The sequence below is a fragment of the Lynx rufus genome, unplaced genomic scaffold, assembly GCF_022079265.1.
Source record: "Lynx rufus isolate CCGP_SWC_20201006 ecotype Redwood Valley unplaced genomic scaffold, mLynRuf1.p SCAF_1, whole genome shotgun sequence".
NCBI classification, from domain to species: Eukaryota; Metazoa; Chordata; class Mammalia; order Carnivora; family Felidae; genus Lynx; species Lynx rufus.
The window spans coordinates 69,291,389-69,363,477 of record NW_025814823.1 but is presented as its reverse complement, the minus strand read 5'-3'; positions in this window follow the sequence as shown (position 1 = coordinate 69,363,477).

The following is a 72,089-nucleotide window of genomic DNA, read 5'->3' as shown; positions in this document are numbered from 1 at the left end:
CACTCTCCTCAGACAATTTCAAAGGGCCTCTGTGTCTCACCAATGACACCTGCTTAATGTTTTCCTTCCCTTGTGCCCTGGCTCCCTGTGGTAATTCACCTTAGCGTGGACTCTCTTTATTTGGCCTGAACTATCAGAATGGGCTCTTAACCAAGAACTCTGCCCCAGGTGTCTCACCAAGCCAGCCAGGCTGCTGGATTCAGCTTTTAAAGATACTATCTGATCATTCTCTCTCTTGCTTAAAATCTTTCAAAACCTACCCATTTCCCACAAGATCGTATCCAGACCCTCTGGAATGGAACACTATGCTGTCTGTGACCTGGCCTCAGTGTCCCCGAACCCCATCTCCTGCAACTTGCTTCTGTGAACTTTATGCTTCCCATGCTGAATTGGGAACTTGCCCCAAGATACTGTACTACGTTACGACTAATTCAGAGCGTACTACTTGTCTTCCTGGAATGTCCTCCCCTTCCTCTTTCTGGCAAATTCCTTTTCATCTTCTGAGACCCAGTATGAGTTTCCACTTCTGTGAATTTCTCAGATTCAACCAAGCTGAGTCGATCACTCTTCTTTGGAGACCAGATGAATTTGGAACTTTCTTCTGGGGCTGCATTGATTGCATGGGATGGCAATGATTTGTTTGCATGTTTCTCTCATCAGCTAGGTTGAGAAATCCAGCTTTGTTAACTTTGGAAAATTGTTTCATATTGTGCCCAGGGCCTGTTGGTCTGGAATAAATGCTGAATGAATGCATATGAATCTACTAAATCATTAAAGAATAAGACCTTCAAACTTTGTGGTTTAGTTGCATTATAAACATCGAGGAGTTACGTATTGTGCATCTGTCTTCGCAGCAAACCCTAAGACCATTATTTCTCCTACTTCACAGATGAGCAAACTGAGGCATAGATGAGTTAAATCGCCAACTAATACATAATTAGTGCTTATCCTGTGGATGTTGAACTCAAATCTGTTCGACTCCAAGCCTGTGCTCTTAATCCCTCCCCTACATAATGCAGTATCTGAAGATAAAATGATATTGGGAGTAAAAGATATTTTAGGGATAAAAGCTATCCTAGAATAAGCCTTTATTTAATTAATTTATCCTTTAGGGCTTAATTGGTAACATTAACAACATTGATTCCTTTCAAAAAAAAGAAGTACTTGTCTAGAAAAGCCAACTGTTAACAAAATCAAATAGAGGGGGTGCCTAGGTGGCTCAACCAGTAAAGCGTCTGACTCTTGGTTTCAGCTCAGGTCATGATTTCAAGCCATGGGATCAAGCCCCACGTCATGCTCTGCGCTGACTTTGTGGAGCCTGCTTGGGATTCTCAATCTCTCTCTCTCTCTCTCTCTCTCTCTCTCTCCCTCCCTCCCTCCCTCCCTCTCTCTCTACCTTTCCTGTGTGTGTGTGCTCTCTCTCTCAAAATAAATAAATACACTTAAAAATAATAATTAAAAAAACAAATGAAAAGTAAACTTTCTTTGTAAGTTTTAATCAAACACTCAAATCCTTCTGGAAACTTGTGACTTCCCACCATCAGGGGAGTGTGAGGGCAGCCGGGAGGGCTGGGTTTGCCCTGCCTCAGCTGACCAGGGCATGAGGGGCTATTAAGGTTTTCTCTCCGGAAAGGAGTCAAAAAAGACTCTAAGGGTCATGACAAGCCCACTGTTACCGGTGTTCTCCATTGGTCTTCTTAGCAGCTCCAGACGGAGGAAGAGGCAGGGGTTTTATGCCCATGTTGCAGGCTAGAAAGTGAGGCTCACAAAAGTTCCATGAAGCTGTGCTCCTATCCTCCACTCTTCTGGCATCTGCTTTATTTCTTATCTGCATGCAAGCATTTTCTTTCAAGACGGATTCCCAGAATTTCAGCAAGAATTTGAGAGCCAAGTACAAGAGGAGCTGGCCCCTCTGCCTTAGAAAGGAAACATGCCCGATTTATTTTTGGTTTGACATTCTGTTGCTTGCTGTTTCCTCTCCGGGTGCCTTTGTTTGCAGGGGTGGGGGGGGCAGCTTTTAGCATGCTGGTCTATGCACGTGCCTTAAGGTTGACCCAGGGTAAGGACATTTCTGTGTTGACATTTCCTGTCTCAATTTCCTTCCCTGCTTCCTCATGATTAATGGTCAACCCTCCTCCCACCTGGGTTTCTGCCTTCTAGCAAGAGATGCACTATCCCACAGGAATTGTTTCCCTGCAGTTTTGTAACTAAAAATAACAATAATAAAAGTCTTCAATTAATCTCCCACCTCCCCCAACCTGCTTTGCAATGGCTCTCTGGGTTGTGCTCACATGTTAGGTGAGGCAACTGGCTGGCCAGTGGAAGAACCTTTTTAGACTGCCCAGGAAAGGTGAGGCTGGAGTCTCCTGAGTAGGAGACCATCTCCCTGGGTCAGAACAGGCCGCACACAGGAACTTAGGCTCTTTTTTTTTTTTTTTTTTTTTTGTTACTCTTTAAAAAACTTCTGTTTATTGAAGTATTATTGTGTGCCAAGCTCTGTGGTAAGTAAGTCATCTACATCATGGCACTGAATTATAGATCGACCCAGTGAGGGAAGTCGCATCATCTTCATTTTAAAGATTATAATTGAGGGGCGCCTGGGTGGCGCAGTCGGTTAGGTGTCCGACTTCAGCCAGGTCACGATCTCGCGGTCCGTGAGTTCGAGCCCCGCGTCGGGCTCTGGGCTGATGGCTCGGAGCCTGTTTCCAATTCTGTGTCTCCCTCTCTCTCTCTGCCCCTCCCCCGTTCATGCTCTGTCTCTCTCTGTCCCAAAAAATAAATAAATAAACGTTGAGAAAAAAAAAATTAAAAAAAAAAAGATTATAATTGAAACCCAGAGAGGTTAAGTAAACTGCCCAGAGTACACAGTTAAAGGCAGGATTTAAACCCAGGGTTATCTTGGTTCATTTTTGTGAGCCCCTGAGTTGGGTTTTAATTTTATTATTATTGTCACTGTTAGGATTGTAAACGCTCATTTAATAAACTGTTGTCAGCCTGTACTAAGTGCTCCGCGTGATGTCCAGCCCAGGAAAAAAAGAAACCTGAGTAAGATATAATTTCTGCCTTCAAGGAGTTTTCAGTCAAATGGTGCAAGCCTATTTATTGTCTCTCATTGCTAACACCAAGGAAGGGGGAGGGAGGAGCTGTTTAAAATGAAGTGACATTTGTCCTGCTCAATCTCAACATACCAAGCTTCCGCTTCCGGTTCTGACCCATCAGCAGATATTATGTATGTTTAGGCAAAGCGTTTTTTTCAATCACCTAAGAAAATATAATCCGTGTCTCACATCAGTGACTCCCTCCTTCCTATTGTGTTTTTTAAAAGTGGCAGGTGGGGTCCAGTGGACCATTGGTAATCAACAGCACCTTTATTATACCTAACAATAGAACAATGGCAGGCCACCCCCTCTGCGTGTCAGTAGGTGGCAGTCTGGCTTTGCACGCACCGCACCATGAGCCTGGGATCAAGTTGGATTGAGAAATCCACCTGCTGTGGAAATTCCCATCACCAGCCTTTTCAGATCATTCTGGACCTGAAAGCAATGCATTCTCCAAGCCTAAAAACAAAAATGTTGTGACAGAGCCATTTTGAGAAACTCCCCAGTTTGTCTTAAGTGAGCAGGGAAAGAATCTCACTGGGACTCTGGCCACTGGGCTATGCATTCAACACCACCTTGGCTGTAGATACTGTGCCTGCTGGAGATGCTTTCAGATCTACCCCACCTGGACCAGCTCCCTGAACTGGGACTCTAGTTCTTACATGAATGGCAGCCTTTTCTGATTTCTTGCTCACATCAGTGAGTCCAAATAGCTTTGTCGTCCTTCTCCAGTAATTCTCAGTCTCCCTAAGATATTATCAGTCGTGATCAAATAATCATAAGACTTTAATATAACCTCACCAGTTGAGACACAGATAACATGGTATCCGTGATAATGATGGCTGACAAGTTTACCTGTGAATTATCTATGAAAAATTTGTTTCCTAAGAAAACAATTCCTAACGATGAAATCTGGGCTTCCTGTTGGATTAAGGGAACAGGATATATGTGATATATATATCACAGACTGCACGACTTTTACCTTTGTATAGATCAAGTGGTATCGTGTGGAACATTACCTTTGTGGTATCAGGTTCTACAGCATCTCTTCGGAAATCCCAACTTAGTGGTAATTTCAAGTTGCTCTTTTTACTAGAAGAAGCTCTGCTAAAGAATGAAGTAGCCTTGCTTTTGACATTTATACCATATTATAGACTTTTAACTTGTGGTTTCCCAATTTCCTTAAATTAGTAGATTAACTAAATTAGTTTTACTTTATTAGGAGAGCGAACTAATTTGGTTGGTTTGACTGAATGAGTTTTACCCTCTTCTTGAGCTTCATACAGAAATAAGGAATTGACACAATTACCTGATGACTTTCCTCGTCACAAGGTGTTGGGTCAATTTCCTTCTTTTCCCTTTCAGGAAGCCACTAATTGGTGATTGCCAAATAAGACTCTTTAGGAAGCATCAGAAACCCTTTAAATAAACCACTGGAAGCCACTCTTCACTCCTTTGCTGTCAGAGATGAGTGCCTACATCCTGGAATTAAACTTGAACCGTAAGAAGTCTGTCCCATTGGCTGCTGTGACGGGAAGAGTTCCGGGGCAGCACCTGGCCTGAAATCCCTCCTCCATCCTGGTAGTCATCTGAAATTTGAGCTTTGGAGCTCAGTCTCTACAATTTCACTCTCACAATGCAAATATTTCTGCGGGTTATAAATTAAAGGCGTAGGGCAGTTACCACTCATTTCTCATCAAGAACGCCTCCATCTAAAATGTGCCCAGGTAGACACTTTCAGACAGGAGGACAGCTGGAAGGTACTGGGGATGAAGAAAAGGAGCAGAGAAAGGAGATAATGATAAACAAAGCCCGTCCTTGGTCTCCAAGGCTCCTTCCCTGCCCACATGTCCAACCTCATCCACCATTATTCTGCCCTTGGTGTTTGGCCTTTCATTTCTTGAATACATCGTCTACTATCCTGCCTTAGGGCACCCACTGCAGCTACTCCTGGAATACTCTTTCCCAAGACCTTCTCCTGGCTGGTTGACCTTGTCAACAATGTCTCAGCTCCAGCTTCACTGCCTCTGAAAGCTCTTCCTTGATCACCCAGCCTGAAGTCATCCCTCCCTTCACGTTTATCCCAACATTCTCTGTTGTATCACCCCAGAGTAGGATTATTTTCTTTCTGACATTTACATTCTCTGAAATGATCCTATTAGCCCATTTGGTTATTTGTTTATTTTGTCTTCTCTCACTAAACTTTGTTTTACTATGAGGCTTTTGGTTTTTATTATGAGGCTTGTTTTTGCCGAATGCTGGATTCCCATATCCTCAGCCTCTTGGAAACTTTCCAGCATTGATTAGGCATTCTGTGAATATGTAGTTATTGAATGACTAAATGAAAGAAGAAAAAAAAATATAAACTTAATTGCTTCAAGACATGGACTTGCCTGTTGGAACCAGTAATACGAGACTGCCCAGAACTGAGAAAAGTTAGAGATTTTCCCCTCCTGCCAACCCAACCCACCGTGGTAGCCTCTCACGTGTATGCTGGTGGAAGACAGACAAGATAAAGGACAGTTTATTATTCACAGTAATAGTGATAGAGTATCAGCATTTGCTGTAGTTCCCCACGCCTTAGTGTCCACAGGGGAACATAAAGAGGGCCAGGTAGCATTCGCACATGCAGGGGGTGCATTACAGGAGAGGAACTATGGGCCTTGGGATCCCAAATCTTATACAATGGGCTGTAAGCATGCCTGACCACAGACTGGAGGGAAGACATTTTCATCATACTGGACAGTAAACAAAACTGTCCTTTGCCCCAAGGGAGATACTCCTTCTATGTTCAAGCATGTTCTTTCATACAAACTTCTTTGGAAAGTTATTCGGTGAAGAAGGCAGTCGGTGCCTCCATTTGCAAGACAGACAGAAATGTGAAAGACCCAATGGGAATTGTCTATAACAAAGCTCATCTTCCTGGTCTGTCTTTCACTAATAATCCATTTATCCCATATTTCTGTCCCATCCTAAGGAAGACTAAAATAAAATTTGTTTAAAGGAAGACTTTATTCTATCTCATACACATTCCCTTCTTTAGGAAAATAGCCTACCAATAAGTAAACCCATTCTTTTTTTTTTTTTTTAAGTTTATTCTCAAGTTAGTTAACATACAGTGTAGCCTTGGCTTCAGGAGTAGAACCCAGTAATTCATCACTTACATATGACACCCAGTGCTCATCCCAACAAGTGCCCTCCTTAACGCCCATCACCCATTTACCCCACTCCCCCACTCCCACCAACCCTCAGTTTGTTCTCTGTATTTAAGAGAGTCTCTTATGGCTTGCCTCCCTCTCTGTTTTTATCTTATTTTTCCTTCCCTTCCCCTATGATCATTTGTGAAATTTCTCAAATTCCACGTGAGTGAAATCTTAAGGAAACCCATTCTTACTGAGGAACGGCGGTGTGGTTGGCCCTGCTTCTGGAGTAGTGGAGCTTTTCTCCTCAAACTGGGGTGCCCATCTGTCAGTGGGTTTCTGGTGGAGTGCCGAAGGGCAAACAAAGCCTGGCATAAAAATAGAACACTCTGTGCATTATAATTTTTACTAGAAAAAAATGGAGAAAGGCCTACTTACTTTCTACTAAAATAAACATGGCGGTATTATGCAGTGGAACACAATATTCTTACGGGTTTTAAAGATAAAGCAAAGATTTCTTTAGGCAGTGCTGCCAACGTCTCCTGCTCTCGAGCACAGCTTTTTTCTGTCACTTTAGTGGAAAAATTTTAAAAGCCCCTTTCTAGAACAGCAAATTGCAAATTATGGCACAGGTTCTGTTAATGGACCACGGAATCAATCATGTGGGTCTTGACTAACAATGATAATAATAATAATAATAATAATAATAATAATAATAAATGCAATAGAATGGACAGTATCAGAGGGCTTCATATATGTATAAGTACACATTAAAAAAATTTTTTAATGTGTATTTATTTTTGACAGAGAGAGACAGAGCATGAGTGGGGGAGGGGCAGAGAGAGAGACACACACACAGAATCCAAAGCAGGCTCCAGGCTCCAAGTTGTCAGCACAGAGCCCAACATGACGCTGTAACTCATGAACTGTGAGATCATAACCTGAGCCGAAGTTGGAAGCTTAACCGACCGAGCCACCCAGGCTCCCCTGTATAAGTATAATTTTATTAAACATTTATATCTGGTTGTGTGTGTGTGTGTGTGTGTGTGTGTGTGTGTGTGAATGGATTGGGTTGCAATGTTAAATGTATTTCTCACTATGGGCTTCTGTTACAAAGTTTTCAAAGCTACTACTTCAGAGGATATCCTAAAGCATAGAAAACGTTTTTTATCCATAAACATATTAAAATCCATCAAGAGATGAGACATGTGAACAAAATTAGCGCCAAATAGTGATGGAGGCTTAGGAAGCAGGCTCTCAAATTTGCAGATGACACAGCTAAAAAGAATAGCAAATGTGGCAGAGGATAGAATTAAAATTTCAAATAATCTTGAAGGATTAAATTAGAGAACGATGAAAGGAAATGTAAGTAATCTACGTGAAGGTCTGATTTTATATATGAAAAAAAGAATTGCATCAAATTAGGAGGACTGCCGTGTCTACGTGAAGGTAGGTCACAGGTCTTCTGTCTCACATCCTTCGTCACATCCACAGAACTCTCTTCAGTTCGCAGGGGCTTCGTTTGGAGAGAGCATTTCTACACGTGGTAGAGGGCACCTGGAAGATGTTCTGCAGTGCAGGACTTCTACTTGGACAAGAGAAACCGGGATTCAGGGAAACAACATTTATTGGTCACATATCCTGTTTCAGGCAGCTTACGCAACTGTTTTTATATATTTGGAAGGTTTCAGCTGAAAAAAGAGGAGTGGGGTCTGTGTGTGGCTTGAGCTGCTGCAGCCCATAAGAGCTGCGATTCACTGAGTGCCTACAGGGCACCAGACATTGTAATAGATGCTTTACAACATTTCTTTCAACAATTGTAACAACAACCACCGTTTATCAAGCCCTCACTATGTGTCAGACATAGTACAAAGTCTTTTACTTGGGCTATTTTATTTAATCCTCCCAACTATCTTTTGAGGAAGGTACTAATTTTATTCCCATTTGCAGAGGAGGGAAGTGGGTCCCAGAGAGGTACTCACTTGCCGGGCATCACACAGTTATTAAGTGATAGATTTGGGTTCAGTGTGAGAAGGTCTTTTTTTTTTAAGTTTATTTTATTTATTTTGAGAGAGAGAGAGAGAGAGAGAGAGAGAGAGAGAGAGAGAGCGCAAGCACAGGTGGGGGGAGGGGCAGAGAGAGAGAAAAGAGAGAATCCCAAGCAGTCTTTATGCTATCAGTGTAGAGCCCAACTCAGGGCTCAATCCGCAAACTGTGAGATCATGACCTGAGCCAAAATCAAGAGTTGGACACTCAACCGGTTGAGCCACCCAGGCACCCCAAGAAAGTCTTTAACTATTAAAAATACTTGAAATGGGGGTGGGTTCTTGAAGAAATGAGGTCATTACTCTTGGAACTTGGTAGGTCATTACTCTTGGTAGGAAATACCTTCTATTGGATCCGGGATCTTCCATTGGAAGTTGATGTTCAGGTATAGGAAGGTGACTCCTGGCCAGTGTGATAAGGGCAGACTTCCTGGAAGAGATGAGATTTATCCTGGTCCTAGGAGGTAGGGTGAGAAGGCGATAGAGGAGAGCAGGGATGGGTATTTAAAGGAGACTTCACAGTAGAAAAACCAGACCTGTACAATGTGCATTGTACTGTACCCAAGGGACAATTAAGGAGACCTATCTGGCTAGTTTGCTCCTCCACCAACCCATTTTTGTCTGTGCCCTTGACCCTAGTAGCCCACCTGAGCCCCCACTGTCTAACTGCGTGCCAGGCTGGAGTCCTGGGTGTGCTAATGCCAATTCCACGTCTTGTCTCTTGGGTGGTTTTCTTTTGCCGCCAACTAAATCCCACCCTAGGTGGGGTTACGTAAGGGAAATTTAGGCACCTGCTAAAAATTCTGTGACCTTTTCATCTCCTAGCTTTCAGTGCATCCCCCCACCCTCAGTTGCCCATCACTTCTTTCACTGAAGGATCTGTTCAGCTGCAGTGATTGCACTTCTGGTTTATCCCGGCCTTCCTGGTAGAAGAGTGTTGGGTAGGTCCCTCTGGGAATCACTGCTATGTTAGGATCCGAGATGAGCCTTGAAAGCTTTGTGGGGATTGTGAACCTTGACAGCTTTGTAGTGATCCTTTATCTTATCTTGAACTTGTATCTATGACTTGGTGTATGATTTCTATTTTGTGTAGCAAAAAACTGGTAACTTAGAGACTCAAAATACTACCCATTGATTAACTCATGGTTACATAGGTCAGAAGTCTGGGTGGGCTTAGCTAGCTTCTCTGCTTAGAGTCTCACAAGACCAAAATCAAGATATTGGCTGGGCTGAGTTCTCATATGGAGACTCTGGGGCGGGGGGAAGAGGGGAGGACTCCACTTTATGGCTCATTTGGGCTGATGGCAGAACACAGTTATTTAGCATAGTAGAATGGAGGTCCCTATTTCCTTGCTGGATGTCAGCTGGGGGTCACCTTTAGCTCTGAGAGGCCACCCACATTCCTTGCCATGTGATCCCCTCCATCTTCTAAGGGATTCCCTTATTCTCTGTGCTTGGAATCTTTCTGAATTCTACTAAAGGCCTGAGAAAATGCTCTGCCTTATCTATCTATCTATCTATCTATCTATCTATCTATCTATCTATCTTTTTTAATTTTATTTTTTTTTAATTTACATCCAAATTATCATATAGTGCAACAGTGATTTCAGGAGTAGATTCCTTAATGCCCCTTACCCTTTTAGCCCATCCCCCCTCCCACAGCCCCTCCAGTAACCCTCTGTTTGTTCTCCATATTTATGAGTCTCTTCTGTTTTGTCCCTCTCCCTGTTTTGATATTATTTTTGTTTCCCTTCCCTTATGTTCATCTGTTTTGTCTCTTAAAGTCCTCATATGAGTGAAGTCATATGATATTTGCCTTTCTCTGACTAATTTCACTTAACATAATACCCTCCAGTTCCATCCACATAGTTGCAAATGACAAGATTTCATTCTTTTTGATTGCTGAGCAATACTCCATTGTGTATATTTATTGTATATATATATATATATCACATCTTCTTTATTCATTCATCCCCCAATGGACATTTGGGCTCTTTCCATTTGGGCTATTATTGATAGTGTTGCTATAAACATGGGGGTGCATGTGTCCCTTCAAAACAGCACAATTGTATCCCTTGGATAAATACCTAGTAGTGCAATTCCTACGTCGTAGGGTAGTTCTATTTTTAATTTTTTGAGAAACCTCCATACTGTCTTCTAGAGTGGCTGCACCAGCTTGCATTCCCACCAACAATGCAAAAGAGATCCTCTTTCTCCACATCCTCGCCAACATCTGTTGTTGCCTGAGTTGTTAATGTCAGCCATTCTGAGAGGTGTAAGGTGGTTTCTCATGGTGGTTTTGATTTGTATTTCCCTGATGGTGAGTGATGTTGAGCATTTTTTCATGTGTCAGTTGGCCATCTGGATGTCTTCTTTGGAGAAGTGTCTATTCATGTCTTTTTCCCATTTCTTCACTGGATTATTTGTTTTTTGGGTGTTGAGTTTGATAAGTTCTTTATAGATTTTGGATACTAACCCTTTATCTGATATGTCATTTGCAAATATCTTCTCCCATTCTGTCAGTTGCCTTTTAGTTTTGCTGATTGTTTCCTTTGCTGTGAGAAGCTTTTTATTTTGATGAGGTCCCAGTAGTTCATTTTTGCTTTTGGTTCCCTTGCTTCCAGAGATGTGTTGAGTAAAAAGTTACTGCAGCCAAGGTCAAAGAGGTTTTTGCCTGCTTTCTCCTCAAGGATTTTGATGGCTTCCTGTCTTACATTTAGTCTTTCATCCATTTTGAGTTTATTTTTTTGTCTGGTGTAAGAAAGTGGTCCAGGTTCATTCTTCTGCATGTCGCTGTCCAGTTTTCCCAGGACCACTTGCTGAAGAGACTGTCTTTATTCTATTGGATATTCCTTCCTGCTTTGTCAAAGATTAGTTGCCCATACATTTGTGGGTCCATGTTTGGGTTCTCTATTCTGTTCCTTTGATCTGAGTGTCTGTTCTTGTGCCAGTACCATACTGTCTTGATGATTACAGCTTTGTAGTATAGCTTGAAGTCTGGGATTGTGATGCCTCCTGCTTTGGTTTTCTTTTTCAAAATTGCTTTGGCTATTCGGGGTATATTATGGTTCCATACAGATTTTAGGATTATTTGTTCTAGCTCTGTGAAGAATGCTGGTGTTATTTTGATAGGGATTGCATTGAATATGTAGATCGCTTTGGGTAGTATCAACATTTTAACAATATTTGTTCTTCCTATCCAGGAGCATGGAATCTTTTTTCATTTTTTTTTGTCTTCAATTTATTTCATAAGCTTTCTATAGTTTTCAGTGTTTAGATTTTTCACCTCTTTGGTTAGATTTATTCCTAGGTATTTTTGGTTTGGGGGGCAACTGTAAATGGGATCGATTCCTTGATTTCTCTTTCTGTTCCTTCATTGTTGGTGTATAGGAATGCAACTGATTTCTGTATGTTGATTTTATATCCTGCAACTTTGCTGAATTCATGATTCAGTTCTAGCAATTTTTTGGTAGAATCTTTTGGGTTTTCCATATAGAGTATCATGTCATCTGCGAAGAGTGAAAGTTTGACCTCCTCCTGGCCGATTTGGATGCCTTTTATTTCTTTGCGTTGTCTGATTTCAGAGGCTGAGACTTCCAATACTATGTTGAATAACAGTGGTGAGAGTGGACATCCCTGTGTTGTTCCTGACCTTAAGGGGAAAGCTCTCAGTTTTTCCCCATTGAGGATGATATTAGCATTGGCTCATTCATATATGGCTTTTATGATCTCGAGGTGTGCTCCTTCTATCCCTACTTTCTTGAGGGTTTTTATCAAGAAAGGATGCTGTATTTTGTCAAATGCTTTCTCTGCACCTATTGAGAGGATCATATGGTTCTTGTCCTTTCTTTTATTGATGTGATGAATCATGTTAATTGTTTTGCGGATATTGGGCCAGCCCTGCATCCCAAGTATAAATCCCACTTGGTTGTGGTGAATAATTTTTTTTAATGTATTGTTGGAGCTGGTTGGCTAATAGCTTGTTGAGGATTTTTGCATCCATGTTCATCAGGGAAATTGGTCTATAGTTCTCCTTTTTAGTGAGGTAGGTCTCTGTCTGGTTTTGGAATCAAGGTAATGCTGGCTTCATAGAATGAGTTTGGAAGTTTTCCTTGCATTTCTATTTTTTGGAACAGTTTCAAGAGAATAGGTGTTAACTCTTCCTTAAATGTTTGGTAGAATTCCCTTGAAAAGCCATCTGGCCCTGGACTCTAGTTTTTTGACAGAATTTTTATTACTGATTCGATTTCCTTACTGGTTATGGGTCTGTTCAAATTTTCTATTTCTTCCTGTTTCAGTTTTTTTTTTTTTTTTTTAATTTTTTTTTTCAACGTTTTTATTTTTGGGACAGAGAGAGACAGAGCATGAACGGGGGAGGGGCAGAGAGAGAGGGAGACACAGAATCGGAAACAGGCTCCAGGCTCCGAGCCGTCAGCCCAGAGCCTGACGTGGGGCTCGAACTCGCGGACCGCAAGATCGTGACCTGGCTGAAGTCGGACGCTTAACCGACTGCGCCACCCAGGCGCCCCCCTGTTTCAGTTTTGATAGTGTATATGTTTCTAGGAATTTGTCTATATCTTCCAGATTGCCCATCTTATTGGCATATAATTGCTCATAATAATCTCTTATTATTGTTTTTATTTCTGTTGTGTTGGTTGTGATCTCTCCTCTTTCATTCTTGATTTTATTTATTTGGGTCCTTTCCTTTTTCTTCTTGATCAAACTGGCTAGTGGTTTATCAATTTTGTTAATTCTTTCAAAGAACCAGCTTCTGGTTTCATTGATCTGTTCTACTGTTTTTTTGGTTTCGATAGCATTAATTTCTGCTCGAATCTTTATTATTTCCTGTCTTCTGCTGGTTTGGTATTTTATTTGCTGCTCTTTTTCCAGCTCCTTAAAGTGTAAGGTTAGGTTGTGTATCTGAGATCTTTGTTCCTTCTTTAGGAAGGCCTGGACTGCTATATACTTTCCTCTTATGACCGCCCTTGCTGCGTCCCAAAGGTTTTGGGCTGTGGTGTTATCATTTTCATTGGCTTCCATATACTTTTTAATTTCCTCTTTAACTGCTTGGTTAGCCCATTCATTCTGTAGTAGGATGTTCTTCAGTCTCCAAATATTTGTTCCCTTTCCAAATTTTTTCTTGTGGTTGATTTCAAGTTTCGTAGCGTTGTGGTCTGAAAATATGCATTGTATGATCTCGATCTTTTTGTACTTACTTAGGGCTGATTTGTGGCCCAGTATATGGTCTATTCTGGAGAACATTCCATGTGCACTGGAGAAGAATGTATATTCTGCTGCTTTAGGATGAAATGTTCTGAATATATCTGTTAAGTCCATCTGGTCCAGTGTGTCATTCAAAGCCATTGTTTCCTTGTTGATTTTTTGATTAGATGATCTGTCCATTGCTGTGAGTGGGGTGTTGAAGTCTCCTACTATTATGGTATTATTATCAATGTGTTTCTTTTTTTTATTTAAAAAATTTTTTTTTATTATTTTTTTTAACGTTTTTTTAAATTTATATTTTGAGACAGAGAGAGACAGAGCATGAACGGGGGAGGGTCACAGAGAGGGAGACACAGAATCTGAAACAGGCTTCAGGCTCTGAGCTGTCAGCACAGAGCCTGACATGGAGCTCGAATTCATGGACCTCGAAATCATGACCTGAGCCGAGGTCGGCCGCTCAACTGACTGAGCCACCCAGGCACCCCTCAATGCATTTCTTTATGTTTGTGATTAATTGATTTAAATATTTGGGTGCTTTCACATTTGGAGCATAATTGTTTACAATTGTTAGGTCTTCTTGGTGGATAGACCCCTTGATTATGATATAATGCTCCTCTTCATCTCTTGTTACAGTCTTTAAAGTCTAGATTGTTTGATATAAATAAGTATGGCTACTCTGGCTTTCCTTTGTGGACCATTAGCATGATAGATGGTTCTCCATCCCCTTACTTTCAATCTGAAGGTGTCTTTAGGTCTAAAGTGGGTGTCTTGTAAACAGTGTATAGATGGATCTTGTTTTCTTATCCATTTTGTTACCCTATGTCTTTTGATTGGAACATTGAGTCCATTGACATTTATAATGAGTACTGAAAGATATGACTTTACTGCCATTATGTTGCTTGTAGTTGGAGTTTCTGGTGGTGTTCTCTGGTCTTTTCTAATCTTTGTTGCTTTTGGTATTTATTTATTTATTTATTTATTTATGTATTTATTTATATTTTCATCTTTTCTCCCCTCAGAGAGTCCCACTTAGAATTTCTTGCAGAGCTGGTTTAATGGTCACAAATTCCTTTAATTTTTGTTTGTCTGGGAAACTTTTTGTCTCTCCTTCTATTTTGAATGACAGCCTTGCTGGATAAAGATTTCTTGGCTACATATTTTTCTGATTCAGCACATTGAATATATCCCGCCACTCCTTTCTGGCCTGCCAAGTTTCTTTTTTTTTTTTTTTTTTTTTAATTTTTTTTTTCAACGTTTATTTATTTTTGGGACAGAGAGAGACAGAGCATGAACAGGGGAGGGCAGAGAGAGAGGAAGACACAGAATCGGAAACAGGCTCCAGGCTCTGAGCCATCAGCCCAGAGCCTGATGCGGGGCTTGAACTCACGGACCGTGAGATCGTGACCTGGCTGAAGTCGGACGCTTAACCGACTGCGCCACCCAGGCGCCCCTGGCCTGCCAAGTTTCTATGGATAGGTCTGCTACAAACCTGATCTGTCTTTCCTTGTAGGTTAAGGACTTTTTTTTCCCTTGATGCTTTCATGATTCTCTCCTTGCCTGAGTATTTTGTGAATTTGACTGATATGCCTTGTTGATGTTTGGTTTTTGTTGAATCTAATGGGAGTTCTCTGTGCTTCCTGGATTTTGATGTCTGTGTCTTTCCCCAGGTTAGGAAAGTTTTCTGCTATGATTTGCTCATATAACCCTTCTACCCCTATTTTTCTCTCTTCCTCTTCTGGGACCCCTATGATTCTGATATTGTTCCTTTTTAATGAGTCACTGATTTCTCTAATTCTTAAATTGTGCTCTTTTGCCTTAATCTCCCTCTTTTTTTCTGCTTCATTATTCTCTATAAGTTTGTCCTCTATATTGCTGATTCTCTGCTCTGCCTCATCCATCCTTGCCGCTGCTGCATCCATCTATGATTGCAGCTCAGTTATAGCATTTTTATTTCATCCTGACTAGTTTTTACTTCTTTTATCTCCAGAAAGGGATTCTAATCTATTTTTGACTCCAGCTAGTATTCTTATTATCACAATTCTAAATTCTGGGTCAGACATCTTGCTTCTATCTCTGTTGGTTACATCCTGGCTGTCGTTTCTTCCTGCGCTTTCTTTTGGGGTAAATTCCTTTGTTTCATCATTTTGAAGGGAGAAAAGGAATTAATGAGGTAGAAAAAATTAAAATTAAAAAAATTAAAATTTCAAAATATTAAAATTAAAAAATTAAACACACACACACAAAAAAAATCAAATAAATGATGCTAGATCCTAGGTGTGTTTTGATCTGGGTGTTGAAAGAGGCTTGATAGATTAGAGAAAAAAAGGGAAAGAAGAAAAAAAGGAAATCGTTTGAAAATTTGAAAAAATGATTACACTGAAGTAGACTAAAATAAAATGATGGAAGTAAAATAGAATTTGAAAAATTTACAGAAAAGTTAAAAAATATAGTAAAAAATTAAAGAACAATTTTTCAATAAAAATTGAAAATAAAAATGAATTATTCTCTTTCTGTATTCAAGAAAAAGAAAAGAAATGGAAAAGAGGGAAAAAAAGAAAAAAAAGAAAGAAAATTGAATAGATGGACCTGCCAACAGACTGAAATTACTTCGTTTTCCCCTAGAAGTCAGACTATGAAGTGCTTTATAGTCCGTAAACTAAGCAGGTGGTGAGACTTTTGTTCTTGAAGAGCGAGGTTGGCCCAGTTGGGCGGAGCTTAGTGTAATGGCTCTGTTCTCCACTGGATGGCGCTGCTAGCCTACTAGGGTGGAGTGTTGTGGCGCTCGTAGGTGCGTATATGCATGCACGGGAGCAGTGAAAATGGCGTCACCCAGCTACCCAGTCTCTCGTATCGGAACTCTTCTCCCCGATCAGCAATTGTGCACCCGTCTTTTGTCTTCAGCTTTAGTTCACTGCCTGCCTTTTCACTGTCATGACCAAGCCCCAGGAATTACCTCTCTCCTGAGTTTTGTCTCAGATGCGGCTGTTTTCCCCGGCCCCTTACTTCTGAAGGACTGCGGTTTTGGCCCATTCCACCCCTCTGCGGGAAGGGTCTCAGTGAGCAATGGCTGAATGCCGGCCGCACCCAGGAATGCCTGGTGGACCCTGCTGCTGCCGGTTCCCCGAGGCTGCGGCCAGGTGCCAGCCCACCCCAGAAAAAGTTCGTGAGATAGCATAGCAGCAGCTTTTGGGGGATTATGGCAAATCACAACACACATCTGGCACCTGCCTTCACCCTGAGCAACCTTGTTCCAGCACCAGCGAATGTGGACGTTCTCTGGGGTCTGCTGGGCCCAGGTGGCCTCAATAGTCTCTACCAAATGTCCTTCCAGCAGTGGAACCTCCTCTCCCTGTGTGGCCTGAGAACCTCCTGGACCCCACTCTGCTCCTGGGGATTCGCCCTTCCCACCAGAGCACTATCAGGTATTGAGTTGTGGAGCTGCAGACTGCACTCCCCCTGTTTACAGTCTTAACAGAATTTAAACCCTCTCCTTTCTCCTTTCTCCCTTTTTTGTTCAGTCCCTGTGACTATTTCCACTTTTCTACTTTCTATCCAGCTGCTTTTGGGGGGGTGTTTCCCCATGTTCTCCGCCCCACCCCCATCCTCTCTCCGCATGCAAAAATAGCTCCCTGCCGGCTGCAGCTTCTCTCTCCCCAAGTTCACCTCTCTACACCGTGTACCTGCTGAATTCTGTGGTTCAGTTTGTGCAGATTGTTGTGTTAATCCTCAGATCACTTGTCTAGGTGTGCAGGATGGTTTAGTGTTGGTCTGGCTGTATTTCATGGATGCGAGACACACAAAAACTTCCATGCTGTTTCGCCATCTTGGTTCCATCGAAAATGCTCTGCCTTTAAAAGCTCCTATGATTACGTTAGGTCTACCTGAGTAATTTCTGTTTTCATTAGCTCAAAGTCAACTGAAAAATCCTTTATGTATCATCCTTAATCACATCATCATAGTGGAGGTACCTCATCCTATCAAAGGACCCACCCACATTCACAGGGGAAGGGATTATACAAAGGTGAAGTCATGCGGGGTTATCCTAGGATGCTACCTAGCACATTTAGCAAATACTTCACCTTGCTTTTTCTCACAGCCTGCATGTTACTGAGCATGGGAGGATAGTGCTTCCTAACCTACCTTCCCCTTCAGCGTTCTCTGTATTATTATCTTATTTTATTTTATGCCAGCAAATCTCCTACAGCTTGGATTGGGAAGAGCCTGGCTCACAGAAAATTCCTGACGGGATTTCATAAGCATTACTCTGTCATATGCTGGCTCCCCAAATATCAACAACATAGCCTGTTGATAAGACAAAGCTGTGTTCATTGCTCACTGCTGTTGGGGAGAACACCAGTGTACCAAAGAGCTTCAGCAGTCTATCAAAGGGGGAGGGCAAGGTCAGAATTTGTTGAAAATTGTGAAGTTGGTATAAGGTAGGTCTTGCCGTGTGTGTGTGTGTGTGTGTGTGTGTGTGTGTGTGTGAAGTGGTAGGGTGATTAAGGCTGGTTAAGGATCATGATATGATAGTCCTGGATTGTTGGAAACAGCGACGTGAAGACTTTTGATGCAAGGATTTAAATCAACTGAGGGTGCAGTTAATGCTTTATAATGGAAGAGTTGGTGGATCTTTAGGGAGATCCTTATAATAAATAATCAAGGCATTTGCCTGGGCAAGAGTGTTCTAGAATAACAGTATCATGTTAATATACTGTAAGTTGAGTGTGTATGAGGGTAGGTCGTTATAGTCTTCAGTCTCTAAGCTGTGTGTGGGAGTAGATGATTTTGGTTCTTTTTTGGAAATTTATATAGTTACATTTATTTGAAAATACTTTTTGTAGCTATAAAAATGTGTTTACAAACATAGAAATTTGTAAGAAATGAAAAAGAATAAAATCACTGAGAATTCTATCTCCCAGAGTTTATATTTTGTGTATCTTTGTCCACTTTTGTATTCTCCAACATTATAAGCATTTTCTGATGGCATTATGTGTCCCTTAAAAATAGTTTTAAGTGGTATGTAATATTCTATCTTCTAAATGTGACATAGCATTTTTATGCTGTTACCTATTATTTAATTTTGTTCATTTAAGCAGTTATTTTAAATTTTTTTTTTCAACGTTTATTTATTTTTGGGACAGAGAGAGACAGAGCATGAACGGGGGAGGGGCAGAGAGAGAGGGAGACACAGAATCGGAAACAGGCTCCAGGCTCTGAGCCATCAGCCCAGAGCCTGACGCGGGGCTCGAACTCACGGACCGCGAGATCGTGACCTGGCTGAAGTCGGACGCTTAACCGACTGCGCCACCCAGGCGCCCCTAAGCAGTTATTTTAAATTTATGTTAAATTTAAGCAATTATTTTAAATTATGTTGGAAAGTACATCTTTGTACTTTCTTTGGTACTTTGTACCATGATAGAGCCCAAGATGTTAGGGTTTTGTGTCAGAGAATATGAAAAAATTTAAAGTTTTTTAAATACATACTACCAACGTTTATTTCTAAGAACTTTATGCCCATTTATGTTACCTCCATAAGGATATGAGCAACCTTATCTCATTGCAATCTTCCCCACCACCAACTATTTAACATCTTTTGGTTAAGTTGATGGTCGGTTGAACCATGTGAATTTGTCTGTATCTGACTATTTTGTTCCCACACAGATGGCAATTTCATATAGTCAACATATGAACAATAAAGGGGTGCCTGCACCTGGGTGGCTCAGTCGGTGGAGTCTCTGGCTCTTGATTTTGGCTCAAGTCATGATCCCATAGTTGTGAGATCGGTTCTGAGTCAGGCTCTGTAGTAAGCGTGGAGCCTGTTTGGGATTCTCTCTCTCCCTCTCTTTCTTCACCTCCTTCCCTTCTCTCTCTCTCTCAAAAAAATAATAAAAATAAAATCTTTAAGATATTAACAATAAAGGTTAAGATACTAGCAAACATTTGCTGAGCCCTTATGGTCCTGCTGGGTGTGTGTGAGGGCCCTGCATACTCAGCAAGTGATGGAGAGAAGTTGCACTTCACTTTCTTGGCTTACTTCCCTAGGAGACGGCTTCAGTTCTAAGCTGCCTCCAGTTGTGGTTGATGCTTTTGCAAATCTGGCTATTAATTAGAGTTACACCTCCAAGGTAACATTTTTTTTCCAGAGGCTGGAAAGCAATTCATTTTAGAATTCTCTCCAGGTAAGAGAGGTGAACTCTTTGGTATTATTGTCCTTTTCTATGTAGGAAGTTCATACTGGAGTACCCTGGGGGATTCGCCATGATCAACCAGTAGGAGGATATCAGTTACAAAACTGTAGTTTGAAAATTTCTGGGTCATTTCTTTTTAAAAAATTTTTTTAATGTTTATTTATTTTTGAGAGAGAAACAGAGCATGAGTGGGGGAAGGGTAGAGAGAGAGAGGGAGACACAGAATCCAAAGCAGGCTCCAAGCTCTGAGTTGTCAGCACAGAGCCCAACGTGGGGCTGGAACTCATGACCCGTGAGATCATGACCTGAGCTGAAGTTGGATGCTTAACCAACTGAGCCACCCAGGCACCCCAAAGTTCATTTCTTAATTCATCAAGATTTGGTGACAGGCTACCTTTGAAGACCCAAGTGATATTTTTTCCCCCTGTGGAGCTTGAGGGTCTACTGGTGTCTGGGAATGTGTTTGGAAGGCATTGAGGACTGAGCAGTAGATGTTTCTGCCAGTCTGATTTGGTTTCACTCTGAGATGAATTTTTCTTGCTACAAAGTTCTCTTCCAGCTTTCATCAGCTCTCAGTGCCTTGAGCACTTTTGGCTTCTTACCGGTCTTCTACTTGAAACACAAAGCATAATTTTGCAATTTCATAATCATTTTCTGAAGCCAAGGTGGTGCCTCATAATGGCTTCTGTCTTAGTCCATTTGGGCAGATATCATGAAATATCATGGACTAGGTGGGTCATAAACAACAGAAGTTCCTCACAGTTCTGGAGGCTGGAGGTCCAGGATCAGGGGTGCCCACTTGGTCAGGTGAGAGTCCCCTTCCAAGTTACAGACTTCTTGCTGTGTCCTCACGTGGTAGAAGGGTCTAGGAACCTCTCTGGCATCTCTTCCTATAAGCTCTAATCCCATTGATGACCTATTAGCACCACCTTCATGACCTAGTCACCTCTTAAAGACCCCACTTTGCTATTCCATCACCTTTAGGGGTTAGGTTTCAACATATGAATGGGGGGACACAGCCACTCAGACCATGTCAGTTTCCAACAGTTAAAGATTTGATTCCATATCTGTGTAATGGCTTTTCCTCTGGCTACCATAAACTGATGGCTAGTCTTGACTTTTCTCTTTTAACTTGAGCACAGTTGAGGGCTTGCAGCTTAATGATGGCAGGTAAAAAGGACAATAGACATGCCGTCCCATGGGGGGGAGCAGATGGAGGAGGAAAACCTTGTGCCCTTCTCCAGAAAGCAGGGGCAGACCCAGGAGCCACCCCAGGGCATTGACTCACCATCCTGTGAGCCTGGGCTGCTGTGTCAGGGGCACGTGCTAAATCATGGTGCCTTCCCAGTCACCACAGGTTTTTGCTGACCCCATCTGCCTCAGACTATTTTAGGACTCTGTCCTTCTGTCAGGAACCTTCTGCTTAAACAAATGCTTTTCTCTTCCTTTTTTCCCTGTTGAAGTCAGCTGGTGCCATGCAGTGAGGCCCTGACCTGGCAAACTTGAGATAAGTTTCTTCATGCTTCTGTTATGAGATTTAGTAATAATCTCATATCTAGATCTTCGGGGCTTTTACTTCTTCCCTTTTCCGGCGAGAATGGGTTTGGCTGTGGTGGGGTGTGGGTAGGCAGTAATGTATACACGAGTGTGTCTCAAATTTTGATGGTGACAAACCACCTGGGGATTTTGTGAAAAGCGCAAATTCTGATCCACTGGGGCCTGGGTGAGGGTCCAAGATTTTCTATTTCTAAAAAGCTCCCAAGGGATGCCGATGCTGCTGGTCCATGGGCCACACTCGGTGGATTTTAACTTTGCCTCAACATTAGAATCATCTGGGGGGTTTTATTTTTTTTTAATTTTTTTTTAAATTTTTTTTTCAACGTTTATTTATTTTTGGGACATAGAGAGACAGAGCATGAATGGGCGAGGGGCAGAGAGAGAGGGAGACACAGAATCGGAAACAGGCTCCAGGCTCTGAGCCATCAGTCCAGAGCCCGACGCGGGGCTCGAACTCACGGACCGCGAGATCGTGACCTGGCTGAAGTCGGACGCTTAACCGACTGCGCCACCCAGGCGCCCCTGGGGGGGTTTAAAAAATAGCAATGTCCAGACTCCACCTCAGACCAGATAACTGAGAATTTATGGGAGTAGGGACCCAGACATAGTTTGTTTTTTCTTTTCTCTTTCTCTCCTTCCTTCTTTCTTTCTTTCTTTCTTTCTTTCTTTATTTCTTTCTTTCTTTCTTTCTTTCTTTTTCTTTCTTTTCATAATATTTTTCAGGTCCCCTTGTGTTGTACCCAGAGTTAACAGCCACTGGATTTGGATTAGTGGAAAAAAGTGTTAAATTTAGAGGCAGAAGCCAAAGTTTTATCCCATTGATACTACTTTCTTGGTAGTGATTATCCAGAAAGATGTACTTAACTCTTATTACAACATGTAATAATCATTATATTTGTCCCTACTCTCCTCAAGTTTTGTTCAAGCCGTTTTACAAAACCACATGTGATGACTCCCCCTCCTGTATAACATAGACCCTCAAGTGCATTAGAAACCCTCCAAAATTTGAGCATCCATGGCCACCTCCTGCTGCACATGAATTTTGGCCACATCTTGCCCCTGGACGCAGTATGGGCTTTATTTTTTTTTTAATGTTTATTTTTATTTTTCAGAGACAGCATGTAAATGGGGGAGGGGCAGAGGGAGAAGGGGACAGGGGATCTGAAGCAGGCTCTGTGCTAACAGCGGCATGCCTGATGTGGGGCTCGAACTCACCAATCACAAGATCATGATCAGAGCCAAAATCGGATGCTCAACTGACTGAGCCATCCAGGTGCCCCCACAGTGTGGGCTTTCTAACCCATCTGACTTTGCTTGAGCTATTACCTCTGCTTTGAAATTTTTTACACGACTCTTCTATCAGACTTCCCATATTGTTTGGGTACAGCCATAGCATCGTTCAAGGACTATTTCAAATTTCAGTTCTTCTAAGGCACTTCCCCTTCCCCCCTGCTCAGTCAATCTACATCCTTGCTCTATTGCACATTCATGTTCTCTTGTGTAATTTATTAGTCTACTTTGGGTCAGTTATTTTTATATGTATCCCTTTGCCTGCTAGAGAGCAAAGACCATGCCTTATTTATCTTTCTATCACTCCTGGCGCCAAGTATCATGTGTTTTCACCTAGGGAAAGTCAATATATGCTCAATGAAGATGTAGACTTGCCCTCTGAGGGCTGTGTTGGGAATAGTATCTGCAAGAGGTAGATTATGGTCAGTTCTTTGGACTCTGGGGGGTATTCAAAAATGACCACACATGGTGGGTCCAGTGCGGAGTAACTCTTTCAGGTGAAGTAACTTCAAACAATTCTAGACAACCCAAGTGAACTCTAGCTCAAAGGCAGGCTATGTCTGTCTGACACTGAGAACCTGAGGAGTTTGGGTTTGCCTTTACCATGGAAGGTTCAGTTGGCATCTCAGACTGGGAAGTCTTTAACTGGGAATGACTCAAGATGGGATGGTAGTTCTGGAGGATGCTTTGTGCTGGAGGGAGGGGAAAGGATCTAATATGTATTGATAATCAACTAGTCATTAGGCTGACTTGTATTTGGATGATCTCACTCACTTCTTGATGAGCTTGTGAGATGGATATTATTATTCCTGTTTTCAAGCTAAAGAAAGTGAAGTTCAGCTAGATTAGTTTACCTGCCCAAGGCCACACAGCTGATGCACCAAACCCTGACTCCAAAGCCAGTAGCATCTTTTTTTTTTTTTTGGAAGTAGAGAAATTATATCTGGTTGTCTTCTAATCTCTAGCTGACATTGTCTTTTCAAGAGGACAAAAGATGATCCAGACTTTTTATTCCCATGCCTTCTTATCCAACAGGACTGGGTTAAACTGCTTGGAAACCCTTTTCTTCCTCCTAGTCATTCTAGACTACAAGCTCAGTGAGGGCAGGGATGGAGTAGTTCGCCATTGTATTTTGCCCTCCAGTAGGAGTCAGAATGGAGGAAAGGTTAACAGTGTGAAGTTTGTTGTCTGGCAGTGGCTGGCTGGAGTTCTTGATCTGCCACACAATAAATTGACGATCTTGGCAAGTTACCTAAACTCCCCGAGCTTGGTTTCTTTATGTTATAGCTTATGGTGAAATTAAGGAGAAGAAGGTGCTTAGATTAGAAGCTGACACACAATAGACATTAGGTACATTTCAGATGGACCAAACTTTTTTCCATTAGCTGATAGCAAGTGTGATTCTGGACCTAAGTTCACTGACACATTTTGTATTTTTCTATAATTCAACTTACACTTACTGTAGGGCCTGTAGTGTAGGGCCTGCTCTTCTGGGACGATTGCAAATGCTCGATTTGAGTCTTTCATTCCCTTCCCAGGTGCGTAAATATGTGGGCTTAGGGAATGGCAAGGCCTGATGGGGATGGAGAACGTCTGGTCCTTGAGGACATATGTCCCAGGTGAAAACCATTACTCACCGGGTCCCTGGTTGTTGACCCATGTGCAGATACATTCCCTCTCAAGGTTCTTGCTTCCTTCTAGGTGCCTTATGTAGGCCAAGAGTGCAAGTTCCTTCTACCTTTGGGTCTCGCCAACCCTCTGACAGGTTCTGCTGCCTCTCTGGGACTCTAACCAGGAGAAAAGGCAGAAGACCCAACCTTTCCTTCCTCTTGTTGACTGAGTGACTCACTCAACGCAAAGATGCTGACACACGTGCTTGCCATCTTTCTCTCTCCTTTATCTTCCACAACTTTGGGGTAGCTTTCTAGCCTGAGAAGGAGAAAATGTCCTCTCTTACCCCCGACAGGCATTTTGTCCAAGCCTTTCTATTTCTCTAAGGGCACCTGCCTCTGGAACACAAAAGAAAAGGACTGTTTGTTATCCTCTCCTTTCTACAAAGTCACAACCTTCCTCTGAGGCAGTGAGTGCAGAATGACTTAATTGGGATGTGGGTGGAAGGGGTGGTAGACGCCACAGTGGGACTAGACGTGCAGGAGAGATGTGGGCTAGTAGGTAAGAAGCATCTCTTCACCACTCCACTTGGCTTTGACTCCCCAGTGGTTCAAGGAAGACCCTCACCTTGTACTACATCTTTCTTATGTTCTTAATCTTCCGCCTTTTTTCTTCCTCTGAGCATTCTGATTCTCTGTGTGATTCCCGCCTCGCACGTGCTTGTTCCTGTCAGGTTTTGATTAGATAGTAAACTCATTAGTAATTTCCTACAGAGCCTATCCATGATCTAAGGCAGTAAATATTGCACAAAATGTTTGCTAACTTAGTCACGGAGGTCCAGACATGTATACCCCTGTCTGTCTTCATTTTCTTTTTATTTGCTCTCATTAATAAAAAAGCCTCTTATAAATGTTCATGCTATCACACGAAGGCCTTGTTATAGGAAACTGTTTCTGTATAAATTATTATCTCAAATTATTCAAACAGCATCAGACAAAAATCTACAGAAGAAATTTCAGCCTATTAAAATATGAACTTTGAGGGGTGCCTGGGTGGCTCAGTCGGTTAAGAGTCCGACTTCAGCTCAGGTCATGATCTCATGGTTTGTGGGTTCAAGCCCCACGTTGGGCTCTGTGCTGACAGCTTAGAGGCTGGACCCTGTTTTGGATTCTCTGTCTCCCTCTCTCTCTGCCCTTGCCCTGCTTGCGCTCTCTCTCTCTCTCTCTCTCTCTCAAAAATAAATAAACATTAAAAAAATAAAAATAATAAAATATGAACTTTGGGTTATTGCACCTATATATAAATTGAATAGCCTGCAAGATCTTTTTTCCCGAGTTGTTTGGTATTCAACCTCCATGGAGTCCATGTGGGACTGCACGTGAAGGGCCTCAGGAAAGGTGCAGGAAGGGGAAGTCAGCCAGGACTGAGCAAAAAGCTATTTCCCCATGTTGGGCAAACCTGGACTTTTGGTGTCCAGTTCAGCATGAAAGGAATTTAGAACAAGAAAAACGCTGGACAAACTGAAAATCAATAACTCTTTCTACATCCATCAGAGAAGTGAGGTTACAGGGCAAACCTCTGTCCCCACAACTGAAGAGATAGAGGCAGATAGAATTATAACCTACCAGATCACAAGTCCAGAACAGAACATTCTACAGGAAATGGTCTAGGTAGGAAAACCTAAACTTTAGTAGATGAGTTTCTGAAGGCTCAGCATGGACAAGTCTGACAGTTAAAAACTCCAGGGGATCCGGTCTTGGGAGGGAGGGGGATCCCACACATTTATGAGCTTTATCTCCAGGAGCCCTACAAGATTCTCACTGTGAAGATAAGAGAGGAAACCCCCCCCCCGACATTGCTAGTGCTTCTTGCAGGGAGTGGGAAGCGGGGGGGTGGGGTGGGGAGTAGCCATTTTGAAATATACCCAGAAAGTTCTGTTCTTCAAGGCCTGCTCTCATGAGAAACTATTTGGCCAGAGCCTAACCTAATAAATTTTTTACAGAAGACTAAACAATAGGAGAAGGGGAATCCCAGCTCCTTCTCCCTCTAGCCTTCCTGTCTCACCTAAGGGGGTTGGAGGTTTCAGAGGGGCAAGACAAAGCTGAGAAACCCTTGTAAAGGTCGCAGTGCAGGAGTGCAGGCGCACTCAAAACACTGAGACCTCATCCCAGGACAACATAGAACACGTCCCTTCCCCCAACACTCCACCACCACCACATCAACAGGGCTCTTGTATAATAACGGGGATCACAGAGGACGAAACTGAGTCTCAGACCTTATTTAAGGAGAGTTGGGCAAAACCTATCCAGGAACAGAGGTTTGCACCTCTAGGCAGCCAGATGGTTGTAGCCTCAAAGATGGGGTGAATAAGAAGAGAAGTCCAACGTGGGCCTGGCAGTAATGTGCCAAGTTCAGGCCATGTATCAGCAAAAGCTGGTACAGTCTCTGCCATCACACAGGTATCATCAAATAATCACACGCATTCACGTAAAATTGTATCAATGACAAGGGATCTGAGGGAGAGTTATGTCGTGCCGTGAGAACCTATAATTGGGGGAGTGGGCCTATTCAGGGACAGAGACGAGGCTTTCCTCAGGAGGAGATGCCTGAGTAAGACCTAAAGGTTGAGTGAATCTTGATGTATGTGCGAAGACTTGTTAGATGGGAACGATGTGGTGAGCATGAGAAGCCAAGAGCCCAGCAGTCTTGGGTCTATGGGAGAGACTGTCAAGAGCCAGGATGGAGCTCGTTGGAAGGTTGGAAGGAACTGCCGGTTAATACTTACAAACTAGGCAGTGTGTGTGTGTGTGTGTGTGTGTGTGTGTGTGTGTGTGTGTATGTCTGTGATAAACGTTTTTTTAAACTTCTATACAGTTTTATAAAAATATAGATCTCACATACAAATGACATCCAATCTAAAGACAGTATGAGAAGAAAAGTCGGATGAGGGTGTCTATGTAGATGTGTGTTTCAGTTGCAGAAATCATTATGCAGTTTAGCAGGAAACAGAATCTTTGATGCAAAGATTAAAAAAAAAAAAAAAAGATAAGTTAAGCTAGGAGCTTGGCCTGGAATGGAATGAAAAGAGCCTGGCCTGGAAGTTGGCAGAACTTGGCCCAGGCCTGGCCTGTTATCCTGGGCTTCCCGAGCCCATTTGCCTGTCTACAGGTCAGTTTTCTTATCTCCAAATGAAAACAACATTTCTTGATCTTGCCAGCTCTGGGTGTGGTTAAAAAATACCAAGTTAACATGTGAGAAGATGGTATAATGGCGGCCAATGTGTTTCATTCATGGTACCCATTTCACTGGATGCATGTCTGCTGAATATGGCTAGGTGATGTCCCTGAACTTGGAGAGCTTGTCTGTCCCATCTGTTGAGGAGGAAGAATGGCTGTCCCCTCCTCAGTCCTTGTAGCTGGACTAAGAATCAAATTGACAGGAAACAGATGAACGGGAGAAAATAAAAGTTAATTTCACATGTACAGGGAATCCACACAGAGATGGAAACTCCAGTGACAGTCAGGAAAGATAAGGATGAAGGAGAAGGGGGGGGGGGTGGTCTGGGACTTCAAAGGGAAGAAATGCAATTCACAGGAAGTGAAAAAGACTAAATGTTTGGTAAACAAATGTTTGCTTGACCACTCAGAAACAATGGGACACAAAGGACTTTGATCAAATAAACCTTGCTAGTTTCCTCCCTAACCACCCTACATAGTTCATAGTATAATGTAGTCATCTGTAGTGACAGCTTTCTTCCTGGAGCAGGCCGTTTATTTAAATTCTTTTTAGGCACTTGTGGGGGAGGGAAGAACTTTTCCTGAATCTGCTGGGTTTTGATTTCTTTTTGACTTAAAACAATCTTCATGCCAAAGTGGCCCATCTTGGAGAAGCCTGCCCTTGGCCCCTACACTTCTGGCAATATCACTTAATGTGGCATCAGTAGCTTTGTGCAGTCAAATGTGGGGACTAATATACTAAAACCAAGTTTTCTTCTTTCCTGGATCACAGAGTTCAGTAAGGAAGACATTTAATAAACTGGGGGTGGGGGGTGTTGCATGAAATAGCAAAGGAGAGGGAAGAGGCATCAATTAAGCTAGTTGGGATACAGATGGGGGGGTGATTTGGAAGCTTTTTCAGAAGAGCTGAGTTTTGGAAGGAGGAGAGGAGGAATGATTATAAAATGATGTAATTAATAAGTTTCTTATTCATATAAAATGTTTTATGTACAGTCATTTTTTGCAATAACTCCATATATGTGTTCTCTAAAGTCCTGTCTTCTGCAAAATTGTAGGTTAAAAATTACAGGATTTATGGGGAATATGGGATCAGACAGGTCCTTCAAAATCAACAGCACTTTGTAACTAGAGACAGATAAAAGCAGTAATAATCCAATAATACACTGGCCTGGTAAAATCTGTGTGTGGGTCTGTGACCCAATATTGGTCTTTTGCAAGTTTAAAATCCTGGGGTTCATGCATGCCTCATTTCTAACAGTGACCAGTTTCATCAACATTAAACATATAATCCAGGTAAAGTTCTCTTCTTTGTTATTTTTCTTTCTTTCCCCCCCTTTTTTTCTTTGTCTTAGAGAAAGTGCATGAGTGGGGGCAAGGGGCGGAGGCCGGTGGGGGGGGGGCTTGGAGAGAGAGAGAGAGAGAGAGAGAGAATCTTTTTTTTAATGTTTATTTATTTTTGATAGAGAGCACAAGCACGAGTGGGGAAGGGGCAGAGAGAGAATCCCAGGCAGGCTCCACATTGTTAGCACAGAGACTGACTTGTGGCTCGAACCCATGAATCATGAGATCATGATCTGAGCTGAAATCAAGAGTCAGACCCTCAACCAACTGAGCCACTAGGCGCCCCTGTTTTTCTTACCAGGAGGAAATGTCTTTGTAGCTTCTTCATCTGTAATTGTAGCTTCCCCAAACAGGCTTAAAATAAACGTTGTGGTTTATGAAGTCACCAAACCAGCCACCGATTGTACTAAAGTCACTTCTATGGGATTTTAAGCTTTTGTCTTAAGATCTTCATATATTTCTAAGACGTTTTTCTCTTAATGCTGAGAAAAGTTGTCCTTGACTGGGTGAAAAAATGTACTCAGACAGAAGAAACAGTTCAACTTCTGGATTATCCAAACACTGTTCTCCTATTTCTCAATTAGATAGGAGCTAATGTGTGTTAAAGGAATAGGTGTTCTAACAGAATAGATTGTAAATCATTTTAGAAAACAAAGGCATTGGACAATTGTTCATCCAAGTAAGTGGTGTTGTATTCACAGTAGGAAACTGGGCAGACGATACGCTTTATGGCAAAGAATGTTCAAAACTATTGAAAATCTTCATTTGAAAGTGCTTTCAAAGCTTGCTATATGGGCTGACTTGTGTCCCCCTCCCCCGCCCCACATTTGTATGTTGAAGCCCGAACCCCTGATGTGACTGTATTTGGAGACAGGGCTTTTAGGAGGTAAATAAGGTTAGGTGAGGTCATAAGAGTGGGGTGGAGCCCTGGTCCAAAGGATTAGTGTCCTTATAAAAAGAGACACCAGAGTGCTTTCTCTGCTGTGTGAGGACACAGAGACGGTGGCCGGCCATCTGTAAGGCAGGAACCTCACCAGAAACTGACCCAGCTGTCACCCTGATCTCAAATTTCCAGCCTCCAGAACCTGTGAGAAAATAATTCTACTGTTTAAGCCACCAAGTCTATGATATTTTGTTATGGAAGCCTGAACTGACCAACACAGAGTACTTCATATAGCCTTTTCAATATCATCAGGATAGCAAGTCTGTCTGAAGAAGGCACATTTGACTTTTAGAATCTGCCAAATGTGGTTTGAAGCCAAGGCTCCTGAATAAAAATTGGTGAGCGAACAGAATAAGAACATTTTCCAAAATAAGACGGAGGAAAATGTAGTTGTGAGGTAAAAACATTACTTTTGACTTGTGGCCAGAGACTGGATTTGGGCGTAAGTACAGAAGTGAGCAAAGGCAACATCATCACTCAGTACTTGTGCAGGCTTCCAGAGAGTTGCTTTGAAGGACAATGTTTACAAAATTATTTCTTTCTCCTTTGTAAAAGAACGAAGACATATTAATACTTAGTATAGCAAATTCCCAAATTTTAGGAAATCATAAATAAATAGAAAAATAAAAATTTGCTGTCATACCATCCCCTAAAGATAACCACTGGGAAATATTTTTAGATTTCATTCCAGAACCTCCAGCCCCCAAATGTTGACACATGCACATAGGCAAGCCCATATATTTGGGGCTGCATGGAATATGATGCTATGTATCCTGTCTTGTTTCCGTTTAACATGATGTTATGAGCATTTCACAAGTAATTCAGTAGGCTCAAAAAACATAATTAGAAGTGTTTGTATAATATGAATATTATCTCTCATATGAATCTCATATGAATATCCCAATAATTTTTTAAAAACTATTGGAGGACATTAAAAACTTCTCCTTTTGTTTTGTAGTTAAATCTTACAAATATGAACTTGTCCAAATGGATTTGAAACTTGCATGAGGTCTTAAATTTCACTTCAGTTCTGGAAAGCTAAGTGGACCAGTTCCCTTCGGTGGCAAAATTTTTAAAGAAATGAGAATATAGTAGGGACAGGGTCAAGAGTTGGAAAGTAATCGCCAGATAGACCATATTTTACATCATCATGGCGGACCCTTAATCCGATAATTGGCCCAAGTATTCCCAATGTACCATAAATTTAATCAGAGTGGTCTAATGTCTCAGATCAATGTTTCCAACTTTTTGTAATAAACCACTTAATGTAAAATCTATAGCTCTATGAAACCTAATTATGAAGCTTTTTCCCCTTTATAATCACTTAATCATAAAGCTCTCCTATATTTACACTTCAGCAAAAGAAAGACAAATGATCCACACCCTCGCATTTTTTTCACACAGCTGAAGTTTTAGTTTTTATTGACGGAGCAACCACAGAATACAGGCCAGAGTTCACATGCAGCACCTATAACCAACTGAAGGAAAACAGACCAACCAGAATACTATTTTCTCATACATGTTATTGTTCTATTTTGATAAAACTCTTCACAAAAAAAAATTTTTTATGTGGTTTTTCCCATCATAAGCAATTTTTGCTTCAATCTTTTGGCAGATCTAGAAGGGAAGGATAGAAAAAATTGAGGAGGGTGTTTCCACAATCACATCCCACTCTTGGAGTGACTTCTTTGTTGTTGGGTTGAGTGACCATGGGCATGGGGATCCCAGGCCCAAGAGCTGGGTCTTCTGCCTGGTTTGTCTTCTAAAAATGGGACCTCCATCTTCAGCAGTGGAAAGCCCTTCTTGAAGGCCATGATAGTTTAGCAGATGCTCTGGTCAGGAAGTGGGGTTACCACAGGCCCCACACTTCCTTCCTCCCTATTTCCTTTCCCAGTTCTTTGGGAAGTAGGTCAGATGGGGATTTTATTGGCTGAGTATGGACCCTACTGAGGAACTGATACCACATACTCCGAAGAACAGGAACTAGAGACACAGGTCACTATTGTCCTGATGTTTCTTTCTCACCTGAGGCTCCAGGGCTCATCTGTTCTTCCCGGGACTATCTTAATAGTCTCCTAACTGGTTTCCTGACTCTGGCTTTTTTGTCCTTAGCGATCAGTTCTGTCTTTCCAAACTTTATATATTTAGTTCTTGATACCTGCAGGATTAAAATCCAATCTCTTAGCATGACATTTAAGGCCCTTTGAGATCTGGCTCCTCCTTGATCTCAGCCTCTCTGGCCCCACTGCTACCATGCGTCAGCAGTATTGAGACAATGGTAGTTACCTGAATGGGTCTAGTTGTTGAAGGTTCTACAAGTAAGGCTTTGGGCAAGTTACTTTCGCTTCTCTGTGTGTTGGCTCATTTCAACATGGGGACTAGGCTAGAGTCTGCCTTCCAGCATTGCTGTGAGGATTAAATGAGATAATACCCAACAGGCTTGGATTAGAGCCTGGCACGTGGCAAGATGCTCCGCATATTCTATTATTATTGCTGTTATTGTTGTTATTGTTGTGGTTATTCCCTCTTCCTGGACTCTAGCTCCTTCCTCGTTGATCTGATTCCTGCCCACCCTCAAAGATGGATCAAGTGTCTCTTCCTCTGTTTAGTGTTTCCTTGCTTCCGCTAAGTAGAGATCATTGCTTCTGTTGTCTTCTCCTACACTGAGAACCTACCCCTCACATCATCGTCAGGCCCTTTGCAGTTATTTGTTTACATATTCATCTCTGTCACGAGACTGTAAGCTCGTTGAGGACAAGGACCATGTCTCAGTCATCTCGGCAGTCTTCACTTAGCACAGACCTTGGCCCGCAGTGGTCAAAAGTACTTGACTTCTATGGAGTGAATTAGGATTAGTTCTCCATGGCTGCTTAGTCCCTTCCCAGGCTGGCACTTGTGTGTGAGGGTGGGTGCTGAGGTCAGCTGGATTTCAGGCACAGCCGTGTGAGGTGGTCTCTGCGCGTCTGGCCACAGAAAGAAATCGCGTATGCACGCAGCTGACTTCCCCATCCCCAGCAAGCACCTCTCAGCGAATTTCTATATGCTGCATTCAGCATAAGAGCCACACCACAGCATGCAAGGGGAACAGAGTCTGAGCCTATACCTTCCACCTGCCTGATTTACTGTCTCCAACGCACGCGAGTTGGTCCTGCGCCAGTGGGAATATTTTCACGGAACTTTGAAATGAAGCTATAAGACAGACCTGGATGTAGAGGTGGGAAGGAACATTTGTTTTGTTTTCAAATATTGCACTTTCTTCATCTTATTGCCAACCAAAGTTGTCCATGCAGCAGTACCGGCCCTCCATAAATCTCCTAAATAGCTCTTATTTAAAATATGATATAATTCCAAACTGTCCATAAAGATGATTAGAATATAGCACGGGAATACCTTGCCACAGAGAAATCTATTTAAAATCAGTTCAAACTGATTTTGAAAAATTGCAAGAAGGGGAAATATGCAAAGTAGGGAAAATGTGCTATAAGGAAAAAAAAATGTGTGAGAGACTATCACTCTGTGAGAGAGCTGTAATCAGATTCCTCGGCTCTGTTGAAAGGACGATATTGGCACTTCAAAGTTTTTAAAAACGCTATTGAATTCTGAGGCTTACAGACAAGGTGCCAAGTCGATGATAAAGATTATTTGAGGGTCAAAAAATGGAAATATTTGATAGGAGGACCCTCGAAGAAGTACCTCCACTATACTATAAAGTTTTTAAAATGGTATTAATACACATTTTTTTAACAACATGGAATATACTAAAATAATAGTGATCCAAAAATAAAGGCAATTACAAATTGTGTATACAGAATGATGTCAAGTATGGAAAATGCACAGTAAGAAATAGAGAATTGGTCATCCCATCCTTACATCCCATGCTTCTTACTAGGTTGTGGAATAATAATGCCCTTGTCCTCCTTCTGGGTTTTATCAACTTATAAAATTAAATGAAAACATTTATTATTAATTTTGGCAAAATCATCTTCGACTCACATTTAGAACTGAAGACTTGCCAGGAGCTATGTGCTCTTCTGGAATATTCCTTTGAGGGGCAGCAGAGATCCCAGGGGGAGTATGGACTCAGAAATGAGTGTCAGGTAGTCCAACCCTGTGGGAGGCATGTATTTGCAGCATTTCAGATAAATGGTTGTTGGGTCTTGGGACCAGAGCTGGGAAAACTTGAGTTTCCTGTTTCATGTGGGCATCTACTTCACCTCTATCCCAACATCCCACACCTGTTATGAGAGCCTTAAGGTTTGGGTCAGCTAGCGAAAACACGGAGGAGAAAGTGGGCAAGTGTCAGTGAACAGGAAGAAGTTCAGGAGGGGCAGGAAGGAGTGCAGGGCAAGATGGGAGCCAACAGACCCACAGAGAGCCAACTGAGAGACGGATGGATGTGGGAGCCAATGAAAATGCATAACGGCTCCATTTGGCCTGGACTGGAGGTAGGGTGAAGGCTGGATACCACTCTCTGAAGATCACTCTGAGATTTCTTGCTTGGAAGTAGATTGTTTTTCTGCCTTCCACTTCCTCCTCCTCCTCTTTCTTCTTCTAGAAAATGAGATGGACTTCCTTCCTAGTATGAATGGGAGGAAGGTACCTAGATTTGAGGAGGCTGATGGTGACACTGACACGTGAGACCATACTGAAAAGAAACCTTTAGGTAGATTTGTATACTATCTATGCCCATCTCCCCAGGCTTCCAAAGCCCCAGGCTAGGGTCCTCATGTTTCTAGGGAGGGATACCAAAGGGGAAAATAATTTTGCCCCACTTGTCAGAATATTTGCCGCATTTCAGCCGACCCTTGTCTTTGACTTAGGAGAACTGGGCAAAAAATGCTTCTTATTCTACAAAGTTCGATGACCAGTGAGGGTGCTAAGGATCCTGGAAGATCTGATGATCCAGACAGGTGGTTATACATGTCTCTGGTCCTTGAGAATTGTGGGGAACTTGGGGAAGTGACTCAACAGACAATTTTGGAGCCCCTATTACATTTTAGGCCCTATTCTAGACAATGGGAATAGACTAGTAAGTAGTGGTCATACAGTTTTTACTATAAGGAGTTGGTCTAATGAAATATCACTTTGTGGAAGATGACGGGGGAGAAAAGGTCATGATATTCTTTAAGTCTTATTGCTCATAGTGGAACATGGGAGACAGGATAGTATATAAGGGAAAGAACATGAACCCTGGCATCAAATAGGCCAAGGTGTGTTTATGGGTCCCAACCTCAAAAGCAATGTAATCTTGAGCAAGTTATTTAATCTCTTTGGGTCTTGTTTCCCATTTTAAAATGGATTATTGAAAAACATCAAAAATAAACTTCTCTAGATAATGCTAAATAATTTTGCAAATGTGTGGCTTTCTATAGCTTCGTATCTTCACTAATACTTGGTAATGCCAGACTTTTTGGTTACCTGCCAGAAACAAAGGTAAATCTTTGGAGGATGATAATATCAAACAGAGCCTCAAATTCCTCCACAATTTTTAATATATATTCTCACTATGAAACGAATGGATAATTTGACATTCAAGGAGACAAGAATTGAGCCAAACCTCCAGAGACACGAGAGACGGAATCAAATAGATCTATGGTGGCCCCAGCTAGTGAAGGTATTCTAGACTTTGGAACAACTATATTTAACATACTTCAAGGAAGATGGAGGAAGAGAATTTAAAAGGATTTTATTTTATTTTAAATTTTTATGTATTTATTTTGAGAGGGAGAGAGGGAGAGAGCAGGGCAGGGACAGAGAGAGGGGAGGGGAGAGAGGAATTCTAAGCAGGTTCTGTGCTGTCAGTACAGAGCCCAAAGTGGGACATGATCTCACAACCATGAGACCATGACCTGAGCTAAAATCAGGAGTCAGACACTTAACCGACTGAGCCACCCAGTTACCCCTAACAGTATTTAAAAAATCACTGAAAAGAAATTGTAGAGTTGAAAAATACAACTAAAAGGGAAATGGATTGCACACTTAAAAATGGTTAAATTTATGTTATATATATTTTTACCATGAAAAGGAGAGAGCAGTGGATGGGTTTAGCAGAAAATCAGACATTAATCAATGATAAGGTGCAAGAAAGATTGGAAGAAAGTATTCAGACTGAAACACTGAAGGGAATGAAAAGCTAGAAGAGTGTAGAAATTATGCAGGGTGTGGTGAGAAGGCCTAATATAAGTGAAATTGGAGTCCCAGAAAGAGAGGAGAGAGGATATGGTAGGAGCCAATATGAAGAAATAGTGGCCAAGAATTTTCCAAAATTGATGAAAGATAATACTAATTCAGGAAGAGCTGTGAACCTCAAAGGATGAATATCCTTTGTGTATCAGACACAAACTGGTGAAACCAAAGACAAAGAGATAATCTTAGAAACAGCCAGAGGGGAAAAAGAAGACATTGCTCGTACCTTCTCAACAGAAACAATGAAGTCATAAGACAGTGGAATGTCAACTTAAAATGATGAAAAGAAAGAAGTGCCAACCTAGAATTCTATATTCCATTAAATATCTTTTGGAAATGAAGACAAGGTAAACATTTTTTAGCAAATGAAAACTAAGATAATTTGTCACCAGTAGGAAGACAGTAGAAGATTCTAAAAGTGGGATATCAGACGGGACTAAAATGACCCCAGATGAAAGCATACACATGCACACCACACTGAAGAAAAGAGGAAAGGAAATATATGTGAGCAAACTTCAATGAATATTGATTGTCTGAAACAAAACATGGTAATGCTGTGTGGCTAGTAGAGGGCTGTGCCCTCTGCTGAACAGCCATGTTGGCAAGGACAAGAACACCTGCTTCTCTTCGACTCCTGACTTGAGCCTCCCTGTGGGCATGCTTTCTCTAGTGGGAGTTACCTCCTGTCCACTCAGAGATGTTCGTGCCCATCTGAAAACTGAGAGGAAGGCAGGGGGCAAACCACACCTGTCCCAGCCAGGCTGCCTCTCATGGCTGATGTTGCTTTCTGCCTGTATGGCCGGCATACACCCTGGTGACTTTCTGTCTCTCAGACCTTTGGCTTCTCTCAGATCTCTAGTTATGCTGAAAATCGGTCTCTGGCTATCTGGTCTCAGCCCCTGACACCACTTCCCTTCTCCTTCCTCTAGAGGTGACCGACAGAGCCCTGAGGTTACACAACTCCAGGGGGGATTTCCAACAGAACTTTTGTGAAAGGCATTATTGGCAGGTCTTTACATATAATAAAGTGTTAATGGTGCGTTCTGGACTTGGGCAAGTCAGTGCTGTTGTTACAGCCATTGTACTTGAAAGTGGGAAGTTTGGTGAAGCCCGAAGTGAAAGTCAGTTGAGAATTTTTTCTTGTCCTACATTTTTAGTTTGGTCTATTGTTTTGAGGGGGCCACTGTCTCCTCCCTCCTTCTTGTAATAACCCGCCTTCTGGTCTTTTTGGGTCTTCTCATCATAGAACCCATTCTTCTGGCCAGAGTGGTAGGCAACTGACTTGCTCGGTCACTCATAGTTTCCACTGGAGATGGCCATGTGACCCAGGACAGGCCAATCAGAGCCCTTCTCTGGGATTCTCCATGCACACACTGGCAGAAAGATGTTCTCTTTTTTGCTGTGACTTTGCTAATCTGGGGCTCTGAGCCTAAAACTGCCTATGGCTAAGCCCTGCAGTTCTATACACCTTAAGGACTAGGAAGGACCTGGCCAAGTGTTGGGAAGAGAGAGACACAGACAGAGACAGAGATAGAGAGAGGCAGGGACAGAGATGCAGAAGAGACAGAGAGGTTAGAGAGAGACACACACATAATAGAACGATATTATTACATAGAATACAACTATATTATTATACTTATAAATAAACCTTTACATGCTCGGTTTTGCTTCAGACAGTTTTCCTTGAATTTTTAATCTCTTGTAGAACACCCCTGAAAGCAATAAAATCTTGGTACCTTAGGCATTTCTTACACAAGGGCTCCGACAGTAACCACAACACACACATTACTTCATAAGCCCATGAAATGTGGGGCTGCAGAGCTGGGGCAAGGTCTCTGGCAAGTGATTTTAAATCAACTTAAAGTAGCATATGTGAAACAACAGCCAGCACGCGTGCCCAGCCAGCCCCTGCTGAGAGCACCGGTGGAAGGTAGCCTCTGCAGATGTACCGGGAGCATTCCAACCAATGGGGCTGTAATCTCCACCCTGACTCTCCCTGAGCTTAAAGGCCAGCATCCTTACTACCCTGGGACCTGCCAAACGTTTTCCGAGAGGACAAGGCAAGACAAAACGTCTCTCGTTTTTGTTGTCGGCTACAATGAATGGAGAACTGACTGTTCCCACGCTGCCAAGGGTATCCGGGCCGACGCACCGGTTGCCATGGTGCCCGAGTGCACTCTGCCGTTGTTGAAATCTTTGCACCTGTACCTGTAAAATACCACTGAAGGGAAGCTTCTTTTCGTGATTAAGGTAGTCAGTCATGCATTAACAGCACAGGAGAGCATTCTGCTGACCTGGAACGTGACGTCTCTGCAGGTCAAATAGGAGCACTTCACTGGTGTGCAGGAGCAGATAGTTCAATGTCATTTAAAAGCATTTACTGAGAAACAGTGGGCGTCAGATCCCTGCGGGAGTGCAGGGACTATAGACATCTTGCCCTGCGGACAGGGAGGCCAGACAGCAGTAGCTGAAAGGTTGGCATGGAAATAGAGTGAATCATAAAGAGCACAGCTTTGCTGGTGTTTGAAAGGCACCAGAGGAGAGAGAAAATGACTTGTAGAAATTTCAGTGTTTGTTGTTGCCATGTGGAGTGCCAGGATGGTCACGGTGGCGATCAGACAGTGCCTATCTGAGTCTCTTCCTTCCCGGTCCCTTTATGGTCACCCTGGTCCAGGACCCAATTACCAACTTTTCCTGGATATTGCAGTTGACCCTGGAGTCAAGTGTCTTCTCTGAACTACACTCCATCTAGCGGGGGCGGGGGGCAGTGTCGTTCTATGGCTTGGCCAGGATGCTCCCCTGCTAAGGCAACTTCAGTGGGTCCCTTCTGCCTTCGGCACAGTATCCAAGGTTCTCCATGACTGCTCGTGATTTGACTTTCCAGCTTGGTCTCCTAGCCCTCTACTTTATACACTTAGGTTTGGCCAGGTAAAAGCGGGCACTTACCTGCGATATCCGCCCCCCCCCATATCCTTGAAAGCTGGAATCCTCTAAGACACAAATCATTGGCAATTCTTTCATGGGTTCTTCTGTCTTACCCTGAGCGAATGGTGATGTCTCCCTTTCCCAATTCCCTTTTTGCAAGGTGCTTGTCAGTTATCTTAAATTATAATTATTTTATAATTCTTTGTGAACATCTTGAGGGCAAGACCACACTTATTTGTCTTTGTATCATGCATACATTTCAACATAGTTCCTGATTTTAGGTGTTCAATTACTGTTTGTGATGAGTAAGTGAATAAATGGATGAACGCATACACAGGTATAAATTGCTGTGGGATGTTTCAAACTGTGTCTAGCCATGACTCAGACAAATATAAAATGTACACATGTCAAAGGTTTTATTCAATTCACGAATTAACGAGGAGACCATTCAGATGTCACAATTGATTCAAAGATGAATTCTAAGGATCACATGCACATAGAAAATAATGTGAGATGAATTTACAAATAGATGCAAAACTGGCTTGTGGAGGGTGATGGAGGGACAGGGAACTGTCACGGGAACTAGCATGTTCTGTGGACAAGAAATATTGTGAAATCTTTGACAACCAATAGTGTTGTAGAATAGTTCAAAAACAGTGAAAAGTGCCCAGATCCCATAGAATCAGATAACCCAGAGGGTGTACTTAGACAACAGGGAATTTTCTACTGAAGGTATCCAGCAATTTCTTTGGTCTGCTTGAAAGTTTTCACATTTTTTTTCTATAATACATTTTATTCAAAAAGAGCTCCAAGCGTGTCTTCCAAATGTGAGGTAGTTATGGTGTCCTGATAACCAACAGAGCACGTCATCCCCTCTCTGGCTTTCTTCTTCTTATTTTTTTTTTTTTAATGTTTACTTATTTTTGAGAGAGAGAGAGTCAGAGCATGAGTGGGAGAAAGGCAGAGAAAGAGGGAGACACAGAATCCAGAGCAGGCTCCAGGCTCTGAGCTGTCAGCACAGAGTCCAACACGGGGATCGAACTCATGAACTGTGAGATTATGACCTGAGCCGAAGTCTGACGCTTAACCAATTGAGCCACCCAGGCGCCCTGGCTTTCTTGTTCTTGAATACTTTTAGTTTATTTTCCTTAGATGGCCATTTGTTTAGATAGTGAATAATAATAATAGTAATAAAACAATAACAATATTCTAAGTGCTTCAGTGACACATTTGACCTTCACAACAACCCTATGAGGGAGGTGCTAAGAGTCTCTCCACTTTAAGATGAGGATCTGAGTCTCAGAGTGACAAAATAACTTCTCTGAAGTCTACACAGCCAGTGAGGGACAGAGCTGGAATTTAGACCCAGAGTATTTGAGTCCAAAGTCCTTATTTATAGGCAGTTGGCTGGTAAGACTGTCCAAGAACTGCGGGAGAGGATGATAACTTACTCCAGTGTGAGGGGCAGGCTTGGGCTATTTCGTAAGTAAATCTTGTATGCACTCCAATCTGGATGTGTACTCTTAATTATTTCTGAAATACTAGACAAATCATTCTGGTCTTAAGACACCTCTGGAGCTGCACCTGGGTGGCTCAGTCGGTTAAGCATCTGACTCTTGATTTCAGTTCAGGTCACGATCTCACAGTTCATGGGTTCGAGCTCCATACAGCTCGGAGCCTACTTGGGATTTTGTCTCTCCCTCTCTTTGTGCCTCTCCCTCGCTCACACTTTCTTTCTCAAAATAAACATTAAAAAAAAAAAAAAGATTCTCTCTCTCTGCCTCTCTCTCCCCCTCCCTCCCTCTACCTCTCTCCCCCTGCTTGCACACACTCTTTCTTAAAATCAAAAACAAAAATACCTCTGGATGAAAGCTTTCGCCAATTAAAATATGTTTAACATAAACACCTCGAATTGCAGAATCACTGCAAACTACCCTAGTGCCTACAGGATTCTTCCAGGTTACTCCCCACCCCTGCAGGTTACAATTGGATGGTGGAGTTAGTACAAAATGAGGGTGCAAGTAAGTTATTCTCATAAAGTTAAATGAGCTCATTTGTTAATTTATTCAACCATCAAACATACTTGGAACACTTGCTGTGTGACCCTTCTAATTAGAGTTGTAAATGCTGTATTTATTTGCACTAAAACAAGAGGGTTTTAAAATTATTATTATGTTTTTTAATTTTGTAATGTTTATTTATTTTTGAAAGAGAGAGACAGAGTGTGAGCGGGGGAGGGGCAGAGAGAGAGGGAGACACAGAATCCGAAGCAGGTTCCAGGTTCTGAGCTGTCAGCACACAGCCTGATGCGGGGCTTGAACTTGTGAACCATGAGATCATGACCTGAGCTGAAGTCAGATGCTTAACCAACTGAGCCACCAAGGGACCCCAAATTTTATTATTATTTTTAAATTTTATTTATTTATTTTGAGAGAGAGAGAGAAAGTGAGTGGGGAAGGGCCAAAGAGAGGAAGAGAGAGGATCCCAAACAGCTCTGCACTCTCAGTGCAGAGCCTGATGCGGGGTTCCAACTCACGAATTGTGAGATCATGACCTAAGATAAAGTCAGACTCTTTTTTTCTAATTTTTTTTAACATTTATTTATTTTTGAGACAAAGAGAGACAGAGCATGAACGGGGGAGGATCAGAGAGAGAGGGAGACACAGAATCGGAAACAGGCTCCAGGCTCTGAGCTGTCAGCCCAGAGCCCGATGCAGGGCTCGAACTCACGGACTGCGAGATCATGACCTGAGCCGAAGTCGGACGCTCAACCAACTGAGCCACCCAGGCGCCCCTAAAGTCAGACGTTAACTGAGCCACCCAGATGCCCCTAAAACTATAGGGTTTTAACAATAGTCTTAATCATTCTATCCCTTTTAGTTTCTGACAGTGAGTGCTTTGGGATTGTAATTCGATGAGGACATGGGGAAGAAAAGACCTTGACATGGCTCTAGGTGACATTTCGATAGTGTCTGAGAGTGTCATGATTCAGCAACGAACATCTCTGGGTGAGTGAGGAAACCTGATAGGATCTACCTGAACAGCAAGCATCCAACCCCCCTTCCTCCCCACCCCATACACAGGTGGAGCCTGGACCTTTCTGTGTTGCTCTGTCTTCCACAGCGTTTGCAGTGGATCTGAAAAGCTTGGAGGAGACTCAGGGAACAGAGCTGCAAACCTAATCAAAATCTTGCTTAATCTTAAAATGTTAAGGCTGAAAATCAAACTAAGAGAAATAGGATTATTCATGAACGAAGAGAGATTTCTGTGGCTGCCTTCAAATCTATGAAAAGTAATTATAAAAAACAGAGAGGGACCAACTTCTCTGAGTGCATGTTGAATATATGAAAAGAAATAGGTGAAGACATAAAAATTGCTGAATTGTGAGTGCTGATAAATACTGGGATTGGTCAATGAAAGAAGTTAAGCGACGTCATCTCACGGGCATTAGAAAAGCGGATGGCATATCTCTAGCACACATGTGTATCTCTGCCTGAGGGTCAGAGGGCTGATGAGATTATTCCTAAATTCTTAGGTAGAGACAAATTCTATGAATCTTGCCTGGAATCTTCCCTTGAGATTACAGTTTGCTGTAGGCAAATGTGGACCTGACTCTAATGTGAGAAGATTAGGCTTACCTTTCTTAAAAATAGTTTTTAATGTTTTTATTTACTTTTGAGACAGAGACAGAGACAGAGACAGAGAGACAGAGTGTCTCCCTGCAGGGAGGGGCAGAGAGAGACGGAGACACAGAATCCGAAGCAGGCTCCAGACTCTGTGCTGTCAGTACAGAGTCTGATGCGGGGTTCGAACCCACGAACCGTGGGATCATGACCTGAGCCAAAGTCGGATGCTTAACTGACTAAGCCACTCAGGCGCCCCTAGCTAGGCTTATCTTTGATTTTCCTGCAGCTGCTTTCTCCAAAATCCATCTGAAGATATACTTCTAATATCTGTTTAGTCTTTAGTTTGTATGAAGACACCGGTTAAATCCCTGATTCATAGAAACAGGCAGGTTTTCATCTGTGTCTTCTCTTTCTTACTGTGCCTTTTCTTTATAGCAAATTACTCATCTCTTCTGGGCCTCAGTTTCTTATCTGTAAAATGGGGAGATTATCCCTTCCCTCGAGGGATTTTGTTGTGAAAAAGAAATCTACCAGTGTGTGGAGAGAACCTTAGAGGTCCCCACACATTGTAATAAATAAATAATGAAATGTTGCCAAGTATTACTGTTTGCTTTACATATAATAATAATTAGAACACAGTATATCAAAAGTAACAATGCTCCTTCAGGGATCATGTTATAATTTATATAATATTAAATATTATCCTGTTTACAATATAGACTCATATACACAGCTTCTGCCCCGAAGGGCTCTTTTTCTATAAAGACGCAGTAGTACAAAAATTCACATGCACACACATGTGCACACACACACACACACACACACCACATGTTCTCATCGAACTCCCATGTGAAGGTCTTTTTGTGGCAGGCGGTTGCTAATGTATTTTGGTGGTTAAGGATGGGCTCACTAACTTCCCCTCCAGCCATCATGGCACTCACTGCCACTACAGCAATGCTAGAAGAAATTGGGGGAGTGGACCAATGTTTAGAAAGCCAGTAAAAAGAGGGGCGCGTGGATGGCTCAGTCGGTTGAGCTTCTGACTTCGGCTCAGGTCCTGATCTCACGGTTCACGAGTTTGAGCCCCGCGTTGGGCTCTGTGCTGACAGCTCAGAGCCTGGAGCCTGCTTCTGATTCTGTGTCTCCCTTTCTCTGCCCCTCCCCAGCTCACTCTCTCTCTCTCTCTCTCTCTCTCTCTCAAAAATAAAGAAAAACATTTTTAAAAAGCCAGGAGGGTGAAATGAGGGAAGAAAATGCAAAGACACATCATCCTTTTCTCCATCCCTGACCATCTTCTCTGTGTCTGAATCTGAAGGTGGGGCAGTCGGCAGAACAAAATGGCAAAACACCAAGGACCACCACGCCATGCATCCTGTTTCCAAGTGAGCAGAGGGAAAAAAAATGGACATATGGTGAACCTCCTCTCATTGCATGGTGTGAAGATGTGAGGAGCAGGGGCAGGAGACAGAAAGGGAGAGGGAGAGAGGGAAGGAATGGGCCTGAGCCCAGATTTGCTCTGCTTCTTAGGTTCCCCGCCTCCAGTGGGGAGAAAGGTGCGGGCTTTGGAGAAAATGTGAATTTCTGGCTTGAGTAAGCCTAACGTGATTTTGGATTTCTAATCCTGCTCGCCTAACAGGAACCAAACTCTCTGGCGATTGGATTTCTAGAAGAACATTTGTAGAATGAATGGCACAGCCCGAGGCCTGGGCCAGTATAGTAAGTGATGCCTTTGGAACTTGTTTGCAGAGAGGTCTCAGCTCCTTAGGGTGTGCACACAAAACCTCACTTCTCAGCTTAATTTTCTCAATAAACTTCAGCCCAAAGATAGTATTCTATTGGGTAATGAGTCCTGTGATAACATGGTAGCTGGATTTCATAACTCTCTGTTCACAACAGAGAGAACAGCCTAATTCTGGGATTTCGGACATACTCTTGTTCACTCTAAGACATCCAGCCTCTGAACTGCCTTGCTCCCGTCATCTTAGAAGGGGTTAGTTTGTCTGTGGCGCTCACAGGATAGATGGTTCTCAGCCCTGGCTGCAACTGGGAGCTTTTGAATTTCTCCCATTCTGAGAGATTCGGGGCTGGGGCTTGAGTGGTAGTAGTTTTTCTTAGCGTCCAGGTGATTCTAATGGGCAGCACAGGCTGACACTAGACAGCTGGACAGCCGTTAGCATGGGGATGGGGCAGGGGCCGTATGTCGTGCTGGTCAACCCAACTTCCCCTTAGTTCCTCCAAGGTATATGGTAGGAGAGTGGAAGGGGAAGGGTGGGTGGTCCTTATTTAACTGGAAGTGGTGTGGACTTCTTCTTGGTTGGTTGCTGTGATTTCTCCCGCTCATGGGGCCTGGTCCTCTGTCTGGCAGGCATCCGTAGGCTGGCTCTGTCCTGAGGCACAGGTGTGGTCAGGTTCTGTGGGGCTGGGCAAGATGGTGGAAGCCCAGGTATCTTCTAGAGTACCTGCTTGACTGAAGGGAAACTCACAAAACATATTCCTGACATGCAGAAGATGGGGATGCAGAAGGTACCCCAATAACTGTTCCCTCCACATCCCCCATATCTGCCCCTCTAATTCTCCTTTCTCCTGTTCAGGTGTCAGACCAGTACCTGTGCCGGCTGAACTTATTTCTGTATTAAGGTTCATCCAGAGAAATGGAACCAGTAGAATGTGTAGAAAATTATATCTTACGTATGTTATATAATTATATATTTAAATATTTAGCTATATATTTAAATTATATGTTTATATGTAAGATGTATGTATATAATTATATATTTGTTTTAGATATATGGAGAGAGAGAGAGGGAGTGAGAAAGAGAGAGGGATTGGGAGAGAGAGATATATTTTAAGGAATTGGTTTATGTGATTGTGGAGGCTGGCAAGTCTGAAATGTGTAGGGCAGACCAGCAGGTTGGAGAGCCAGGAAAGATGTGATGTTGTCATCTGAAGGCCATCTGGAGGCAGAATTCCTTCCTGTTCAGGGATCCTCAGTCTGTTTCCTTAATGCCTTCAACTGATTAGATAAGGCCCACACACATTATGGAGGGTAATCTGCTTTATTCAAAGTCAACTGATTTAAATGTCAATTGCATCTAAACCTTCACAGTAGCATCCATGGTGTTTGTCTAAACAACTGGATACCACAGTCTTGCCATGTTGACACAGAATTAACCATCACAAAATCCAACTGGGAAATGAAACACATAACCCTTGGTTATAGAGAGGGAAATCAGCCCCTCTCCACATGGGAGGAAATAACCTATAGTGGCACCTGATCCCTTCCTCTCTGTCTTCTCTCTTTGCTGCCTGGGGAAGGTGGTGGTGGGAGAAGCTGGGTATGAACTGGTGCTTCTCCTTTGGTTGGGGGCTACTCGCTGCTGAGGTTTGATGCCATCTTGCTTAGCATGTGGGATACTTGGTCTATTTCATTCTCAGCTCTGGGCCTTAATAATAGCTTTAAGATAACAGGAAAAGCCCCACTCAGTGTCTTGGTATATTCTGAATATTGCCTAGGATAACATAATCCTGGTGCATGGTTTACTTATTTCTTATGTATATCTAGACCTCCTTTAAATACTTTGTGATCAGAGCTATAAAGAGGTTCTAGGATTTGTGGGGCCTAATGCTTATGGAAAAATATAGAACTACAAACACAAATATAGGTCAGAGACTGAAGAAGGAAGTGTACAAGAAAGAACTTTGGAGTTTAAGCTTCGTTATTGCATGGATTGAATTGTGTCTCCTCAAAATTCGTATGTTGGAGCTCTAAATCCCAGTGTGACTGTATTTAGAGATGGGGCCTTTAGGAGGTGATCAAGGTTAAGGGAGATCATAAGGCAGGTTCCTAATCCAATAGCACTGTTGACCTTATAAGAAGAGTAAGATTTCTCTCTCTCTGCCCCCCTCCCCACCTTCCATACCACCAGAACACAGTGAGAAGGTAGCCTTCCACAAACCATGGATGAGAGTTCTCACCAGTAACCAAATTGACCAGCACCTTGACCTTGGACTTCCTAGTCTCCAAAACTGGGAGAAATAAAAAACTTGGTTGTTTAAGATACCCAATTAGTGGTATTTTTTAAACACTATTATTTTAGAGAAAGAGAGAGAGCACACGGGCAGGGGAGAGAGAGGGGCAGAGAGAGAGAGAGAATCTCCACACTTGGAGCCTGAGGTGGGGCTCAATCCCATGACCCTGGGATCATGACCTGAGCCAAAATCAAGAGTCAGACACTCAACCGACTAGACTACCCAGGTGCCCCAAATTTGTGGTATTTTATTGCAACACAAGCTAAGACAGTTATCTTGATGGTAAACCTGTCTTTGTTGAGATAAGATGGGGAATATTGCACAAATACATACATATACACACATATATGTATGTTTATGGGTGTGTATGTGTATATGCTCACATAAAAATACATACATATTTTAGATATACATACATACACGTACATACAGTATATATATTCATGACTTTCTTTTCCAGGATAAATGAGGCATTTTCTGCCTTCTTGGGAAAACAGTTTTCCATTACTTCCTAATCCTTACACTGCCATCTCATTTGACTCCTGTATCCCGGTTGACAGATGCTAACACATCCTTATGAGAGACAAGTGTTTTGGAACAATTCATACATCCTCCATATGGTAATGGAAAGTTTTAATTGCTTGGAGTGAGCTATTTGATCAGTCTGTTTGCCCATTTTCTTTCAGAGGAGTAAAAAAATATTTGTCAGGCTCCTAATGCACAGAAAAATGCTAAGCCCACATTTACTATCCATTGGGTACAATTTATATTTTAAATATCATAATTGTAGCCTTTCCAAATCATTATTTTTTAATGTAGTTAAATATAATTCATTAGCACGCTGCTGAAAATAGCAATGACATTTGCATCACTGTGGTTACCATGTAATCAGCAGGCTGGGAGCCCACTGAGATTTCTGTGGCTCAGTTCAGTAGGACCACTGGACCGTCACGCTTCATGCCGTTTGCAAGGGAGAGCTGGTGGGCTTCTGGGGGCAAACCCCAGGGGCTCCGTGTGAACTGGGACTGGCCTGTTCCACCTGCATGCCCGTTTGCCATTTGGTGTGCTAATCAGCTCTCCCCAGCATTAAACGTCTAAGAATGCTCAGGGGCCGTTTGGGGGTTCATGACATCCTCTTGGTGTTTACTTATCTCTGTTCACAGGATTCTGATTGTCTACGGAGGAAAAAAAAGTAGTGACTCTTCAGAAAAAGAAATTACTAAGAGCTAATCATTCTGCCCCATTTCAATGTCACACCTTCGCCTTTGTGAATAAAGATGTGGAATGAGAGTTTTGAGAACAGGATGCAAGGGACAGGGCAAAGGGACAGATGTGCCTATCTTTCCAGCATCCTCTTCACTCTCCTCTCTTCCCTGAACCCCAGACTTAGTCTCCCTTCCTTTCTCCTCTTTTTTTTTAATAAAATTTTTAAGTTTATGTATTTATTTTGAGAGAGACAGAGACAGTGCAAGTGGGCAAGGGGCAGAGAGAGAGGGAGACACAGAATCAGAAGCAGGCTCCAGGCTCCGAGCTGTCAGCACAGAGCCTGACTGGGGGAGGGGCTCGAACTCAGAAACTGCAAGATCATGACCTAAGCCAACCTCAGACACTTAACCTACTGAGCCACCCAGGTACCCCTATGTGGGTTACTTTTAAAAAGAGAACACAGGGTGCTAGGGACATAGGACTATGGCCTGTGTCCTACCCCTTATGCTTGTCCTCCTAGGTTCATTCCTAAAGTCTTCATCATCACCATCATCACCAACATCACCATCACCATCATCATCATCATCCAGGGCCATGGGAAAGTGTGATACTGGGTCAAGGTGTGGAGGAACATACTAGAAATTTTCATCTGCTCTTTTTGCCCTTTTTTTTTTGCCTTCATCTTTCTTATAATTGTCATTGCTATGTCTTCGCATTTCCTGAAATTTTATAACAATAAAGAAATAGTATAACAGTGACACTTAAAACTTAGAGCAAGTTTGAATCTCTGTGTGTTTAACACAGTACCTGAGTCTTGGGTACATAATAAATGACAGCTATTAAATTTACTGCGTTTTTTTAATTTCGAAAAACCCTCCATTGATTTTATTCACTTTTTTTTCCATACCAATAATAGACTAGTTTTTCTCCCCAGTGGTCTTTGCCTATAAAAATGGAGTAATAAAGAGAAAATGTATCCTATGCCCAATTCTACGCTTACCTTTGTTGTCCTCTGAGCAATTTCTCCCAAACTACCAATGCTAATAGTAATAATGATAATAATTAATAATGAAAAACTCAGCTTTCTTTACTCTGATTTCTTCTCTTCTTGGCTCAGTTTTAAGAATAATATTGTTTCAGTGTAGTTCTTTGTAACATGATTCTTGTCTTTAGGGAAAGTAACGTTTTTGAGTATGTAAAATATAGGAATTTTTATTTGAATTAGAATTTATACAAGATCGTGAAGCTACCCACATTTATTTGATTCATGAAATGGATACATCTTAATAGTTAGAAATTAAAATGGGACCCGGCAAACGGAAGAACGTTTTCCCTTTAAAAAGGTTTCTGGATTTAACAACTAATAAGTGAAACAATAAGTAAAAAAGGTAGTTTGAAGGTGGATCTCTCTACTATGTTGAGCTAAGGAATGAATCGCTCAACTATCACATCCTTCCTGAGTGTCTTTTGCGTGCCACAACTGTGTATTTTGTATAGGCTGATGAGGGGGACCCAAGAGGCAATAGTACTCAACACAACGTTCATTGACTATGTTCCAGGTACTCTGCTAGATGTTCTGTTCCTCCACCTCTCTTCTGGGCTCCAGAGAAACCTGGACAAATGTCTGTGAAAATCTTCCCTTAGATGTTTTCCACAGACTCTCAATTTAGCATGGCCAAGAGTAAGCAAACCTTCTGTCTGTCTATTAAATGGCACCTTTCACAACTGTAGCCGGCTCTGGACTCCCCACCATTCCTCTTTCCCCATAGAATCACACATCATTAGTTTGGGCTGATTCCTTGTACTTAGCAGCAGAAGCCGATTTACCCCCCAGCCTGCTGCTGTTACCGTCGATCAGGCCCTGTGTGTTCTCACCTTGGCTCTTGCCATAGCTTTGGAGCCATTGTGTGTCTCTGAAAGTTCTCATTATCTTCTCTGTGTGGTCCATGCCAGAGTGACCAGTCAGCCCAGTTTGACCAGGATGGAGAAATTTTTCGGGATACAGGACTTTTGGTTTTAAAACAATAGTCCCAAGCAAACTGGACAGCTGGTCACCCTCCCTCTTACTGTCTTTCAAGTCGAAGTCTGAGGCAGGTGGAACTGATTGAGTATAGATCACGAGCCCGAATATATCAGCAGGGAGGATGAGAAAGGACCTGGCATTTTTCAACTTCTTTAGTGGAAGTGGGGCTTGGGTTTATAAGGTGTAGGAGTCCCCAACTGTACAAAGAGGATTCAAGGTCTGGGTGACAAAAGCCAATGCCACATGTATTTGTACACTGTTCCTCTGTGTCCGGTCTCCCTAATTATAGTGTCCTGTGCATTCTGCCTCAAAGAAAGGATCATATTCTACCAACTCGCCTTCCCTCCCCTTGAATATCCACTGTTGCTACCCACAAAAGAGAAGTCTGGACTTTTGTAGTTTGACCCACAATGCCTCACGGTGTGACTTCAAGCCTCCATTTCCAGCCTTACCTCCCGCTCTTCCCCTCTTTATACTTCCCCTCCAGCTGCAGGGGCACCACTCGTGTTTCATGAATCGCGCCCCATGTTTTCATTCCTCCAGGGATTGGAATAAGCTGTTTCTTTCACCAGGACTGCCATCGGCTCCTAGCGCAGATGTTGCTCCTCTGTCACACCTTTCTGATCGCTCCATCCCACAGCCACCAGACTAAATGAGCTGTTTTTTCCTCTGTGTGTTGATAACACTGACCATGCGGTATTGCCATTTTTACTTTACGTGTCTGTCTTTCCCTTAAATTAAGAGTGCTTCAACTGCTAGACAAAGAGAGACCTTTTCTCTGACGGAGAAGGAAAGCATGACAACAGGCACACTTGAAAAAAAATCATGGTTGCCTAAATCTGAATGAATTCCAAAAATACATGTGGCAAGGCATTAGTTGTTTTTGAATATCAATTTCCCCACCTTACTGTATTAATAGAACGTCAAGAATTCAATGGGCGCGTGGCTGCTTGCTGTCAATCTATTATTTTTCACTCTCATGCTGGGGTTGGACTGTGAATGTGATGACAGGAACTGGAGCAGCCATCTTCGACCTTGAGGTAGAAGCTGATATTGAGGATGGCAGATTCACAAGAGAGAAGGAGCATGGATCCCCAATATCTATAGCCAATAGATCATTCCTGGATTGTTTATGTTCGGACTGCTTTGTGTGAGAGAAATAAACTCCTATTTCATTTAAATCACTATTAATTTGAATTGTATTGCCATGGCCAAAACTTAACTCAGCTAATACGAGAAAGAAAAGGTGATAGAGGTGAACTAGCTCTTTTGCAGTGTGACCTGGATGGAAGTCTGGTGGGGAGGAGGGTGGGTGTGGGAGAGCTGAGCAGGCACACGGGAACACAGTCCCCCTGGCTATGTCAGTGTGGACATGTGGGCCACCTTTTGCTTCAAACACTTCTCTGGATCAGCGTTTTCCAATATAATTTCTTCAAATCACTTCCTAAGGTGTTAGTCATGTGTTAGCATAGGAAGTAGGAGTGAAAAAAAAAACCAATAAAGACCAGAAATCTGCTAACTCTTTAGGTCTGGTGTTTGGATGATAATCACTAAGATGTCAGAAAGATCTATCACTAAGATCCTACGTCAGGCCCCTGGCGGAAATGCCGCAAAGCAAGCCGCTTTTGAAAAAAAAAAAAAAAATCGAAGGAGTATTTAGAAGAGGGAGAGGCAAAGTGGCAAAATTAAAGCTTTAGGAAGACAATTGGGAATTGTCACCCAATCACTTGTTGGCTGTCTGATTATGGACAAATTACTTAATTTATTTGAGCTTTACTCTCTATTAAGAGTGGGCTACTAGTACTTACTTCTTATGGTTGTTTTGAGAATTAAAAAACAACATGTGGGTTCTTTTTTTTTTTTAATGTTTTATTTATTTTTAAGACAGAGAGAGACAGAGCATGAGCGGGGAAGGGGCAGAGAGAGAGGGAGACACAGAATTTGAAGCAGGCTCCAGGCTCTGAGCTGTCAGCACAGAGCCCGACACAGGGCTCAAACTCACGAGCTGTGAGATCATGACCTGAGCCAAAGTTGGACGCTCAACCGACTGAGCCACCCGGTGCCCCTCAACATGTGGGTTCTTAATGAAATGTTTGTTTTAGGTTTATGTCTTAATCGATGTGGAATTTTGTGTACAGGGTGGGATAGACATCTAATTTTGTTTTTTCCATGTAGGTCTCCTATTACCTCTCCATAATTTTTTTAAATTAATTAGTTAATTTTTAATTTATATCCAAGTTAGTTAGCATATAGTGCCATAATGATTTCAGGAGTAGATTCCAGTGACTCATCCCCTGTGTATAACACCCAGTGCTCCTCCCAACAAGTGTCTTCTTTAATGCCCCTTCCCCATTTAGTCCATCCCTCCACCCAGCACCCCTCCAGCAACCCTCAGTTTGTTCTCTGTATTTAAGAGTCTCTTATGTTTTGTTTCCCTCCCTGTTTTTATATTATTTTTGCTTCCATTCCCCAATGTTCATCTGCTTTGTATCTTAAGTTCCACATATGAGTGAAGTCATAAGATGTTGTCTTTCTCTGACTAATTTCACTTAGCATAATACCCTCCAGTTCCATCCACGTAGTTGCAAATGGCAAGATTTCATTCTTTTTGATTGCTGGGTAATACTCCACTGTATATATACACAACATCTTCTTTATCCATTCATCCATCGACGGACATTTGTTGTTGTTGATAGTGCTGCTATAAACATTGGGGTGTGTGTGCCCCTTCGAAACAGCACACCTGTATCCCTTAGCTCTCCATCATTTATTAAAACAAGAAGCCCTTTGGTCTGCAGTGCATTTCTGTCATGTATCAAGTTTCCATATAAGCATGAGTCTGTTTCTAGACCTTCTTTTCTCTTGCGTTGGTTTGCTCATCTGGACCTAAGCCAATCACTTGCTGTTTATATGTGCTTTATGTGATGTTTTTATATATGATGCGGCAGTTCTGGCCCTTCGTTCTTCTTTACAATTGTCTTGGTGATTTATACTCTTCATCTAAATTTCAGAATCAATATCCATAAGAAACATTTTCAAGATTTTTATCAGAATTGCATTGATTGTATAGATGACTTTGGGGAGTAGTAAAAGCTTTATGGCTCTAAAAGGTGGGTAAGATTTGGTGGGCTGAGACAAATGAGGGGTAAGGGAGGAGCCAGAGCAGAAGGAAAGCCGCAGGAAAGTCCAGGGTGTGTTTGGTGCATGGAATGGTCTAGTTTGACTGACAAGTGATGGATACTGCAAGAGAGATGTGGGCAGAGTCCTGGAAGGTACTTTAGCTATTTATTAAACGTAGAGCGAATGCATAGAGAGAAGCCTGTGCCAGCCCCAGAGCCCAGAGAGTCTTGTGATATCTACCTAATGAACAACAGCTTCCCACCCAACTTTGTAAAGTAATAACGCAATGGATTCATGTAAGAAAATTTAAAGAGACACTGGAAGTTTAAGCCAGATGTTATTCAGGCACTCAGCAGTGAAAATGTTGCTCTCGGTGTTATTTTACCTGTGGCTACTAAATCCATCTGTAAACACTCTGAAGGAATATGAGCTAAGAAATGTACGTTCTCTAATGATTTTCCCAGATGTGCAATTAGCTTGACCAAAAACATGCCCAGCAAGAGGCATTCATTAACTTCCGAAAGTGGAGCCTACTCACGCTGCCTGAACCTGCTGGTGCACCCCGATTGTCTCCGTGTGCCTTGTACATTCAGTTTTCCTGTTGCTTTACCACTATGATTTCCAGAGTCCAACAGCCACACAAGTTTGCTATTGTCATATAGGACCCATTCTGGCTGAGCTCCCTGCAAAGCTGTTTTAAAGGCCGGGTGCATATCAGAACTTACAAACCAGTGTTTGCAGAATCACAGCATTTGTGAGCTAGACGAACGGTAAGGGTAACTTGGCCATCTGGCCCAGCCTTCTCCTGAGGTTGGTAAGGAAGCATGCCCAGAGGGGTGAATTGACTGCCTCTCAGTGAAATAGAACAGAATGCCTGATGGACACATCCACCCAGCCTTCCAAAGATGCCAGAATCCAAAGGTGGATACAGTTTAGACTCAACTTGGGACTCCTTCCACATTTAACTCTGAAGAGAGTCTGTGAGTTGTAGAGTCTATAGGATTCAGTCTGACAGTAGAATAGTTAAGAGCATAAATTCTAGTGTTAGACCATTTGTGTTCAACTTGTAGATGTGTGTGACTTTGGTAATTTACTAAACTTCCTTGAATCTCAGTCACCACTGAGGACAATTATGATGATCAAATGAGATTGTTCGTATCAGGCCCTTAGCACAGTGCTTGGGACCTGGTTAGAATTCAGTCATTGTTGGTGAACGAGTCAGACATCTGGGACAGAAAGCATTGAAAGAACACACTTTTCTCGATAAGTTCAACCTTAGAGACCCGTGGAACATTAACCACGGAACACAGAAATTTGTTTGTTGGGTTCGTTCTCATTTACCAAATTACACATTCAATAAAGGTATGCCTTTTTCCTTTTGTTTTGTTTTTTATTGTGTGTTTTTATTTGAGTAGAGTTGACATACAATATTACGTTAGTTTCAGGTGTATAACATAGTGATTCAACAAGTTTATACATTGTGCTATCTTTGTTCACCACAGTGTGGTTACCATCTGTCCTGGTACATCACTATTACTATATCATTGAGTGTATTCCTTATGCTTTGTCTTTTATTCCTGTGATGTTTGGATCTTTCATATGCTAAAGCACTGAGTTTGGCAGTGGGCATACCGTGAATAGGGCTCATGTGGAGCTTACAGTCTAATGAAGGATAAAAACAATTTAGTGTGCTAAGTTTTATGATAGGGGGAAAAGATGTCGCCGGATTTCATTGAATGCAAGATGCCATCATGTGTAAGATCTATCTTTTTTATGCATCTCTAAGAAAAAAAAAGTTGACAAGTTTAATTTTAATTGATTGTAAGATGTCAATTTTTCATGGATGAATCCCTAATTTTCGTTGATTGTAAGACATAGCATTTTCAGAGCAGGAAAAATGCAAAAAATAGCATCTCAGAAAGAGAAATCAAATAAATACGTGGGCAAGAAAGAAGAATTTGGGGGCGCCTAGGTGGCTCAGTCAGTTAAGCGTCGACTCTTGATTTTGGCTCAGGTCATAATCTCATGGTTTGTGAGTTTGAGCCCCGCATCAGGATCTGCACTGACAGTGTGGAGCCTGCTTTGGATTCTCTCTCTCTCTCCCTCTGTCTCTGCCCCTCCTCTGCTCATGCTCTCTCTCAAAATAAATAAACTTAAAAAAAAAAAGAAAGAAGAGTTGTAATCCTCATCAGAGAGTTTCTGTGGGCCATAAAAAGAGACAGCAGATTAAGATTAGATTTGAAGACTGAAAAAACCCCACATAGTCAATCATTGTAGTGGACATTTGTCACTGTTTAGCTGCCCATCAAGTAAACCTCCGTCCTATTGGGTGGAAGGCCCCTTTGTGAGAGTTGGCCTTACCTCCCGCTATAAAAGCCAAAGGTAACCAGTCTGACCGGTAGAAACAGGCACTCGATTCTTTCTGATGGCTTTCCCCCAGTCTTAGGTTTTGCCCATACACGTGCGCCGCTCTGTACTCAGCTGAATTCTTGAGGTGTTCTTCATGGATCCTCAGGGTTTTCTGCGTGTAGCTCTCTCCTCTCCAAATTCTGACCTGCAAACTCTTGTCGCCTTGACTCCCTGAACCTTAGCTCTGTTTCCTGTATCCAGGGAACCCCATGGCTCTGCCTGGTTCCCCTGCTTAGACTGTGGTCTGGAATCTCTCACAGGGCAATTAGGTGGGGCAATGCCAGGGGGCACCCATTTTGTTTCTTGTGTCTTTGAGATGATTTCCTTTGGTTTCCTGATGTCCAGTGTCTTGAAAAAAGCCTTTATTCCATATATTTTGTTCAGTTTTCTGAAGTTCCTGTTCATCCATCTTGGCCAGAAGTAGAGATTTCCATTAATTTTATTTTAACTCGAGACATGTAAGTGTGGATTCCTTTCCCAGTCTCTTCATGGAGGGCCATGAATCTTTATTTAAGTTTGATTCTATATGTTGGAGTTTCTTGTTGTAAATTACATTCGTCTTGCATTGCCTGTATTTTCTAGTTCAGTTTCTTTAAAGTAGAAGCAAGAGTGAAAAATACTTAGAAATCAAACTGAGTAGATTAATCTTCCAGAGTGAAGGATTATTCTTAGTCCGCTACTCTCTTTCAGCCACACCAAATTTAATAGCAAGCTTCTTTTCAACTCAGATTTTTCTACATCATTCAACTCAGAATGTACAGAAACAATTCACTCATTTTTACACTTTTTATACATCTTTTATGGATTTTTGTAATATTTTTTTACATTATGTAATTGCATTACGAGGTACATAAATAGGCTGGGAAATAAAAACCACGTATCTTGATTAACATATAATTAGCTGGTGACGGCAGAAGTATTTACGCATACCAGAGAGAACCATACTAGATCTCAACACTTAAGGTGTTGGGTATCAGTCAGTCTGTTTAACTCAGAGAGGTGAACTTGGGAGAGTGGGGATTATCTCGCCAGCTGGTTAAGTGAAGGTCCATTAAGGGAGCATCTACACAGATCTTTGCTCTCTGCTTGGATGATGTTAAGTAGATACGTAAAATGAGTGAGTAGTTGGTATCTTAATGAGGCAAAAGGGGGTTTCAGCTGAGTGACAAAAGAGAGAGAGAGAGCGTGTGTGTATGTGTGTGTAAATTGTCCCTTTGACCTTGGTCCCTTTGATTCCAACCTTAATATCCATTTTTTGTCTTCTGATTTGTAAGTAGGTGCACAATCTTAACATTTATTTATTTTGAGAGTGCATGTGGGGGAGGGGCAGAGAGAGAGACACACAGAATCGGAAACAGGCTCCAGGCTCTGAGCTGTCAGCTCAGAGCCCGATGCGAGGTTCGAACCCACCAACCTGAGATCATGACCTGAGCCCAAGTCGGACGGTTAACCAATGGAGCCACCCAGGCGCACAATCTTTAGCCTTTCTCTGCGATGCCTTAAATCACAGATTGTAACACTTTCCATTCTTTCAAAGTCTGAAGTGTACTTGTAAGAACTCCCTGAAGGAAACTCTAAATATTGTGCGGTGATATCTTGCTGAGATAATCCAATATTAAGGGAACTTCCATTCCTGATTTTAGTTTAGGGATGTGCACATGGGTGGCAAAGGCCTGAGTAATTTGACTTTTTATTGCCTGCATCATCATCATCATCCCTCATCTATTATCAGTTGTTATATGATGCTAGATAAAGGTTTGTTAGCATTTAGAGCTTATTGGTATATTTGTTTGGTTAAATTATTAATTTCTTTATGTTTCTCTTATATTTTCCTTACTTTCCACTTGACTTTCCATTTCAAGGCAGTAGCCAAACTTTGTTTTCCTTATTTCCAATATCTTTACTAGGCACTAAGTAGAAGCTTTGGCCCTTCTTGTCTTTTGAAACAGCAAAAGAACTTATCCTAGGTGTTCAGTAGGGTATCCAGAGAGGAAACTTCTTTTCAAGACACAGAACAAGATTCAGAGACAGGCATGAAGCACATTTGGTTCCAGAACAGTGGGGAAGTGACAAGACCTCAGCACTGGGCCCCAACCAAGAACCAGGCCCTTTACTTAGCAGAGATTTCCACCAGAGTGTAGCATGAGAACAGAGGGATACTGGCCCCCAAATGCAAGTCGTGGGTTTAGACAATCAGGGAAAGAGCAAAGAGCAGGATGGTCTAAAGATTAGTTGCCTGTCTCTCATTTTCTAGGCACAGTGGAATCTTCCTCAATTCCATTGTGATCCTGGGAGGGATGGGACCATAGCACTGAATATCTATCAGCCTAGTGGACTGTTGTCTGGAGTCACATTTATTTTGATTTTAAGCCTAGAAAGAACTGGATTCACACCTGAGTTTTTGGTCTATAATTCAAAACTTCTACAATTTACACAACAAATATATTTTGAAACTGGGTGTGAAGCATAGTCTAAAGAAATTTGGAGTGAAAAAAATAGTGTCTCTCTTCTCATGATAGCCTACAGCAAGGATTGCGGCCTGTGGACCAAATACGACCCCCTGCCTGTCAAAAATAAAGTTTTATTGGTATACAGCCATATTCACTTGTTTATATCATGTCTATGACTGCTTTTGTGCTACCACAGTAGAATTAAGTAGTTATGACAGAGACCATATGGCCCATAAAACTTAAAATATTTACTATCTGGTGGCTCACAGAAAAAAGGTTGCCAAAATCTGGTCTATAGACATTAATAAAAGAATCGTGCAAATGAAAGCATAATGTGCTCTAAGAGAAAAGTACACGATGCTTTAATAATAGCTAATTCGTATATTGCACCTGGTTCATGCCAAGCACTGGTCTAAGTACATCACTAATCCATTCATTCCTCAGAACAGTCCTATAGTGGAGGAAATACCATGAGACCTGTGAGGAAATTGAGGTACAGAGAGATTACATGTCTTTCCATGGATGCAAAACTAGCAAGTGGGGCCTCTAGGGTTCTAACCCATGCAGTCTGGCCTGGGTGTCTGGGCTCTCTCCATTATGTTATACTATCACATATACTGTGAGAATATGTAATAGGGAATATGTAAAAATGAACTCATCAAGGAAGCTGGTAAGGGTTTTCCTTAGGAAGTGACAGCTTCCCATTGCAAAGCCATGGATACAGGCAGGGGTGGAGAATTGGGACCAGTTTTGCAATTGACTGCAGGTGGGCTGGGGTCGTAGGCAGGACATTTTCAAGGCATTTTATTTTTATTCTTTGGGTATTGGACAGCCACTCAAAGATTTTAAGGTGGCCTTTACCTTTGCAGAGATCATTTTTGGCTCTGGAAAATGGACTAGAAGGAAGAAGAGTGAACATGGATGAGCAGATAGGAGGATATTATAACAGTTCAGGTGTGGGATGATGGTGGAGGCTTGGGCCATGCTGGTGGGGGTAGAGTGAGAGAGAAGTGGGTGATGGCAAAAGATAGTTAGAAGGTAAAATTGACAGGATTTGGGGATGGACTGACGATGGGTTGGGATGTTGAATTTCTAGCCCATAAGCTACTTGGAGGTCAGGACAACAACTTTCACATCTCTGATATCCCAGTGCCTGGTGCCTCATGGGTATTCAATAACTATTCAGAAAACGAGAGACTTCCCATATTTCATGGTGCATGTTTTTTTCTTCTCAGTTACCGGCAAGTCCTCGAGATTTGGTATGCAACTTCCATGATTTTGGGGGTACTTTCCAGAATCAACAAGCACGACATTCAGGACTATATAAATGTGGGTCATTTGCTAATTTCCCCCTCTGCCAGCAGGAATGATTGGTTCTGGCTCTGACCTCACATGAAATAAAAGACATAGAGGCTTAACAGGGCATTCATGCTTCCCAACAGGCCTTCTCCAAGGGTGACTTCTGGAAGCTGCCCAGGCTGATCAGCTCCCCAGGCTCTTGCTTGATAGAAAAGCACAATATGAGCAAGTGGTGGAAACTGAAGGAAACGGTGCCCCTGGCTCTGGTTATTTTCTTCCTCTCTGGAAAGGAGAGGTTCCGATATTTGGAAAACAAGGAAATTGAAGACCTGGTTCATCGTTATGGGGTATTTGAGTGAAAGGCACTCCGCCTAAAGAGTTTCCTTCATCATGTAGCCAAGGGCCCCGTGACTGCAATTTTGAGGACGGAGGCGAGAGCTGAAGTGAGCAGTTTGTCTCTGCTTCAGGTCTGCTGATCCGGGCAGCCCAGGGGCTCTGTCTCCTTCAAGCTTAATGTTTGATTTGCTCTCAACTTGTCTGCTCTTCTCAGGGGAGCCAAGGATTTAGTTAACTGATTGGCCCACTCTGGAAGGAGAGGAAATGGTCTGTTGCTACTGCTGGAAGGGGTCTTCCTGCCTACCTTGTCCTGGCCGATTTGGAAGGACACGCATTCTGTGGTGTCTGGGGCCAGCCTCGTGTGTTCAGTCCACCTTCTCCATTTCCTAGAGCCCACGGAAGCTGCAACGATCCAAAAGGCAAGACTGCATTTTAACAATGCCTTTGAGCTTGACTTGTGTGTGTGTGAAATATAGAATAATGCAAACTTGTTTTCCCCCATAACTAGAGGAACAAGTAACTTGGCAGTTTTATAGAATGCAGCCTGAAAATGGACCCCAGGGCAATGTATTCCATGTTTACAAGTTGCCCACTGGGTTTTTAATGAAAAAGATAGTTTTGCCTTAAATAATTGGTTCAAATGAAAAAAAAAAAAGAGAGAGAGAGCACTCCTGTGCAAGCAAAAATCTGGAGACGCTTCTGGGACTGGTACCTGGTTATTGTTATGAAGTCAAGCTCTGAATAATGACCCTTCAGACCTGAGTGCAGTAACAGACCCATTTTTTTTCTTCCTGATAGGATGAGATCAGGGAGGGGTGAGGAGGCTCAGCATGAACTGAGTCCTCTTCGTGCTTTTTTATTTTCAAAATACTTAAGGGAAAATTTCCAGCCCGGTGTGTGGGCACTTAACCACATGCCTCCTATTACGGCTGATCAGATTCATGCAGCTTGGCCCCTGCACTTCTATTTACCCTTTAATTTATCAAGTTTTCCCATCATGGAGCCATTAACAGTTGTTTCCTAAGAAAAACAACCCAATACCAAGGCACACACCCCCTTGCATTTTCCTCTACCTGCAGATCTATACCCATCCAAAAGATGTCTTTGTTGGATACCAAATGGTGTGTGAGGGACTGAATATGTGTGCAGACGATGGCTGGGCCATATGGTAGCATTAGGCTACTCTTGACCTTCTGACCATATGTCGGAAGGGGATCACCTGTTTGATGAAGTGAAACCACTTAAAAGTGAAACCACAGATATGAAGGAATTACTGTCTTGCAAAGCTTTCTTATATGAAGAGGTGATCAAAGGATATGGAGACAAAAGTATAGGAAGAAGTGTTACGGAGGTTTGCCAGGGAGTTAATAGAAATATTTTTGTGGATGTTGTGATGCCTGTGGCATTTGTCAGGTTTTTATTACTTTAATTTGTTGTGATGTCTTTTCTCACTCTAGATAAATCTTCATTTACGTATCTAATTTTTTAATTAAACTTTTAATGTTGAGATCATTGTAGATTCACATGCAGTTGTAAGAAATACAGCAGAGACATTCTGTTTCCTTGACCTGTTACCCCCAAGGTAACATCTTACAAAATGTTTATAGTATAGTATCAAACCCAGGATGTAGACACTGAAACGGTCCATATTTAATTTTTATATTTACAGTTTTATATCTTTTTCCTAAGAAGCTCCTCTTCCCCCAAGTAGGATAAGCTTCAGGTCCCACAAAATCTGGATCTGCTCTCCACATCTACAGAACGTGCTGGATGCCATTCTTGGTGCTGGGGAGGGAGTGGGCAAAGAGACGAAGTCCCTGGCCTCAGGGAGCATATATTCTAGTGAGAGAAATAGAAAATGACATAGAGTATGCCAGATGGTAATGGGCATTGCGGAGAAAAGGAAAGCAGGGTAAGGGAATCAGGAATGTGGCAGATTGGAGCTGCTATTTTCAGGAGGGAGGCTGGGGAAGGATGATGATGTTTGGGCATGAGGGCGGTAAAGGAGCAAGCCACGAGGATTCTGCAGGGAGAAGGAATGGTAGCGTCTGAGTGAGCAAGGGGGGGAGGAGTTGGGTTTGAGACTGGAGATAATGCAGGTGCAAGTGGAACAGGGCCTCAGGGGCCAGAAGGAAACTGACTTTTGCTCTGAATGAGTTTGGAAGGTATTGAAGGGTTTTGGGCAGGTGAACGATGAGATCTGACTTATAAAAAGAACCACCCTCATGGTGCCTTGGGTGGCTGAGTCAGTTAAGCGTCTGACTCTTGATCTCAGCTCAGGTCTCACGTCACTGTTTGTGGGTTCGAGCCCTGCATCGGGCTCTGCAGTGATGGCATGGAGCCTGCTTGGGATTCTGTCTCTCTTTCTCTCTGCTCCTTACCTGCTTGTGCTTTCTATCTCAAAATAAACAATTAAACTTAAAAAAAGAAAACACTCTGGCAGAGACTGCCTGGGGTATGAGGTAAAGAAAGAAACAGGAAGCAGGACCAGCTAGACAATGTGGGGGGCCCAGTGTAAAGTGAAAATGCAGAGATTTTATTCAAAACGTAGGGAGGGATGCCCGGGTGGCCCAGTCGGTTAGGCGTCCAATTTCAGCTCAGGTCATGATCTCACAGTTCAAGGGTTCAAGACCCACGTCAGGCTCTGTGCTGACAGCTTGGAGCCTGGAGCCTGCTTTGGATTCCGTGTGTGTGTGTCTCTCTCTCCCCCTCCCCGTCTCGTGCTCTGTCTTTCTCTGTCTCTCAAAAATAAATTAAAATGTTAAAAAACAAAAACAAAAAAGTAGGGAAAGAAAACGTGTCCTTTCTTCTGTGGTGTCCCTCCTAACCTGTCCTTGTGTGGGCCATGGTCAGGAGGAGGGTAGCCAAGAACCTATCCCACAAGGCAGCAAGAGAAAGGACACCCGCCCCCCCACCCCATGAGGTTCCAGACCCCAGGTGCACGCTGCTTTGTCCCATTGGATTTCACTTGGGAAACACAAAGTCAAGATAAACTTATTAAGAATTTCAAGGCCACTTCCACGGAGCAATGAACTCCAAACATGGGACCCCTGAACATGAAGCCCCATGCAACTGCACTGGTCACCCACCCACCCACCTGTGCAGCCAGCCCTCATAGGATGAGCAGGCAGGAAGCAACCCGCAGTAATCCAGGTGAGGGAGGGTGCTGACTTGGGCTGGGTGATGGCAGGGGACGTGGGGAGAAGGGGAGAATCTGGGATACACCTTGAGGGGAGAATCAATAAATGATCCTGTTGGATAAATATGGGGAGCGAGCCAAAGAGTGAAGTGAAGCCTGCCTCCATAGCTTCTGGTTTGGGATCTGGAAGGAAGCAGGTGGCACCTGCAGAGAGAGAGGGGAGAGAGGGAGACTGAAGCAGGGGCTGACTTGGGCAGAAAACCCAGTACTTTGGTTTGGAATGTTTTGGGTTTGACATCAAGGAGATAGTTACAAACACGAGGCTGGCATTCCAGGGAGGGATCCGGGCTGGCGATATAAATTATGAGTCATTGGAGTAGAGGTGGTATTGAAAGCCGTGAGACGGATTAAGATTGCCTGGGATGTGTGTGTAGGGGAAAGAAAGGGAAGTCTGAGCCCGAGGGCCCTTTAGAGCTTAGAGATACTTGGGCGAATGATCCAAACAGGGTGGAATTAAATACCATTTAATTAATTGATATTAGAAATGAAATCATGCCACAGTCAAGCATTTCTCTGAAATAGACTGCTTCCTGGAAGTTCGATGAAGGGCAGCTTCTGGTAGAGTCCCTACACATGGGCAGGGGCCATCTGTCACGTTAATGGCCGTCCTTCATCATTGAACAGGCCTGCTATGGGAGTGTGGGGGGGGGGGTGGTGGGGAGGGGGTGCTCCCAAGCTTAGAAACCGAAACTCAAGTTCTCTGCCTGCTTTGCTGCTGGGGCACAAGCAAGGGACCAGGTGTTGCCAGTCAGATACATCATCTGCTGGATACCGCAGGCAGGGAGCAGTGTCAGGAAAAGGGCCCCGCAGAGGGTCTTCGTGTCTGCACCTCCCCCTCTCCCAAGAGGTAACAGCAGTGTAGCTAGCAGTGCTGGCTTCCGAGTGGCCTTGAGATTGAGCTCTTGGCACAGAGGAGACACTGAGGCACCAGGGTGCGGGTGTGCAGACATGAGAGGGAGAACATCCCGGGCGGTGCTCCCCCATCAGCTATTGGCGTGGCTTTGGGCAGTTTCCAGAAGGCTCAACCATCAGCCGAGTTCTCCAGCCCTCCCCACACAGCCGTGAACACCGTTTCCACAATAAGCTCTTATTACAGGATTACTTTTGTTGTTTGCAGCTAAGGACGCCGCCTCAGATAACATCCTTAAACCGGAATCCTCATGATATAAGTGACTTAATATTTGTGAAGCACACAGTGCCTGAAGTTAGCACCCTAAGTGTGATTTGCCTTAAAAATATTTTTTTTAATGTTTATTTATTTTTGAGAGTGGGAGGAGGCGCAGAGAGAGAGGGAGACACAGAATCAGAAGCAGGCTCCAGGCTCTGAGCTGTCAGCACAGACCTGGATGCGGGCTCGAACCCATGAACCGGGAGATCATGACCTCAGCCAAAGTTGGATGCTTAACAGACTGAGCCACCCAGGCGCCCCAGGAGTGACTTGCTTTTTTTTTTAATTTAATTTTTTAAAAATTTACATCCACATTAGTTAGCATATAGTGCAACACTGATTTCAGGAGTAGATTCCTTAGTGCCCGTTATGCATTTGGCCCATCCCCTCTCTCACAACCCCTCCTGTAACCCTCTGTTTGTTCTCCATATTTATGAGTCTTTTCTGTTTTGTCCCCTTCCCTGTTTTTATGTTATTTTTGCTTCCCTCCCCTCATGTTCATCTGTTTTGTGTCTTAAAGTCCTCACATGAGTGAAGTCATTTGATATGTCTTTCTCTGACTAATTTTGCTTAGCATAATACCCTCTAGTTCCATCCATGAAGTTGCAAATGGCAAGATTTCATTCTTTTTGATTGCTGAGTAATACTCCATTGTGTGTGTGTGTGTGTGTGTGTGTGTGTGTGTGTGTGTATATATATATATCACATCTTCTTTATCCATTCATCCGTCGATGGACATGTGGGCTCTTTCCATACTTTGGCTATTGTTGATAGTGCTGCTATAAACATGGGGATGCATGTGTCCCTTTGAAACAGCACACCTATATCCCATGGATAAATGCCTAGTAGTGCAATTGCAGGGTCATAGGGTAGTTCTATTTTTATTTTTTTGAGGACCCTCCAGACTGGTTTCCAGAGCAGCTGCACCAGCTTGCATTCCCCAGGAGTGACCTGCTTTTTAATTGATAAATCTCACTTTGGATCTCAAACTCCATCCTCAGACTCTTAGATCATGGTCACATTGTACGAGTGCTGTATCTGTAAGGAGATGTTTTGGTTTAACATGAGGTACAGTATTAGCATCACCAGAAAAATTCTTCCACCCTACAGAAGATGTAACTATAATAAGGATCCATGCCCAAGACTACAGTATTAAAGAGTTCTAATGGGAAGACCCATTATTAATAAGTAATTTAATTTTAAGAACTGCTCACTTTATCCAAACTACATTGTCTTAAGAGCTGGCTGTTCTGTCATTTGAAAATAATGAAGTGCCAATCTTAGTACCAATTATACGAAATCAGTGACACAAGTCAGAGAAGTCTGTGGGCAGCTATAAAGGAAAGAAGGCAGTAATGAGCTCCTGAAGAATAAATCATTTTCAGTGCGCCGTGGCCTTGAAGAGAAGCTTCCACAAGTGTCGGGCTGAAGAAGCAAGCTGCAGCAGACAGAACGCTGCAGACCAGCTTTGTGTCCTGCCTCTGGCAAGTACTGTGTGTGTGTGTGATTTGGCAAACACACTTACCTATTTGAAATGGTCACAACAGATGACATACTTAAGTTCCTTATGTGATGAGGCTTTGCACACAGCAGTTGCCCAATAGATGTTTATTTTCTTTTCCTCACTTTCATCTCCCTGGTTGGAAAACCAGGATGATGTTCGTATCATACACTGCGGGATTACAGCATTGATACTCGAGTATGTGTAATCAATCTTGTAATCTAGAAGGTCTTTATTATGAGATATGGGCAACTTCATTCTTCTGTCTGATTTGTTTTGGCATGTTTTGAATTAAGAGAATGTATCAAGTACTTAAAAGTTGCCGGAATGTTTGGTAGGACGTGAAAAAGAAAGGTCTCATCGCTTGTTTGGGCGGTGGAGTAGTAACATGAAGTAATGCGGGATGGAATCCTGAAGGGTGAATGCTTCGTGCTGGTTAAATGTCACTGAATTAATTAAAAGTGATATCCAGATATAGTGAAGTAGAAAAATGTGGCCTATCCAAAGGCATGATGAAGTGAGTGAGAACCATTGCCATGTTAAATTCCAGAAACGTATTTGTTTGCACCTTAAATATTGGGAAAGATGAATTCTCCAAGGATATATTAAGAGTATTTCTCCTTCAGCTTTTGCTGGACCCTAGGATAGAATCAAGGTCTCTGTAAAGACAGCTTAACTGGAACATCAGCTTTGGGCTGTGACATTTCTCTGAAAGTCTGGGATATGGTTAATAAAGTAACATAGCAGCTCTTATGGATCAAGGCCCCAGCTTACAAAAACATGGCTGGTTGTGTGGGAGTGTGTGCTGGAGAGGGAGGAGTCAAGAGAACAAACTGAGACATTATTGTGAAGTTCAGGGATAAAGCGACTTCAGGAAAGATTTGATCCAGGGTTTTGTGAGATCGGGGAGATGTGCTCATTTCTCCACTCTCCTTTCCTCCTTGCTGGCCCATCTCAAGTGGGATCCTCCTCGTGTTTGTTGGCTGCTGGAAGTAAAGGCAGCCAGTGTGTCTGCAGCTTTGTGAATTGGGGGGGGGGGAGAGATGCAGCAGAAGAAGTAGGTAGAAGATGGACAGGAGGAAGAACATACATGGGCACCAGACATAGAGTTTGACGTTTGCATTAAGAGCAGAGGGAGGGAACTAAAGATTTTTAATCAAGGCAATTGCAGTTTGAAAGGATCCCTCTGCTTGTGAGCCCAGAATGGCTTGGAGACGGGTGACAGTGGAAGCAGGGAGACCAGTAAAGAGTATGTGTAATGATCCTTCAGGTCTTGGTAGGGCTTGAGTGTGGGAGGTGAGAAAAAAGAAGGAACCAAGGGCAAGGTGCTTCATCTTTGTCAATTCTTCACACTCCACATTTAGAGTGTCTTTCCTGGGATTTATTTTGCCAGGGGCCCAGAGGTATGACTCAGCTATGACCACACTTTTCATGTGAATTTTTTTGACTTTGGTCATTTGAGAGCTCTCAACCCAGTATTAAAAAACACAGGAGGGAAAAAATGAGTGACTAATACAAGAATAAAACATTGCTGAATTAGACCCCCAAGGAATTTAGATCATGGAATTAGCAGAAAAACACTTTATGTACATTAAAGATAAGTAAAACTATTACAAAGGGATTAAGACATGAGAAAAGCACAAGAAAATGCAAAAAAAAGAAAAAGGTCCAGGCATATTTGGAGAAGAGCCAAACAGAACTCTTAGGATAAGGGGCACCTGGGTGGCTCAGTCGGTTAAGCATCCAACTTCAGCTTGTGTCATGATCTCATAGTTTGCGAGTTTAAGCCCTGCACCGGGCTCTGTGCAGACAGATCGGAACCTGGAGCCTGCTTCGGATTGTGTGTCTCCTTGTCTCCCTGCCCTTCCCCCTCTCGTGCTCTGTCTCTCTGTCTCTCAAAAAAAATGAATAAACATTAAAAAGTTTTAAAAAAAAGAACTCTTAAAAGGAAAATATCGTCATTGATATAAAAAGTTTCAATGACAGGGTAAACAGAGATTAAACACAACTGGACTTGTAAACTGGAAGAAAAAAAAAAACCTGAGGAAATTATCCTGAAGACATCGTAAGTGATGTAGAGAGGTGGAGACTTTACGTGAGAGGTTAAGAGATGAGAAAGATGAACATATATGTAGTAGCAGTTCTGGTAGGAGAACAGAGACAATGAAGTAGAGGTGATAATACAAGGAATAAGCCTGAGAATTTCTAGAATTGGTGGCAGACATGATATCTTAGATGTAGGCAGCACAAATCCTAGTTAGCATGATAAATTAAAGTAAATCGATACTTGGAGAATTTTGATACACGGCAGAAACCAAAGGGAAAGAAAAATTAATCAGAGAGAAGCCAGGATATCTTCAAAGGAATAATATATAGCACACTTCTCAATAGCAACAATGGAAGTCAGAAACGCAGTGGAATAAATCACAGTAAACCTTCATACCCAGCTAAGTTCCACCTGAGCCATGGCAAAATAAAAACAATCTAGACCATCAAAAACTGGAAGAGCATACTACAAACAGATCTTCCTTGGTGGTATTTTAAATAATATACTTCTGGAAGAAATGTGAAACAAGAATGCATAGTGACACTATAAGATACCACTTCATATCCACAAAGATGACTGCCAATGAGATAAATAATGGGTTGGTGAGGATGTGGAGAAATTGAACTCTCATACACTGCTAGTGGGGATACAAAAGGGTGTAGCCATGTTGGACAACAGTCTGGAGGTTCCTCAAAAGATTAAATATAAAGTTACTCTATGACCCAACAATTCCACTCCTCTACCTGAGAAAATTTTAAAAAATGTGTTCACACAGAAAGCTGTACATGAAAGTTCATAGCAACATTTTTTATAATAGTCAAAATATGGGAACATCCCAATGTCCATCGACTGATGAATGGCTGAATAAAATGTGGTCTATCCATACAGTGGAATATTATTTGAGAGGAAAAAAGGAATAAGGTACTGGCACATGCTACGACATAGATGGACCTTAAAAACATTACGTGGAATGAAGGAAGACAGTCACAAAAGACCAGATGTTGCATGATTTCATTCACACAAACTGTCTAGAACAGGCAAACCTAGAGATAGGAGGTAGATTCGTGGTTGCTTAGGGCTGACGGGTTTGGGGGAAATGACTGCTAATATGTATAGGATTTCTTTCTGTGGTGATGAAATATTCTAAAATCGATCATCCTGAGGATTGCCCAGCTCTGGGAATGTGCTAAGAACCAGTGGACTGTACACTTTAGTTGAATTGTATGACATGTGAATTATATCTCAATAAGAAGAAAGAAAAAAGAATGAATAGTGATCAAAGAAACTGGTAAATACACGGATAAGTAAATCTACTCGCTAAAACCTGGAACTAAAAGCACAACGATAACGTTTAAAATAGAAGGGTGGAGGGGCGCCTGGGTGGCGCAGTCGGTTAAGCGTCCGACTTCAGCCAGGTCACGATCTCGCGGTCCGTGAGTTCGAGCCCCGCGTCAGGCTCTGGGCTGATGGCTCGGAGCCTGGAGCCTGTTTCCGATTCTGTGTCTCCCTCTCTCTCTGCCCCTCCCCCGTTCATGCTCTGTCTCTCTCTGTCCCAAAATAAATAAACGTTGAAAAAAAAAATTAAAAAAAAAAAAAAGAAGCGCAAAAAAAAAAAATAAAATAAAATAGAAGGGTGGACAAGGTAGAAATCATTATTAACTTCAGACTCTATCTAAGTATCCATATACGATTTTAGACTAATAAAGGAATCAGAGGAGAGTAAGTCATGTAATCAATAGAAAAGAAAATCAGATTGATGAGTTAGTGAGCTAAGGATCCAACTGAAGAGTTTCAGAAGAACAAACCCTGAAGAAAGAAGGAAATAATAAAGAGCAGAAAACAAATACAGAAAGACAGTCCTCAGAGTCAATGGTTAGTTCTCAAAGAGACTAAGAGAATACAAAAACCATTGTCAATAATGACAGAGGGACCTCATAACTAATATTAGAAATGAAAAAAAGGACAGCTACAGACAGAACAGAAATAAAAGTAATAAGAGAATATTATCAGTATTTTTATGCCAAGGAATTATGATGGCTATGGGAAATCTACGATAGCCATCCTACATAGACAAAGTAGAAGTATTTATATTAGAGTCAGAACTAAGGCATGGATATGGGCCCTCACCGTGGCCATCCGCACTGTGATGACTCTCAGCCAGTGTAGTTAGACAACAACAAAAAAAATCAACCTCTGCAAGCATTGTACAGGTAAAGATGGATCATCACTATCAGAAGTGGATACAATTGTCTACCTCGAAAATCCCAGAGGATCAAAACCAATGAGAGTGAAGGTGTCTGCATGAAAGGGCTCCATCATTGCCTTTGTTCTCATTCGATGGGCAACTCTGTCTTAAGAGTCTGCGCTAAAGATGTGATATTATTATCTCATTTAATCCTCACAACAACCCCAGCAGCCCCATCTCACAAGTGAGGAAACACGCTCAGCAGGGAGCTCACTTACCTAAGTGCATAGAACCAGCCAGTGCAAGAAGATCTGAGCTTTGAATCAGGGAACTGAGTCCAAAGTCCCTGGCCTTTACCACTGGCCTCCGCTGCCTCCAGTCTCCTCCAGCAGATACCGGAGTGGAAAAAAGATGGCATTCCCAGTTGTGAGACAGACCATAAGTGCCCAGAATAAACCAAGCAAGGTACGTCAGGCCTAAATGCAGACAGGAGTTAGACATTATTGAAAGACATGAAAGAATCTGAGTGCAGATAAAATCATTCTACTCCCAGCTGGGTGTGGGAGTGCTCGTGACTATGAAGACCTCATTTCTCTTCAATTAATCTCTAAATTTAATGTAATCCTAATCAACACCACAAAAGTTTATTTGAAAGAATTCGTTAAGCTGACTCTGAGGTTATTTGAAAGAAAAATTCAAAAGCCATAAAAAAAGATTTACAGGTTTGACTACATAAAAATAAAGATTTCTGCATGGCCCTAAACACCCTGCACAGAGTTAAAAAAAAAAAAAAAAAGACAGTCGTGTGAGGAAAGCTATTTGCCATACACAAGACAGGCGAAGAGTTATATCCTTAATAAACGGAGCGCCTACACACTGATATGGAAAAGACAAACAACTTGATAGATTAGATAAAGCTATGAACAGCCAATTCGCAGAAACGGAAATATAAACAGTCAATAAAATATGAAAAGATGCTCAAACTCCCTAGTCATCAGGCAAATGGAGATCAAATGATGGAGATTTCAATTTCTGCTTATCAGATCGGCCAACATTTAGAAGATTTATAGCATCTAGTACCAGCAAAGGTGGGGGAAATGGACGTGCTCCTCATTGCTGACGGAGGTTGAAATTGATACAACCTTTTTGGAATGTAATCTAGTGGTGTCTGTTAACATTTAATAGGTACATACCCTTTGACCCAGACATTCCATTTTTGGAAGAATCTAGTCTACAGAAAACAAACTACCAGTAAGTAAGGATATGTATGTTATTCCAGCATGGTTTGTAATGGATAAATAGTAATCTGGAAATAATGTAAATGGTTGAATGAATGATGGTTCATTCCCACTATTGACAATTATACAGCTATTAAAAAAGATTGCATTACATCTGTAGGGAAATCCATAATATTATTGTTAAATGAAATAAAGTAATCTGTTGAGTAATGATAACAGTAGTTTTGTTAAGGCAAAATCCTGTAACCTATATACCACGATTTTATGTATCTTTAAATAAACTTAATTGTATCTATGCATAAAAAAGTAAGTTGTGGGAAGATACTTATAAAACTGTTCGTATTGATTATCTCAGGATAGTGGGATTAAAGCATGGAGAGGAAGATTGTTAATTATCTTTACATAGCTCCATTGCTCTTGACTTGTTACAAGCCATGCGTTGTTTTTGTACATAAAGAGTTCTGTAAAATAAGTGAAAGAAAAAAACCCACCTTGCTACTTTCCCAAATTTTTCTATGCTTTAAAAATATATTTGATGCCATATTTTCTTTGCAGTTGTGATAGTCACCATGGCTGGCTTGCCAATCATGGAGGTCTTTAAGATGGGAGCCTCCAGAGTTGCTGAGGGGCCAGCATGCATACCAGACCATAATACATACCAGACATCAAATGTGTTGTGTAAAAGCACCCCATATTCCTCTAATAAATAGGTTAGTCATTTTTTGGACATTGAGCCTAAAATAAGCCCTGGAATTAATGTCATTCTTTCCAAGCAGTGATTAACCAAATTCCAGATGAATCCCTAATGTGGTCCTTTGTTCATGATGTCAGAGTTACTAATCCTTTTTAGTCAGGGAAACACTTATTATGTGTTGCAAATATGGATATTATCAGCCCATCAATGGACCGTTTGGTTAAGAGTTAAGAGGAGGAAATCCTTTGTCTCTCACGATGATCAGGTAGAGAGCCACTTGTGCGTGGTGGGTGGGCTAGTTGAAAAAGAAATCAGGGAGATACTCAGGAAGAATTGCTCTGGGGCACGCTGGCTGGCATCTTCCTAACATTTTCTTCTCCCTCAGAGAGTCTTTGCCTCACTCAGAACCCTTAGAGTTAATAATAAGAACTTCCCAGGTCCAGTTTAGGTCTTGCTTAGATTTTTGTTTTCCCCACTAAGTATGAACAAGTACAATTCCTGGGCTGTGTGCATATCAGTTATTTTAGTAGTGTTTGTGGCATTGCTAAGAGTCTCTGAAGGAGCATGCACTTCCTCAGTAAACTATTTACTCAACTAAGGGATTTAAAAAAACTGTGGTAAAATGATCGGAACATAAAATTTGTCATCTTAGCCACTTCTCAGTATGTAGGTCAGTAGTGCAAAGTATATTCATATTGTTGTTCAGCCAATCTCCAGAACTTTTCCACCTTGCAAAACTGAAACTCTAGACCCTTTAAACAGTAACTCCCCATCCC